The 72,089-nt window shown below is 37.2% G+C and overlaps 1 protein-coding gene across 5 annotated transcripts; it reads right to left on the reverse strand.

Moving 5' to 3' along the window:
- Positions 1-6,310: 6,310 nt before the first annotated feature.
- LOC111025100 (uncharacterized) lies at positions 6,311-32,021 on the reverse strand. Of its 5 annotated transcripts, none has more exons than XM_088125029.1 (7): positions 31,709-32,021; positions 30,725-30,768; positions 17,371-21,488; positions 10,083-10,216; positions 8,175-9,690; positions 7,279-8,093; positions 6,311-7,196 (listed from the first exon to the last, which is right to left on the reverse strand). In XM_088125029.1, exons 5-7 carry the CDS (start codon positions 8,905-8,907, stop codon positions 6,426-6,428), a joined length of 2,319 nt encoding a protein of 772 aa, XP_087981155.1. In that variant the 5' UTR covers positions 8,908-9,690; positions 10,083-10,216; positions 17,371-21,488; positions 30,725-30,768; positions 31,709-32,021; the 3' UTR covers positions 6,311-6,425. The 5 variants fall into 5 exon arrangements, 4 of the variants coding, with proteins under 4 accessions (XP_087981155.1, XP_087981154.1, XP_087981157.1 ...); XM_088125028.1 differs by having other exon boundaries at positions 10,083-16,073; XM_088125031.1 differs by having other exon boundaries at positions 7,279-7,826; positions 7,905-8,093; positions 10,083-21,488.
- Positions 32,022-72,089: the final 40,068 nt, after the last annotated feature.

A 72,089-nucleotide genomic window follows, 5' to 3' on the forward strand; every position in this document is an offset into this window, starting at 1 on the left:
TAAGTCATCCCGATCTAAAAAAAAATATACGCAAAGATGGTGCATCCAGCAAACTCTGCCAATACGACAGAACAGAGGGGTGTGAATGCTGATAACGGCCCTCAGCGAGACCTCAGTGCAAGAATAGTCGAGGACCAGGTCCGAGCAAGGCAAGAGGGAGATCTGCCGCACAGATCTGCCCGCCATGCAAACCAAGAGCTGTCACCTGCTCACCCGAAACCCTCAAAAGCCAACAGAGGCCGAGGAGGGACGTCGAGAAAGACCTCCCAAAGGGCCAACCAGGCAGCAGACCCTGAAGCTCTGTCCACTCTCCAGCGCGAGTTGGATGATATGCGCCATCGGTTGCGCACAATGGAAGAAATGTACGCCGAGGTAACGCGTGCTAACCGAACTGCATCTCCCTCTATAGCCCCGGGCGCACCCGGTGAAAAGGGAGCTCCATCTATCCAACCTGGCGATCGCGAGCCCATTCCTAACAATGAAGGGGTGGATTATAGCTTGCGAGACAACGATTTGAGAAAGCATCTCACTGAAAAGAAGAAGAGAGCATCTCGGGAGCCGGAAGACTCTCCTTCCTACTCCCGAGAATTCTCCAACTCGAACCTAAAGGCTCAATCAAAATACAAGCCCCTAGCACCAGAAGCTGTGATCACCAGGGAAGAATTCGACCTGATGAAACACAGGTTTGATGAGCAGGTCGAGGCACTCAAAGCCAGGTGCGAGAAGAAGGAGAGCCCGTTTGACGATGGCGACTTGGGAGAATCGCCATTCACCTCGGATATTATGGAAGCTCCAATCCTTCCGAAGTTCAAAACTCCCACCATGAAGCCCTATGATGGGTCTAAGGACCCCAAAGACTATGTTGAGGTCTTTGAAGGCCTCATGGACTTTCAAGCGGCGACAGACGCAATCAAATGCCGCGCCTTCCAGATCGCGCTCACCGGCAGCGCGTGCCTGTGGTACCGAAGACTGTCGGCCAGGTCGATCTCAACCTACTCCCAGCTAAGGAAGGAGTTCATCAGTCAGTTCTCCTCTCGGCACTATGACAGAAAGACAGCGACTCACCTTGCCACCATCAGGCAGAAGGAAGGAGAGACGCTGAGAGGATATGTCACAAGGTTTCAGGAGGAGCAGCTGAAGGTCGTGCACTGCTCCGACGATTCGGCCATGTGCTACTTCCTCACTGGCCTGGCCGATGAGACCTTAACCATAAAACTTGGAGAGGAGGCTCCAGCCACCTTCGCCGAAGTATTGCAAAAAGCGAAGAAAGTCATTGATGGGCAGGAGCTCCTCTGAACCAAGACTGGTCGACCTGAAAAGCAGATCGATCAGAAAAAACTCAGCCAGGAGAAGAGGAGAACTGATGTCAGGTCCAAAGCTAAGGGACCATCCTCCTCCAGTAGCAGAACAGAGTACCGTAGGTCGGAGAGCGGCCTTACCCGGAGCCGACCTTATGAACGGTACACCCCAACCACCATCCCCATCTCCGATATACTCACGAACATCGAGGAAAGCGGGATGGAAAAGCTCCTCAAGCGACCTGAGAAGCTCCGAGGAGACCCAGAAAAGCGCAACAAAGATAAGTACTGCTGTTTTCATCGCGATCACGACCACAATACGTCAAATTGCTGGGAGTTAAAATGCCAGATTGAAGACCTAATTCAAGATGGCTACTTCAAAAAATTCGTGAGTAAACCGAGGTCTAACTCGGTCGAAAAGAAAGAAGAGAGGAAGCATTCAAGAACGCCGCCTAGACGAGAGGACCGACCTGCGGTCATCAATACTATTTTAGGAGGTCCGAGCGGGGGCCAGTCTGGAAACAAGAGGAAGGAGCTAGCTCGCGAGGCCAGACGCGAGGTATGCATCATTAGGGAGCAGAAGCCTACTTGCTCCATCACTTTCGGCGATGCCGACCTAGAAGGGGTCCACTTGCCTCACAATGACGCGCTCGTGATCGCCCCTCTCATTGATCACGTCCTGGTCCGAAGAGTTTTGGTTGATGGAGGCGCATCTGCCAACATCTTGTCCTTCCCAACATATCTAGCATTGGGATGGACCAGGTCACAATTGAAGAAAAGTCCAACACCCTTGGTTGGACTCTCTGGAGAATCGGTCTCCCCAGAAGGGTGCATCGACTTGCTGGTAACTATCGGGCAAGATGCTACACAAGTAACGCAGATGGCCGAGTTCGTAGTGATCGACGGTAGATCGGCCTATAACGCCATTTTCGGGAGATCCATCATCCACTCGTTTCGGGCCGCCCCCTCTACACTGCATCAAGTCTTGAAGTACTCAACCCCGAATGGGGTGGGCACGGTCCGAGGTGAGCAAAAAACCTCATGGGAATGTTATGCATCCATGCTTAAAGGGTCGGCGGTGTGCACCCTGGAAGAGCAAACCAGTCGCGGCAAGCTGCAGGAGTCAGAGGCTGACCTGCAAAAGGAAGGCAAAAAACAGTTCTCCCCGCCAACAGAAGAGCTCGAGCTTGTTCCTTTACTTAGCCCCGAAAAACAAGTAAGTATAGGAACCAAGCTGGGGGCCACTGACAGGGAAGAACTGATCAACTTCCTCAGGTCTAACTCAGACGTCTTCGCATGGTCTCACGAGGACATGCCTAGCATCGACCCGAAGATCATGGTGCATCGCCTCAACATAAACCCATCATTCCGACCTGTAAAGCAAAAAAGAAGACCTGTAAATAAAGAGAGGAGTGATGTAATTGTTGAGGAAGTAAACAAACTCTTAAAAGCTGAATATATACGAGAAATTCTGTATTCTGAGTGGCTCTCTAACGTTGTATTAGTTAAAAAATCCAACGGGAAGTGGAGGATGTGCCTGGACTTTACAAATTTAAATAAGGCATGCCCAAAAGATTGATTCCCCCTTCCAAGGATCGATCAGCTCGTGGACGCAACAGCCGGGCACGAGCTACTCACCTTCATGGATGCCTACTCCAGATACAACCAAATTAAAATGCATTTGCCAGACCAAGATCATACCGCGTTCATAACAGACCAAGGTCTGTACTGCTACAAGGTGATGCCTTTTGGCCTAAAGAATGCAGGTGCGACCTACCAAAGGATGGTGAACAAAATGTTCGCCAAGCAGATCGGTCGGAATATGGAAGTGTATGTGGACGACATGCTTGTCAAGAGCAAGCAGTCAAAGTCGCATCTTTCCGATCTGACCGAAGCCTTTGGAGTGCTACGCAAGTACCAAATGAAGCTCAATCCGACCAAATGCGCCTTCGGAGTCTCCTCGGAAAAATTCCTTGGTTTTATGGTAAATAACCGTAGGATTGATGCTAACCCAGAGAAGATAAAGGCCGTGCTCGAGATGGAGGCACCCAATACTCTAAAGCAGCTTCAGTGCCTTAATGGCAGGATTGCAGCCTTGAATAGGTTCGTGTCAAGATCAACGGACAAGTGTCTTCCGTTCTTCAAAGTTCTTAGGAAGAAGGGACCGTTCGAATGGACGGAAGAGTGTGAGCAAGCGCTGGGACAGTTAAAAGACTATCTCTGCTCGGCACCTCTACTCGCGAAGCCATTACCAGGGGAAAAACTCCATTTGTACCTGGCGGTATCTGCTAGCGCCGTCAGCTCGGCACTGATCAAGCAGGAGGGTGCGAGCCAGAGCCCCGTTTATTACACCAGTAAGGCCATGACCGAGGCCGAGACCAGATATCCCCAAATGGAGAAGCTGGCCCTCGCTTTAGTCACCTCGACCCGAAGACTTAGGCCGTACTTCCAAGCGCACACGGTCGTAGTACTTACAAACTTGCCCCTGACGAATATCTTCCTTAAGCCTGAAACATCAGGGCGTCTGATGAAGTGGGCATTGGAATTGAGCGAGTACGACATCCAGTTCGAGCCCAGAACTACGATGAAAGGACAAGCAGTGGCCGATTTTATCGCAGAGCTCACTCCACCACCTCAGTTGGTCAAATCCGACCTCCCGTGGACGATCTTCGTTGATGGATCTTCTAACGAGAGGGGGTGCGAGGCAGGAATCCTCTTGCTCGCACCAGGAGGTGAGCGATTCGAATATACTCTGCGGTTCAACTTTCAAACGTCAAATAATGAGGCCGAGTACGAAGCACTCCTAGCAGGCCTGCGCGTTGCCAAAGGACTGGGGGCCAGTCACATAAAGGTCTTTAGTGACTCCCAGCTAATTGTAAATCAGATCAAGGAGGAGTACCAAGCGAAGAACCCCCGGATGGAAAAATATCTGAGCAAGGTCAGATCGCACCTCGCCCAGTTCGGGACTTATGAGGTGAGTCAAGTTCCAAGATCTGAGAACTCTAATGCAGATGCCTTAGCTAAATTGGCATCAGCATACGAGACCGACCTGACTAGATCGGTCCCGGTCGAAATCTTGGACACTCCTTCAATCTTGGAGCCAGATGTAATGGAGGTTGATACTCCATCACTCACTTGGATGGACCCAATCGTGGAGTTCATCAAAGGAAACCCACCGCAAGATTCGAAGGAGCAAAAGAAGATGGCGTGAAGAGCAGCTCGGTTCACACTCCGAGAAGGAATGTTGTATCGGCGTGGCTTCTCCCTGCCTCTCCTCAAGTGTGTGACTCCCAAAGAAGGCCTTTACATTCTTAGGGAAGTTCATGAAGGGGTGTGTGGAAACCACTCTGGCGCGAGGTCGTTGTCGGCCAAGGTGGTTCGACAAGGGTACTATTGGCCCAGTATCGAGCAGGATGCAAAGCAGTTTGTGAGAGCTTGTGACAACTGCCAGCGTTTCGCAAACATTATCCATCAACCTCCCGAACTGCTCACCCCCATCTCGGCCCCATGACCATTTGCGCAATGGGGGGTGGACATCATAGGACCTTTTCCTCTGGGCAAAGGACAAACAAAGTTCGCCGTTGTCGCTGTGGATTACTTCACTAAGTGGGCCGAAGCCGAGGCACTATCCCACATCACAGAGTCCAGGGTCACGTCGTTCATATGGACAAACATTGTGTGCCGCTTTGGCATACCAAATGCTATTGTGACAGACAACGGAAAACAATTTGACAATGCAAAGTTCAAGGACTTTTGCAGAAAACTTGGTATAAGCCACCTCAGTTCGTCCCCTGCGCATCCAAAAGCGAATGGACAAGTTGAAGTAGTAAACAAGATCATAAAGCGAGGACTCAAGCTAAGGTTGGACTCCAGAAAGGGAAGATGGGCCGAGGAGCTACCTGAGGTTCTGTGGTCATATCGAACCACCCCACGGGAGTCAACTGGCGAAACTCCGTTCTCGCTAGCCTTTGGTTCCGAAGCTGTTGTACCAGTCGAGATCGACATACCAACAGACAGGGTAGAACAGTACGAGCCAACAAAGAACGAAAAAGAGCTACTCCTTAACCTGGACTTATTGGAAAGGAAAAGGGAAATGGCTCAGCTGCGTTTAGCAGAGTATCAGAACAGAATGGCCAGACATTACAATGTCCGAGTTCGAGCTCGAAGCTTCCAAGTTGGACATTTGGTCTTGAGAAAAATTCAGAGTCATGTTGGCACCCTTGACCCAAGTTGGGAGGGACCATTCGAAGTCAAAGGCATAGTCCGACCTGGAACTTATATGCTGGCTGACTTGGAGGGAAGAGTGCTTGCGCATCCATGGAACGCGGAGCACTTGAAGCGCTATTACCCCTGAAATGTCAAAATAGTCCCAAAATGGGCTTGTAAAAATTTTCAAGGGGCGGAACTTTCAATAAATGGGGTTATTTAATTTCATAACTCCGAGTTCGATTAGAAATTAAATGGGGGCCACAGACTCCCACAAGACTTAAAATCGGCAAAGTAAGGGCAAAAATCGATCAAATTCGATCCTCAAAACCCACGGGTTTGAGGTACGATGTCAAAGTCAATTACGAACCAAAATAATTCAATCCTTTGAACGCTTAAGTTAAAGATGCGATGTTGAAGGTTCAAGAAATTCAATCCTCTAAACCTACGGGTTCGAGGTGCGATGTGAATATTAACTATGGACACAAAATTCAACCCTTTGAACGAACAAGTTAAAGGTGCGATGTAGAAAGTTCCAATTGCCTAGGGTTCTTTCGGACTTCCGAGTTTGAGGAGAATTATTAAAGATTAACAAAAGAAACTCTCAAATTCAAACCTTAGGTAAGAGGTATGATGTGAAAAGAGGTGAGATCCTCTGACATCGCACCTCAAACTTGCAAAATTAAGTTAAGTTAGAGGTGCGATCCTTTAAGTTAGAGGTGCGAGATGAATTTATTCATTTGTAAGTTCCAACTTGCAAAAGCAAGATTAAAAGCCTAAAAGAAGAAGTAGCAGAAGAGCGAATGGAAATGGAGAATTGGAAATTTCATTAATCAAAAGGGGAGAGCTAAGGCTTATATACCTTGTAGCCCAGCCCAAAGGTTTACAAAAAAAAAAAAAAAAAAAAAAAACTAATGAGACTCAGCCGCTCCCGAGGTGAGAAGATAGCTCGCCTTGAGAACCTAGAAGGTTGACCTCCTGAGATTTGTTCTGCTGGGAAGGGACTCCTTCTTGGGTGGTGCCGACCTCAGTAGCTTCCTGACTTGGGACCTCGTCTTCCTCCAAGTCGGAGTAGTCAGAGTCCAGATCTCTGACGTATTTGTCCACCAGGGATGCAGGACCTCGGGTGCCATTAGGCCCAGAAGCCCATTTCTCAGCGTACTTCTTCTTCAGATCGCCGAGGTCGACCTGGAGGTGAGGCATGTCAGCAGCAATCCCCTTCATCAGGAATTTGAAGCCTGCGTAGCTGAAGTTCTTGACAAACCTGTCAAAATCTGGGTGTTGCCTGAAGGCTGCTTCAAGAAGAGCTCCATTAGAAAGGCGTTCCTTCTCCGCCTTCAACTCGGCAGTAAGACACCCAATTGCAGCGTCTTTCCCTTCGAAGGCCTGGAGCAGGTCGTCCTTCTCTTTAAGGAGTTGGAACTTCTCCTTCTCCAGCCCCTTAGTGATAGCGTGGGCAGCTCGGAAGTGGGCCTTGTGCCTTTCATCTTCCCTCTTCAGCAGCTCGGCTTTGGCTTCAACCTCAGCCCTCAGTATGTCCACCTCGCTCCGAGCCTTCAGCAGCTCCCCCTTCAGCGTAGTGGTAGCCTCCAAGGCAGCAGATGAATTCTCCCTCTCCTTCGCTGCCAAGGCCTCCCTTCCATCCAACTCGGCCTTGATCATGACTGCTGAATGGATGGAGGCAGTGAACACCTGTAAGACATAGAAGGCGAGCACATGTTAGACCAAATCAAGTTATGAGACGATAAAATAAGTGCTAAAGAGTATGTCTTACCTCGACGACGTGGTCGATAGTCCGCTGCAGCACGGACCCTGGGTCGCTCACAAACTTGGAGGCTCTCCTAAGACAGCGATCCAAGCAGGCAGCCGAGATGCGTGACACCTGGTCTTTCACCCCGGAGCTCGACGGTTCCATTCTGAACTGCATCTTCACGTCGGATGTGCCCCCCATCCGAGCTTCAAGGTCGTCTACGAGGTCGGCGTGGCTTGAAGGTAGGGGGCCGCGAGGTCCAACCTCCGAGGAGGAGGTGGTCTTCTTCTTCTTCTTCCTCCTCTTCAGAGGAGAGCCCTCTCTCACCTCACGAAGAGGTGACACGTCCAAGGCCTCGGACTCGCTCCTCGAGCGCTTCTCCCTGGAGCGCTCCCCAGTAGAATCCAACTCAATCACCAGAGTTGGAACTGCAGAAGATGGACCAGCCTGGTCCTGAGCTGCATTCTGATCCACGGCAGGTGTAGATGGTTTAGAGCTCTGAATTGTCTTAAGGGCGTGAGCACGACCCTTAGACTTGCGTTTCATGCTGCGTGTGAATCCACACACCATAGCTGCAGTACGAATAAGAAGAAATGTTAGAAGTAAAAAACTTGAAGCTAAAATCGAGATTGAGATCGAACACGACTTACCGAGCTCGGAGTTTGGCCTCGAAGCTTCAATTGGACGAACTAAAGGATTGTAGTCCAATAGCCCTGATTCTAGCAGCAGCTTGTCGGTGACCAAGGTCCCGATCTTCCGGCCCTTTGGGAAGTTGTCCTTGTAGAATTTGAGGGTGTCAAATGTGGCTTGATCGAGCTCGGGAATCGGCTTGATTGATACTGCACAAAATAAACAAAAGTTCGAGTTAGATGTGAATACCAAGAAATGAAAAGAAAAAGAAAATAAGAAAAACTTCATACCTAGGTTCCCAAACCTAGCAGGCACGTCAAAGAAGGGATGACCTGATTCGTCCTTTGCCAACCACTCTCCAGAGGCAAAGAACCACTTGCCTACCCATCCCTTGATGGAGGTCGGCCCCTTGACTATACCACCCGCGCCCTTCCTTGCGCACATATAGTACCGACCAGGTTTTTTGGCTATCCTCTTGGCCTCAAAACATCCAAGGAGCTGATCAACACTTAGCAGCTCGGCCTCGTCCTCATCCCGAGCTCGCAACCAAAAAAGAATGGCTAATGCAAAAATGACACCCCACCCATTGGGGGCCACTTGAGCAAGAGCCAGTCCAGTTCGGTTTAAGAACTCTTGGGCGAAAAGATGAAGGGGAAGCCTGAGGCCGTACTCAAACATCTTGAGATAAAGAGTGACCCATCCCTCTGGGGGATTGTCAGCTCTTTCCCCTTCCTCTGGAATCCTAAGGAGGATGTCATTCGGAATGTTAAACCCCTTACGAAGGGGTCCAAGATAATGCTCGGGCATCCTAGAAGGGTACTCCAGACCCTGGCCCGAGGTGGAGGTATCACTATCCTCTCCGTCATCTGAGAACCTAAAGTTCTCTATTTCTTCAAGCTCAGATTCTAACCTACGAGCTAAGACCTCCCCAGAGTCACTTGGTTTGGGGGGCGAACTACTTATCGTCCGACCTAAACTACCCAAGCTATCGCTACTGGAGGGGGAAGACAAGAAAACTACCATGTTTGAAAGAAGAGTAAGAGCAAGAAGAAAGGACTAACCTAGAGAAAGGATTCGAGCTGGTTTCAGATCGAACTCCAGAAATTCAGGAAACGTAAGGTTTGACCTGAAGTTTCGGGACTATTTATAGCTGATCGGAAAAACCTCCGCACCATACACGTGTAACCAACGAGCGGCTGGGATCTTCTCGGGATACGCAACGGCGAAATGCTTGAGTGCTCCGACAACCTGGCAGGTCGAAACGTATTCCGCAACGGTCATATTACCTCTACAAATAGAAAGTCGCCACGTGTCCAAAATAGATTAGAATGAACTTCTCTGTCAGGTCGAGATCGAACCTAACAAAGAGGGGGCCAATGTTTGGGAGTAAACGTACCCGGGACACGTGGAGGACCCTTATTCGTGTCTGAAAAAATTAGATAAAAAAGGATTGCTTAGGTCCACCTCGGCCCCGCCGAGGTGACCGGGTTTGCCCCTTAAAAGATGAAGTATGGGCACCAAAGTTCGACCTGACTGGGGTCCGACCTGCTCGGAACCCGACAGGTCCGATATGAGAAAAGACATGTAACCGCCGGTCGTGTGTGTTGTCGGATCCGTCACCTATAAATGGAGGGCTTCATTTCACGCTCAGGTATCGAATCTCACCTCGAACTAAATAAGGAGTCTGATCTATACTGACTTGAGCGTCGGAGTGCTTACCCCTCTTGTGCCAGTCCACTCTAGTATTCAGGTGGGAACCGGAGACCGGATTCGAGCTCGATTCGTGAAGAATCGTTGTGCAAATTCCTGCATAAACAGGTTACATTGCATCGGAAAAATGCACATAATTCTATCTTTTATATTTTGTTATATTATTTTATTTTTTTGTAATACCTAAAGTTCAATGTATTGTAACCTAAATATTATCAATAGTCAACACAGATATTCATTAAACTACAAATACTCTTCTACAAAAGAAATTTCTAGTATGTATTTGTTGAAGTCTACCAAGAATCAAAATACATGTAAAACAAAATAATTAATGTAAAAGCCTTCAATCTTCTTCTAAGTTGGTATTTATGCAAAACGAGCCTCCAAAATTACACCAGTACAAAAATGACAATCAAGTGTTTAGCGTAATTTGAGCCACCAAAATTACACCACCACAAAAAATTACATTCAAAGTACCAAGTCTTTACCTCCGAGATGGCCTCCAAACTTTTCTTCAACTGTCATAACGTTATCATGATGAGGAGCGACCGACGACATCCCCTGAAGGGTCTCTTTCGAGATAAGGGTTTGGAGTCGCCACCAATCATGTGTGATTAGTCACCTAAAAATAAAGACAAAGTTTGCAAAAATATATTGTTGGTTCGGGAGTCGACTGAGCGTAGAGATGATGTTAGCACTCTACGACACCCGTTCGAAAACGGTACCACATTTTGTCAAATATTATCCTATTATTTTATTTGGTAAAAAAAAAGAAATATTTTTATTTTATTTTAAATGTCTCATATTATATTAATTCACATTTTGTAATAAGATATGAATTAATACGTATGAGTGGCACGAAAGTCATTAGAAAAAATTTTGACACCTCGAGAATACTGGAAGGTTCCAATTCCCACCATTGGAGTTTTTGAAATAATTATTTAGCAAAGAAATAATAAATAAAAAAATAATTTTAATTTTAGGGAACATTGAGACTTGAACTTGCAACATAAGTGTTAACACTAAACATCTCACTAATGTGGCACCACTTTGGGATATAAGTTATGTTCGAGACATGCAAAGACTCTAACTTGAGTCATGTACATTAAAACCAAACATCTTACCACTATGCCAACATCCTAAGATGTAAACAATGTATTCTTTTACAAAAACAAAATTTTTAATTTACTTTTTTAAACTAAAAAAAACCTACGAATTTTGTTAAATTAAAACAAAAAATAAATAACTTTTTTATTTATTTAGAAATTAACGAGATTATTTAAAAGAAAAAAACTTTTATTTAAAATTAAAGTCAAATTTACTTTAAACAAAATTTATTTGCTAAAAAAAACTAATATTTTGTTAAGATTCTTTTCCAAACCATAATCGTGTAAAAGAAATTAAAAAAATATTCTAAAACAATTTTCCAAAATGTTTTCTTTAAATACTCTTTTTTTTTAAAATTAGTTTTCAAAAAACCTGCAAATCTTACAAAAGAAAAAAAAACAAATCTTCCATATAGAAAAACTAAAAAAAAAAACAAAGAAAACTCACTAAAAAAACAAAATTTAAAGAAAGACTCTTTAAAAAACAAAATTTCAAAGAAAAAAGCAAAATAAAAAAAAAACGGTCGGAGAAGATTCTTTTATCTTTTAAAATAAATAAATAAATAAAACAAAGCTACACAATAAACCTTGTTAAAAAGTTTTCCTTTTAAACAAAAACTAACTTTTAAATCTCTTATTTAAACAAAATTAGAAAAAAAATCTTTTTATTTTTAAAATATCAAAATCTTTATTTCCTTTTCAAAACTTATTTAAAATTTCTTTTATCTTAAAAAAAAATTGGTTTCTTATTAAAAAAAAAATTCTTTTCAACGTATTTACTCACTTAAAGCGTATTACAGGAAGGGAGGTCACCGGAATGCGTGCGTCGTCGGAGGTCGTTGGAATTCGTGGTTAGAGGTCCTGCCATTCGCTTGTATCGTCGGAGGTCGTGTGTATGAAGGAGAAAAAGTGGTGGTGATGGGATAAGAAAGGAGAAGAGATGAAGTGGTGGTTATGGAGGAAAAAGACAATTTTATAGAAAAGGTGAGGGTGTGAATTTCTAACTCTATGCATTGTCTTCTACTACAATTTCCCTCCCTCTTAAATAAGAAAAAGTTGTAAAGGTAACATTGAGAGGGTAAAAGAGAGTTGAAGAAAAAAAAGGGAGAGTTAGAGAAAAATAAGGGAAGGAAAATCAGATGAGACCACGTACCTGAACCTTTGACGAGGGAAAAGAGGAAACAAAATCAGTATGTTTATTTAAAAACAAATCAAATTTTATTTATCCGTTTTTTTATTTTAATAATAAAACAAAATCTATTAAAACAAAATCTAAACAAATTATTTTTATTTTCTTATTAATAGAATCAAAACATTTAAATAGTTCTAACCTTTTTAATTAATTAATTTAAACTTTATATTAAAATTAATAATAAAGTAAAGCGATGATATTTTAAACCAAAATAATTAAAATCAAACTTAATTAAATAATAATAATTACAAAAATAAAATAAAAATAAAAAATAAAATAAGCCGGACTAAATGCGGTGCCTACAGCTTACCCCCTTTTGTGTATCATTGTAGAACTAAAAGAGTAGACAAAGGCAAAAGGCAAAGTATTTGAGAGGCAGAAATTTTATTAAAACAAGGCAAGATAAAAATGGACCCAACTGGACACTAGGTGGGATCTTGACATGAAGGACGTGTACTTGACACAAGCTTTGACCTCAATCTTGGATCGAATTTGATTTAACCGAAGATAAGATGTAACAGACCTGGCTATAACACAGGCATCGACTTCGACTTGGATTGGGTTCGATTTAACCGATGATAATGCAATGGACCTGGCTATAACACAGGCTTCGACCTCGACTTGGATCGGGTTCGATTTAAGCGAATGATAATGTAATGGACCTGGCTATAATGCAGGCTTCGACCTTGACTTGGATCAGGTTCGATTTAATCGAAGATAATGCAATGGACCTGGCTATAACACAGGCTTCGACCTCGACTTGGATCGGGTTCGATTTAACCGAATAATAAAATGCAACGGACCTGACTTTAACAACAGACTTCGACCTCGATTTGGATCGGGTTCGATTTAACCGAAGATAAACGCAACGGACCTGACTTTAACAACAGGCTTCGACCTCGACTTGGATCGGGTTCGATTTAACCAAATGATAAAATGCAACGGACCAGACTTGAACAACAGGCTTCGACCTCGACTTGGATCGGGTTCGATTTAACCGAAGATAAATGCAACGGACCTAGCTTTAACAACAGGCTTCGGCCTCAACTTGAATCAGGTTCGATTTAACCGAAGATAAATGCAACAGACCTGGCTTTAACAACAGACTTCGACCTCGACTTGGATCGGGTTCGATTTAACCGAATGATAAAATGCAACGGACCTGGCTTTAACAACAGGCTTCGACCTCGACTTGGATCAGGTTCGATTTAACCGAAGATAAATGCAACCGACCTGGCTTTAACAACAGACTTCGACCTCGACTTGGATCAGGTTCGATTTAACCGAATGATAAAATTCAACGGACTTGACTTTAACAACAGGCTTCGACCTCGGCTTGGATCAGGTTCGATTTAACTGAAGATAAATGCAACGGACCTGGTTTTAACAACAAGCTTCGACCTCGACTTAGATCGGGTTCAATTTAACAGAATGATAAAATGCAACGGACCTGACTTTAACAACAGGCTTCGACCTCGACTTGGATCGGGTTCGATTTAACCGAATGATAAAATGCAACGGACCTGCCTTTAACAACAGGCTTCGACCTCGACTTGGATCGGGTTTGATTTAACCGAATGATAAAATGCAACGGACCTGTCTTTAACAATAGGCTTCGACCTTGACTTGGATTGGGTTCGGTTTAACCGAATGATAAAATGCAACAGACTTGACTTTAACAACAGGCTTCGACCTCGACTTTGATCAGGTTCGATTTAATCGAAGACAAATGTTTGATCACAAAAATGACAAAGCTTGCGAGCTCGGCTCGGACGAAAGGATGACGTTGAGGATGAGCTAAAACGTGTTGAGCAGGAGACCTGCAAAAGAAAATACTTAGATGCTCAAATAAAAAAGAATCTGAGCTGTATTTGAGAGAAAATACAATGTTTGCGTACTTGGGATAGAGGCAAATAGTTTCTATATATCGACAAGGTCTCCGACATGATTCCCGACAAGGCCTCAACAGCTCATTAAGGTAAGCGTGAATCACGGTGCGTTGCCATGAAGTTTGTCGGAATACCAGGCTGAGCAAGACACATCTAGGCCGGTTGAAACAAAGAATGGGAACGAGACCAAAGGAGATCTTGGTCGGCTCGGCCATAATGGACGTCGGTTCGATAGACAGTCGAAATATCGAGGTGATAAAACTTGGTTCACAGACTTAAAGACATATATGTTTTTCTCTTCCAATAAGGATGTGCCACCTAATTGTAGGGTTTAGAGATTCTTTTAAACTTGCTAAGTGCATGAGATATGCACTTGACGCATGACGATAAGACTAACAAAAACCACGTGTTCATGTTAATGCGAACTTCCAATAGCAGTATGCAGTACTTATCGTAGCAAGAGTCTGACATCCAAGCGAGAGGTCAGACCAATTCAATTCATCCTGGCAACCGACATTACACTACGTAGGTACCTGTGTAGGTTAGGTGTTGGTCGGTCTTAGAAACGGCTGCAGCGGCATGAGGAGTTAACGACTGGAATGCCCAGGGATCATAAAGGATGAGATAGGAATGGAGGCAGTGGAAAGCTGTACTCATATTAAATTGCGTCCCCTTGTAAATGAAAAAACTCCTACCATAAATAGCTAATGAACATCGAGTACCCTGTCGCTAACAATTGAGTGTGGCCTATCAACTACCTCTAACTCTGAAGGTCGAGGAAAAGCTAAAGAGATCCACAGGAGGCTCCATAGGAAGCTGTTGCGCGACCTCTGGCACAACTATCTTATGAAAGATTGGTGCATCTACAAATGTGCACTGCCCCAATGTCATGAATGACAAATGATGCTCCATTTTATTTTCCATTTATTTTTATCACTTGACAATGTGTGATAGTATATGATATGGTTTTTATTTAGCTTAACTAATTAATTTGACCCTCAATACATGATGCAATAATGTAATGCATTCTAAAAGCTAAATGGTTGCAACATGTATGCATGATACTCATTTTTATTTTTGATCAAACACTAGATTGTGACTATGAATCTCAATGCATGATATTTGAATTTTCGTAATTTACCCATGATATAAAAACGATCCTTTTTCAAAGGACATTGATACAAATGATATCAATGCATCATTTGTGAAAATATGATTGAGAGAAGAAATTTTTTTTTCATATTTTGCAAAGATATTATGTGTTGTCTACTCTCATCCATCTTATTAGCAATTATTTAGCAAAAAAAAAAATGTCGACATTGGAGGAAACATGTCAACTCTTTTTCTTTTTCCTTTTCTTTTGATTTTGATTTTTTTTTTAAATGAATGTCTTCACTTGATAAGAGATATATACATTAAGGTAATTTCTCAACCATGTTAGGTCTGGTGGGGAGTTTTTTTAGATGTATCTCATGTGCTAGTTTAGAATACTATCAAAGGTAATTCATAGCATTATACATCTTGCTTGATTAAACTGCTTCATAAACTCAGCCTTGCAACTGACAAGAAGGTCGGATACAAGAACATGAATTTGATATTAGGAACAAGTGAGAATGGAAATCATGAAGCTTAATGATAAATAAAAGTCAGTGGACTTCTTTTTTAAAGAAAAAGAAACCAAGAGTTCAGAGATATTTTGTCAAATCTCTTCAATAACAAGAGATTGGATTTTTTTTTTTAAGCTTTGGTGAGAGATTATAATCAAATGAATACAAGAGTAGAAAAATGATCCAATTTCTTTGGATAAGCAACCTTGAGAATTGGTTGCGTAACTCCCTAAGAGTTCATGTCGTCTATCTCGCCTCTTTTTTTTTCTTTTTGCGTTTAGCTCAAGATCTTTGATAAAAATCTTCTTTCTCGCCTTTAGCTTCACTTTATGGCCACGTTGCTGCAACTTACTTTTTGAATATAAGGCTCCCTTTTAATCTTGGTTTCCAATTGTAGTTCTTCATGGGAAGTTCAATTTTTGAATGTAAATGACCTCTTTTTCCATCCTTCAACTTTAAAGTCTAGTTTTCTGTGGAAATGTTGTCTGACAGCCCACTTTGTGAAGTGAAGGATCAAAAGATTTCCCGTGAGAGAAATGAGACCTTCTCAATTTGAAGACGATATTTGTTTCGAAGTTTTGAAAAATGCAATTACAACTTTGCTCCAATGTAGCATTGCTTGATTTTGCCCCAATTTGAAGATTTGTAAAGAAGACCTTGAAGCCTTTGAAACTGATGTCGTGATCTATATTGATTGCCCCAGTCGTTGAATTAAAGAATTGTCATGGTCTTAAACATTTCATTTATTTTTCTTTTTATTTTTTATTTTTTGCTTTTTTGCTTTTTTATTTATTTTTAGGTCAGAAATAATCTTTTTTACAAACAAAATATGGTGCAATCACATATAAAATATTGATCATGTGTAAGTCGCCTTTTGCCACCTTGACCGTTGTTTCAAATTATTTCTTTGCCAATGCTGGTTCAATATCATGATGAAACTTATCCCAAGCAAAACTCATCAAAGGAGACTAATATATTTAGATTATTTGTCAGGTCGCTAACTTCTCAAATCTCAAAATCATTATCCTCGGTCTTGGAATCACTTTTTTACTCAAAAGAAGAAAGTAGACGAAGGATTAAGCTTGAAGAACAAAAATGAGATAGATTTTGGAAGATATGAATAAAATAAGTCAAAATAGGGAAATACTTGTGCAATAAAAAAGTACTGATTCATGAAGCAACAAATCATATGAGTACAATGTTATTTCGTTACCTTCAAAGTTCTCAGAGTAACACTAGGTGGATAATTTTGGATGTTTACCACACAATTAGATGTGGCTGGCTTAGCAAAAAGCTTTTATGGTAAGTAGACAAATATGGATATTCATCACAAAAATTGTGTGATGGACTGAGCAAATGATTTTTTGTAGTAAATAGTCAACTCTCAATGTTGACCATATTTACCATATATTGGTAGGCTAGGCTCGAGGTATATTATGCTTAAAGCAGGCTAGGCTCAGCGTTTCATAGGGAGTGAATAATTTTGGACTCTCACCTCAAAAATGCATTCTTACCCCAGCATGGAAATTTATTGGTTTACTAGTTCACACATGAAAAGAAGTAGGAAGGCCAACATAAAACTGCTTTGAGTTAGGGTTTAGCTTGAGAATAAAGCTTAGTAAAATGGTTGAAAAAGATTGTATCTCGACCTTGAAGACATTCACAATTTTTATTTTTTCATTTTTCATTTCTTTCTTCACAACTTTTTTTTTCTTTTTTCGTTTCCTCTAAGTGACTTACAATAATTGTTTTATGACTCTTGCTAAAGTATAACTAACAAGAATGATAAAAAATCTCAAAACGTGTAATTTCGATTTTGTCAACAGGATTTTTAAAGATTTTTTTGATGGATAATATACATACATGCGCAACGGAAGTGAGCAAGAATCGAAATAACAATCTAGATGCATAATACAACCTAGGATTAAACATGCATGATCATACATTATGATGCTTAGAGATAAGTAGAGAAAAATACAAACCTTTGTAGCTTTTCAAAAATCTTCAAATAGCTCCAATGAAGGACCACCAAGAGATCTTCCTAGCTATTCTCGAGGCTTGGAATAGAGTGGTTGGACTCTTTTTAGAGAAGGAAAAAATTAGAGAAAAGTGGAGCTAAAAGGAGTTATGTAAGCTTTTTGAAAACACATCAAATGGCCAAAGGTTCCAAGAGATTTTGATGTTTGAACAAAAGCCTTCTTAAATAGGCAAATTACATGCAACTCTTGCATGTCAAAGTTCACCAAAAGCTTACAACACATATTCCACTCATGCATGGCATGACTAAGTGTCAAAATGCATGTCTAAGTTCACCAAAAGCTTACAACACACATTTCACTCATGCATGGCATGGCTAAGTGTCAAAATGCATGTTTAAGTTCACAAAAAACTTACAACACACATTCCACTTATGCATGCATGGCTAAGTGTCAAAAAGTGGATTTTTGAGATTATTTAAATTTTCATCCAACTTGGTTAAAAACATTATTTTAATCTACTTTAGTCAACCTTTGACTTTCTCTGGTCAAAGTCAACTATTTGACTTTTTCCAAAATCCGATGTTTGATGAAATCCATGCCTCCGATTATGAATCCGCATTCATAATTTTAATATTTAAATCCTATTTAAATATTTTGTCCAAATTTCTCAAATTGATATCATATATCAATTACTTAATCATATCTCATATGATTAACCTAATTCTTACGATTTGAATTATTCCTTCAAATTATTCCAAGTTTATTCCTATATGAGCTAGTCAGGGGACCTTATGGACCTACAGATCATGAGCTCCAACGATCCGAGATTAACCGGTTAAACTCTTTAACCTAGTTAACCAACCATCGTTAACTACGCGGTCACTCCACTAAAGCCCGTAGCTGCACTCTCCTCACTGTAGATATATTATGTCCATTTGATATAACCATGATCGGTAAGTCGACCCTTCACAGGTTGTTCGTAATTACAGCTGGGTCAAAATACCGCTTTACCCCTGTAATTACCTCTTGTTTCTTAAGTCCCACTAATCTTCTGATGAACAATGATTTGTAGTCCAACTATCAAATCAAAAAATCCTCTCAAACCTTTTGATGAGGGTGGCGCCAATTGTTCAAGACCTGGATTCAGCCCTTAAGAGAACAACCTCTCTACTATCCCAAAATTGGGTTGAAGTGAATTTCTTCTTGCACCCTATGTCCCTAGCTATCTACCGGGTCTTACCCTTGAAATGGGAGGCTTATTGAGCCAGCGCTGTTGAGTTGCTCTCACCCATGCAGATCTAAGGATAATCCCGAGTAAACAGAAGTTCATAGTTAGCTCAGGATTAAGATCGAGTTACCTAGGCCATCAAAGTTGAGATAGTCAGTTTTAAACAGTAAACGGTGTTATAAAGTAAAAGTGACTATCTCATGGTCCGGTCTTATGCAAACTCTTTGCACGGGACACCCCCACTCGCATGTCTTCACATGAACGAATTAGGATCACATCGTTTGTACTAGCTACAAAGTGGGCCGCATCCATAGTGTCCCCAGAATAAGGCGCCCAACCTTATTCCTATACTATAGACCATTTAGACTGTTAACTCAAACTTGATCCATATTTATGTCTCTTACATAGAGTTTGAGTCTCAGGTAACAGTCTAGGATCCTTTATTTTATTGGATTTAGATATAGTAAGAACATTTTATTGGATACTTATTGATTAAAACCTTCAATAACAACTTTATTGAATGATAAAAGTATATCTGTCATTTTCAAACTATGAGTTTTAGGACATAAAACCCAACATTTTTTTTGTTTTTTTAACAAATGATATGATACACAGTGATGTATGAATGAATGAACGTATGACTTTACTTTTTCTTTTAAGAAAAATAGCTCAATTTCCACATACTCGCATTCTTTTTGACAAGTACTTAGCAAAATCATGGGTGACTATAGCTTCATTGCCGTTTTAACATTAGCAAACTATGAGTTGTTTGCTATCTTTCAAACTTAGTAATCTCAAAGATGGCTTCAAAGAAGAAATAAATCTTGTACACTCGTGATTCTAGTGCTTCATGTGTGGACCATCTTCCTTTGAAACCTAAGCCATCCTGCCTTCATTAGAAGTTGCACTTTATGCTTCAGTGAAGTACAATTCTCAATTGAATGACCTACAGCTCCTGTATGGTAATCACAACAAACATGTAGGTCGTACCACTTTGGATAAGGTGGTTGTAATGACTTTACAGGTACGTGAGCTAATAGACTACCTTGAAATAATTGGGATAACAACTCAGTATAGGATATTGGGATCGGATGAAAGCTCTCTCGCTTTAGTTGTCTCTGACTACTATGATTGTCTAGTAATGTTGGCGATCTTAGTTGTGGGTCAAATTGTAGAGCCAATGAGTTTATAGGTACGGTAGAAGGATGGTATACCATAGATCCTTGTTGGTGCCTCCACTTGCACTTCGAGATTACTGCTTGCACTTTATTTTTCCTTTTAAAAAAGCTTCTATTCGTTTCAGGATGTGGCTCTTTATTAATTAAAGGCACTGGCAGTTGTTCAATTGCTTCTCCCCATCTTTTAGCATATTCTTTCCCTGCAGTTTCTTCAGCATTCCCATTGGTAAGATTTTATTTTTCTTTATCTGAGTAATTGGCCTTTGATGTTTGTCCATCTTGGAATGTGAGTTCAACCTGACAGATTGTACGAGTTTGTTGGCCTTTCTTGGAAAGCTGAGCTTCATGCAACGAATTATGCTGGGGGAAGCCCTCTGTTGATTGACAAAGAGGTGGGCCCACCCTAGGTGATGAATTATTATGAGGTTCGACTAAATTGTTAGGTTGAGAAATGTGCTCAGCTGTAACAATATTCTTTTTTGACATTTAAAATTTTCGTGACTTGCCCTTGAATCTTATCGATGTCATCTTCTTTAGCTCTACATTATGCACCTTCATGACCTATTCTTGAGTCTCGTCTCTTATTTTCTTTAGCTCAACATTCAATTCTTCCATGACCCGTTCGTAGATTTCGTCTCTAATATGCTTTAGCTCAGCATTAAATTCTTCCATGTTATGTTGCTTTATGTGGTTCTTGAGCTATTTTTTCTAAGAGTTCGTGTTAATTATGATGTAGTGGAGAATGCACAAATTTTAATTTTTTTTAAATAGAAATTGATATGCATGAGACGATGCGATGCAAATGTTGGATCACAAATTAGGGGGAACTTTAAATGATTATGTGAAACAATGCCTGTGAAAATATTGCTTCTATATATATATAGAACGAAAGATGTTCTTTTTATTTAATTTATGCCATGGAGATGTGGAATGATGCATGCATAAGGTGATATTTTTTAATTTATGATATGGACATGCAGAATGGGAAGGATAAATTAATTTATGCCTGGACATGCAGACGACATGCAAGATATATTCTTTTAGTTTATGACAGTTTTTTATTTTAATTTTCCTTACGAGAAGAAAACAAAAACTTATTTAAATATGCTACAAAGTGCCCTAATGACATGATACATATTTCACGCAATTATTTTTTTTGAAATAGTATTTCATGCAATTATTAGTTCATGAATGCAATGCTAAACTCTAACCCACCCTAAGAGAGAGACATGTATATGCATGACATTTAATTCTAGGGTTAAGGTTTAACTCCTAAGTTTTGGATCGAGAAATTTGAAAGTGTTTGGTGGGCCTACATAAGGACGTTTAAAATCCCTTTGAAAGACAACACTTCTAAATTCATTTAGAAGTAGGCTAAATATGTGACTAAAAAAAAGTAAAATAAATGTGATGTAGATGCATATTGATAACAAATAAATAATGAACAAATGAGAGTAAATAAAAGGTAAATGATTTTTTTATTTTTCCTTATTTATTTTTTAAAAGTGGTTAATTTTAAAACCTTATGATTAAAGCTCCAAATCAACCCTAATTTTTTTATTTAAAAAAATGTCATGAACAACATAACAACCCACATAAAATGCAATATGAATATGGTGTGAAGTTATGTACTAATGCATCCTAGAGGATATTGGCCCCCAAATCTTCTATATGCTTTCGCAGTATGATCGACTTGAGTGGAGAATTTCATATGCCTGCAACGAGAACCAAAATTCCATGAAGGTCACACTACCCAGTCTCCGATCTAATCCTAAAAGGTAAAGCCCGGGTAAGAGGCTTGTGAATGTGTGTGAGATGCATGATGATGCAAAATAAAACCATAATACAATTAAATGGAAAAAAAACAAACAACAAAATGAATCCAAAACATATTACAAAAGGATAATAAATGACAAAATAAATAGCATGACTCTCTTAATGTCCTTAGTGGAGTCGCCAAGTTGTTGCAACGTCATCGCGACGCGGAACGGCTGACGTCATCCCTTGAAGGGTCTCTTTTGAGATAAGGGTTTGGAGTCGCCACCAATCATCTACGAGGTGTGATTGGTCACCTAAAAATAAAGACAAGGCATGCGAAAACATATTGTAGGTTCGAGAGTCGACTGAGCGTAAGAAAGGTGTTAGCACCCTACGACATCCAATCGAAAATGGTACCACATTTTGTAAATAATTGTCCTATTATTTTATTTGGTCAAAAAAAAATATTCTTATTTTATTTTAAATGTCTCATATTATATTCATTCACATTTTGTAATAAAATATGAATTAATAGGTATGACTGGTACGAAAACCATTAGAAAAAATTTTGACACCTCAAGAATACTGGAAGGTTCCAATTCCTGTCATTGGAGTTTTTGAAATAATTATTTAGCAAAAAATAATAAATAAAAAAACTAATTTTAATTTTAAGGAACTTTGAGACTTAAACTTGCAATATAAGCGTCGACACTCAAACATCTCACCAATGTGCCACCACTTTGGATATAAGTTATGTTCCTTTTTAAAATACAAATTTTGTATTTTTGAATTTTGTTTTAAAAAAAACTCTAAACGATAATTATTTAGTCAAAACAATGATAAAATGAGGCATGCAAAAACTCGAACTTGGGTCATGTACATTAAAACTAAACATCTTACCACTATGCCAACATCCTAAGATATAAACATTGTATTCTTTTACAAAAACAAAAGTTTTAATTTATTTTTTTAAACTAAAAAAAGAACCAACGAATTTTGTTAAATTAAAACAAAAAAAAACATTTTTATTTATTTTGAAATTAACAAGATTATTTAAAAGAAAAAAACTTTTATTTAAAAATACAAATTTACTTTAAACAAAATTTATTTGCTAAAAAAAATTGATTTTTTGTTAAGATTCTTTTCCAAACCATAACCGTTTAAAAGAAATTAAAAAAATATTCTAAAATAATTTTCCAAAAGATTTTCTTTAAATACTCTTTTTTAAAAAAATCAGTTCACAAAAAACTTGCAGATCTGACAAAAAAAAAACAAAACAAAACTCACTTAAAAAAACAAAATTTAAAAGAAAAAAACAAAATAAAAAAAACTGCAAGAGAATACCCTTTTATCTTTTAAAATAAATAAATAAATAAAACAAATCTGACAAAAAAAAAAGAGACTAAACCTTGTTAAAAAGTTTTCCTTTAAAAAAAAACTAACTTTTAAATCTCTTATTTAAACAAAATTAGAAAAAATAAACCTTTTTATTTTTAAAATATCAAAATCTTTATTTCCTTTTCAAAACTTATTTAAAATATCTTTTATCTTAAAAAAATTGGTTTCTTATTAAAAAAATATTATTTCCAACGTATTTACTCACTTAAAGCATATTACAGGGAGGGAGGTCACCAGAGTGCGTGCATCGCCAGAGGTCGTTGGAATTCATGGTTGGAGGTCCTACCATTCGCTTGTGTTGTCAGAGGTCGTGGGTGTGAAGGAGAAAAGGTGGTGGTGATGGGATAATAAAGGAGAAGAGATTGAGTGGTGGTTATGGAGGAAAAAGACAGTTTTATAGAGGGGGAGAAGAAGAAAAGGTTTGGGTGTGAATTTCTAACTCTTTACACTGTATGTCTTCTACTGCAACTTCCCTCCCTCTTAAATAAGAAAAAGTTGTAACGGTAACATGGAGAGGGTAAACGAGAATTAGAGAAAAAGAAAGGTGAGTTAGAGAAAAAGAAGGAAAAGAAAAGGAGATGAGACCACGTACTTGAACCTTTGACGAGGGAAAAGAGGAAACAAAATTAGTATTTTAATTTAAAAACAAATCAAATTTTATTTATCCATTTTTTATTTTAATAATAAAGCAAAATCTAAACAAAAACTATTTTTATTTTCTTATTAATAAAATCAAATCATTTAAATAAATCTAACCTTTTTAATGAGTTAATTTAAACTTTATATTAAAATTAATAATAAAGTAAACCTACGATATTTTAAACCAAATAATTAAAATCAAACTTAATTAAATAATTATAATAGCAAAAATAAAATAAAAATAAAAAATAAAATAAATCGGACCAAATATGGTGTTTATAGTCAGTATTTCTGCAAAATAAAAAAATTACATTCAAGTTTTTATTACCCTCATGGAACCCAGAAAGTAGCAAAAAAAAAAGGGTCTAAACAGCAACTAATTGAACTAAGGGTCTAAACAGCAACTAATTGAACTATGGAGACCAAACTGAAATTGAACATGCCTTGAGGTGAGCCTAATGCACTTAAACCATCCCTTGAAGGGATGTAAGTGTCTTAAAAGCTCCAAGTAGAAAGTAGCAAAACAAAGTGTCTAAACAGCAACTAAATCAACTATGGAGACCAAAATGAAATTGAACATTCTTGAGGCGAGCCTAATGCACTTAAGCCACCCCTTAAAGCTACGTAAGTGTCTTAAAAGCTTTTAGAAAGTAGAAAGTAGCAAAAAAAAAGTGTCTAAACAGTAACAAAGTGAACTATGGAGGCCAAACGAAAATTAAACATGCCTTAGGTGTTGAGATAATGAAGCCAAAACAGATTACTTGTGTCCTACGAGGAAAAGATTTTTACAAATTCCTACGATGAGTAGGATATTTCTTGTCTTATAAGAATTACAATATTGTAATTCTACAAGGATTAGGATAATTTGCTTCCTATAAATAAAGCTCTTTTGTTAAGGTTTTATTTATACAGAATCCAAATAGAAGAGACTTAAGTGATCATGGGCAGTGGTAAAAAGGAGTCTTTATCTCGTAGGTTTAGTAAGGATGTTCTTCAATTGTGTAATCCTAGGTAGCTATTGTTGGGGTACTTAGAAGCAAGATAGTTATTATGTAGTGATATCTTGAGTGAGATACCTCCATTGTAATATTCTCAACTATAGTAGAACTTGCTTTTTGCAAAAGATTAGACATAGTCCCAAGATTGGGGCAAACCAGTATAATCCCTGTAGTGTTAAGCTTTTTCAATCCCCATCTCTTATTCCTTTATTATTGTTACTTACTTATCCGCTTTTAGCTTGTGGAATGGGAAAATCATAATTCCTGTTTGAACAACTTACAGGAGGAATTTTTTCCATCAATTGGTATCAGAGCGATTCGTTTGGAAAGTCATGGGATTAGCAGAGAAGTTAGGTTTTGAAGGAATCATGAAGTTCAATGGAGCAAATTTCAGATATTGGAAGATGCAGATTAAACATTACTTTGACCTGCAAGAAGTTGAATAAAGTTTTAAAGGAACGACCATCAGGGATGAAAGACGAAGATTGCGTAGAGAAGAATGAACAGGCAGTTGCCATTATCAAATTGTGTTTGTCGATGAATGTGGCAACTCTCGTAGTAAAAGAAACAACGACAATAGATCTGATGAAGCACTGGAGAACAGGTACGAAAAACCCTCAGCTAATAATAAGGTATATCTCATAGGGAAATTTTTTAACATTCGCATGGAAGAGAGTACTTATGTCAATTCCCACATAAATGAGGTCATAAATTTAATCAATCAATTGACATTAGTTAAGACTACAAATGCTAGTGAAGTTTGATCTATCCATGGTTTGACTAGTTTTTATAGGAGGTTCATTGAAGATTTTAGTACAATTGCTGCACCACTTAATGAAATGGTAAAAAAGAATGTCGTTTCCAAATGGGGAGAATCTCAAGAAAATGCATTTGCTGCTTTAAAAGAAAAATTAAGTTATGCACCTTTGTTGTCTTTACCTAATTTTGAAAATACATTTGAAATTGAGTGTGATGCTAGTGGTATAGAAATTAGAGCAGTTTTAATGCAGGAACACAAGCGTATTATGTACTTTAGTGAGAAGTTGAATGAGGCTGCTTTAAACTATCCATCATATGATAAAGAGTTGTATGCTTTGGTAAGAGCATTACAAACTTGGTAACATTATCTATGGCCAAAGGAGTTTGTGATCCATACTGACCATGAAAGCTTGAAGTATCTTACGGGACAAGACAAGTTGAATCTACGTCATGCGAAGTGAGTTGAATTCAATGAATCCTTCCCATATGTTATAAGGTACAAAACTGGTCAGGAAAATATGGTCGCTGATGCATTGTCTAGAAGATAAGCTTGTTTACAACTTTATCTTCTAAATTGCTGGGTTTTGAGTTTTTTAAAGAAATGTACCAAAATGATGATGATTTTGGTGAAATATTTTCTCAATGTTTGAAAGGAATGGGAGTCAATCATTTCTATATCTTTGATGGTTTCTTGTTTCGGAAAGATAAGCTTTGCATTCCTAAGGGTTCTTATAGAGAATTGCTTGTTAAGGAAGCACCTACTAGGCATTTTGCTGAAAATAAGACTTATGTTTCACTTAAGGATAATTTTTACTGGCCGCCCATGCATCATGATGTTCCTAAAGTTTAGGGTACTTGCATTACATGCAGAGAAGCTAAATCAAAATCTAAACCACATGGATTGTACGCTCCGTTACCCGTTCCTAATACACCTTGGACTGACTTGTCTATGGATTATATTCTTGAGTTGCCTAGATCTAGGAGAGGACATGATAGCATCTTTGTGGTTGTTGATAGGTTTAGCAAAATGTCACATTTCATTGCTTATCATAAGATTGATGATGCTAAAAACATTGCTGATTTATTCTTTAAGGAAGTGGTAAGATTACATGGAATTCCTAGTTTCATTGTTAATGATAGAGATGTCAAGTTCTCAAGTCATTTTGGAAGGTTTTATGGGAAAAGTTGGGAACTAAATTGTTGTTTTCAACCCCCACAAACCGATGATCAAATAGAGGTTTTCAATAGGACATTAATCACTTTACTAAGGGCAATTCTTGATAAAAATCTTCAAATATAGGAAGAAATGTTGTCATTTGTTGAGTTTGCTTACAATAGGGCTGTCCACAACACACTAAAGTGTTCGCCTTTTGAGATTGTTTATGGTTTTAATCCTCTGACCCCTCTTTATTTATTGTCGTTGCCAACCACCAAATTTGTTTATCTTGATGCTAATTCAAAAGTTGAGTTTGTCAGGAAGCTTCATAAGGAGGTAGAAGAAAGAATTGAAAAGCATAATGAAATGCAAAAAGAATGAATCAGGGAAGGAAACATCTCATTTTAAAACCTGGAGATTTGGTTTGGATTCACTTCCGAAAGCAACATTGTCAAAACCAAAGAAAGTCGAAGTTACATCCAAGAGGAGCTGGGCCATTTCAAGTTTTAGAAAGGATCAATGACAATGCATACAAAATTGAAAATAAATTGATTTTCCTGGTAAGTATAATGTGTGTACTATATTTAATGTTGCTGATTTATCCCTTTTTTATGTGGGAGATTCATATTTGAGGATGAATCCTTTCGAAGAGGGGGAGAATGATACAGAATTAAGTAAACACGGAAGGCATGAGGAAAGTCTACAAGATGAGCAAGCTCAAATCAACACAAATGAAACTTATGCTCAAAGTCAATTGAGATCAATCCAAGTTCAACCCATGAGCCAATCATTATGCCATAAGATCCAACCACAAGAGTTAGAGCTAAAAGACTACAAGAAGGATTGAAAGGTCACTTCCAAGTTAAGGTGTTCAGACTTGGTGAAGAGTTGCATCCCTTAAAGCTTGGAAAGGCATCTTGTAATCCAAGAAACTTCATGAATCTAAAAATCCAGATTCATCCACATATTTAATGTATTATTTATTTTTCAAATCCATATATTTTCATTTAAAAGATGATGGTTGTATTTGGATTAGTTAGACACAGGGTTGTGTAGTTTCATTGTGTCTTTTCAATTACTTTAAATATGGATGTATATTTGCTTTCCAAACACAACATTTTGATGAATGAAAATTTCAGATTGAATTTAGTCTCTCTCAAGCTCTATGATTTCTTTGTATTCTTGTGTTAGAATGCATGTTTTAGAACTTTCAATCTAGTTTAATCGATTAGGTTGTGGAGACTTCGAAATCTTGAATATAGGATCAAGTTCTCCTTTATTCTTGATCATTGATCATCTTTCCAAGCACAAATATGTTTTAAGTACTTTCTAGCTATTGGAGCTATTCTTATTATTGTTATGAGGTCACCTTGAATAAGGGAATTCTCAAGCATAATTGAGGTAGATCCTTTATCAATTACTTTTAGTGACAAAGTGAATGCTATTTTGTTACTAATATCTTTACCTGGAAGTTGGGAAACAAAGAAGACAGCAGTGTCCAGTTCGTTAGGGGAAAAATCTTTAAAATTTTCAGAAATTAGTGATAGGGTAATTGCTGAAGAAATTCGTAGGAAGGAGATCAGAAAATAGTCTACTTCCAAACAAGACTCAACATTGACTGTTCAAGAAGGTTAAGAGAAGGTTGCGACTGAAGATTGGCAGCAAAAGTATAGCAAATGAAATCGAAAGAAAGAGGTCAAATGTTTTCACTAACACAAGAAAAGCCACATTAAGAAAGACTGTAGAATATTAAAAGAGGATCTGAAAAGATTTATGGTAGAGGCAAATGCAGTTGTGGATGATGCCCTCGTTTGTGTTGAAAGCAACATGAAAACAAGAAATCAGTCATCAGAGTGGGTAATAGACAACGAAACTTTAGTACACATATCTTCAAATAGGAGATCATTCACATCTTTCAGGAGAGGCAATCGCGGCCACGTGAGGATGAGGAATGGAAAGCTTTCCAGGACTAAGGGATTGGAAATATATGATTGAAGACCAATAGTGGGATTGAGTTATTACTGCCAGATGTCAAGTATGTACCAAGTATCAGAATGAGTCTTATCTCTATAGGTAAGTTGGACGATGATGGTTATCAGAGTGAGTTTGGTGAGAACCAGTAAAAGCTCACCAAACGATTCAACTTAGTGGCAGGTGGTCACAGAAGATCTATAATTTACACATTGAAATTGAATGTTGCCAGAGGATCATTGAGACAATGGATGCAAGATGCAGATGGTGTCCAAACAGGTAGAACTGAGCCAACAACAAAGACAACCAGAACAGATCAGGAAGATCTCTCATCAATTCAAAAACAACAATTAGGAAGTCAAAAAATAAAAACAGGTTCTTTAGGTTGTCAGGGATTATCCCCCATTGTCAGACGAATGGGTGAATTGATGAAGTCGCGTTAGCGAACAGTTGCATTAGAGAAGAAGAACCTAGTAGGTGTTGAGGTAAAGAGTGGAGTTTCAATTTTGGCAGCACGCTTGAATAGAGTTCTGAAGTCATCAGTTGGAAGTTATTTCTTCAAGAATCAATGTTTGAGAATGGAGAAGGAAGCTTTAGATATTGCCACTTAGTTTGAGTGAGAGCACGTGGCTGTCTTTTGCATTTGGGAGACAAGACCACGTAGATTGCCGACCTCAGGGTAAAGACAGATGGGAGCAATAATTTCTGATATTTTACAAGTTTTTAAACTTGCAAGAAAAGCCTTAAAGATTTTTCAGGAAGATCAAAAATTGTTGCAGAAGAAGCCTTGGAGTTTTCCAAGATTATCAGAGATTGTCGTTGCAATGGGAGCCAAAATCGATGTTTTGTCTCAAGTGGGAGATTGTTGAGATAATAGAGCCAAAACAGATTACTCATGTCCTACGAGGAAAAAAATTTTCAACACTACTACAAATTTCTACAAGGAGTAGGATATTTTTTGTCTTATAAGGATTAAAATATTATTATCCTATAAGGACTAGTATATTTGGCTTCCTATAAATGCAGTCGTTTTGTTAAGGTTTTATTTGTACAGAATCCAAATAAAAGAGATTTGAGTGGTTTTGGGTAGTGTCTGAAAAAGAGTCTTTATCCCTTGGGTTTAGTGAGGGTGTTTTTCAATTGTGTAATCCTAGGTAGCCATTGTTAGGATACTTAGAAGCAAGATAGTCATTGCATAGTGATATCTTAAGTGAGATCTCCATTTTAATACATTAACTATAGTAGAACCTGTGCTTTTTGCAAAAGATTGGATGTAGAACCAAGATTGGGGCGAACCAGTATAATCCATGCGAGCCTTTTCTATCTCTATCACTTATTCCTTTGTTATTATTACTTATATGATTTTAGCTTATGGAAAGAGAAAAACTATTTGAAGAACTTACAGGAGGATCGATTGATCTATATTTTTTTCCTATCATTATGCGTCTAATGCACATAAACCACCACTTGAAGCTACCTAAGTGTCTTAAAATCTCCTCGAAAGTAGAAAGTAATAAAAAAAAAAAAAGGTGGCTAAACAGCAACTAAGTGAACTATGGAGGCAAAATTGAAATTGAATGTGCCTTGAGGCAAGCCTAATGCACTTAAACCATCCCTCAAAGCTAAGAAATCTTCATTAGGTATGGTTATCCTAACAAAAGAGGAAGAAATCTTTCGTTAAATTTCCAACTAATTTTTGTACAACTTCTCCAGAATCCCCCATTAATCCAACTTTAGAGACAAACTATTCCTAACTAATATTGCAATTGCAGAGACAAACTATTCCCATCTAATAATTCAAGGTAAAAATTCTTCATCAATTTAACTTAAACAAGTCTCATTATACAGGTTTGGAATATTGGTTCCACACTTTATTAGTAGAGATTGCATATTATATATATATATATATATATAAAAGCTACAGTTACAGGATATGGGATGAAGTTAAAACCAAGTACTTAACTTAATTTCACTTGCTTAAATCGTACTCAGATATTTTTTAATTAGATATTAGAAATAATTACAAGATGAGAGAGATTCTCTACCTAAGCAAAGATCTTTGGTATTACTAAAAATAGAATATTGTGATAAAAAAAAACTACAGAGAAACAAATTTCTGTATCAAGTGCCAGAAAAAAAGTCTTTTCTTCTCATGACAAAAACAACTGAATGAGCCACAATAGGAAATAAGAATTCGATTGTATTAATTTATTTGTATAGGAAGAGCAAAACTAAGTCGTGTGTATAGGTAAGAGGCATTGATCTCACTTACTTTTGACATGCTATGGATTCACTTCCCACACCATCAAGTTTTACCTACATAATTTAAAGGACGATCTCATCAAAGCAAGATCTTATCATAACGAGGATGAGAAAGTAAGAACCAAGTATTCATTCCAACAAATTATTTTAACGACAATAATATATATGTCAGAATATGGAAGAGACAAAGCTAATAGTTTCAATCTCACTAGCAACCAAGTCCCAAAGCAGAAATCTTTGCTTCAAACAGAAAAGACCAAAAGAATATAATAACAACATATGCTAAAAAAAAAAAAAAAGAAAAAAGAGATGAACACTTTAGTATAATTGTTTGATTCCATTAGTCTAGGGCCAAAATCAACACATAATTCATTAAAAAAAAATATTTTAAATAGGCTTCCATATTAGGTTGAATCACATTTGAATCACTAAGAACTTTAGTCACATTGATGTTTATATAACATACTCTTGTTTTCATAGCTTATAATTCCATAAATTTACAATATTTGATTTGGTCCTATCACAATTGTCTTGGTTTTTTTTCTATGTGAATATATGTCATCATTACAAAGTTGAAAAAGAAAGATAGCCACGGCAGACACCGGCTTGTTCAATATAACCAAATCCCATAATCAATGGCCTTTAAATAATCAATCAAACTAGGATACTTCAAAGTTCATGGTAAAATTGAACTCATTTTTGTTCCATGAAATAGAGCTAGCCTGCCAACAAAAAATTATTCACATCAATAACAAAATTAAATAAGCAACGGTCTTCAAAAAAAGCGCTCGCGCCTCTATCTCAAAACCATTAAGCCCATCCAACAAAATTTTACATAGAGAGAATGAAAATATCATTATTGAATAGGGATGTAAAGGAAAAGCTTACTCTGCTAAACCGAGCCAACCCATAAAAAATCTAGGTAAATACGCCAAAGTCAGAAGAGAAATCAATAAAAGTAAAAGCTCGTTGGATTTTGGGTACATGAGCATACCTGTGTACCACGAAGGAGGAAGGGGAGAGGCGGCAGGCAAGCGACAACAGACGATTAACGAAGTTGGCTGGAGAAAAGGTCGGTGGCCAGCAAAGAAATATAGAGCAATAGAGGATTTGGGAAAAAAGGATTAGGGATTAGAGGCCAAAAAGTTGAGCGAGGGTGGGGGCGCTTCTGTGAACGATTTGGAAAAATAGGGATTTGGTTTTTTTAAGACATTCCCCGATGCTTTTCATAAGCGTCGGCATAACTTCATAAAAGCGTTGGGAAAAACTTTTCCCGACGCATGAAAATAACATCTCTATTTTACCGACTTTTCTCGACGCTATTCCATGTTTTTTCGACTCGTGACGTTTTAGAAAAAGTCTTGCTATAACTCTACAATGCTGACATTTTTTCATGCCTCGGGAAAAAATCCTTCGCCACAGATCATAATTCTTGTAGTGATAGTGTTCTTCGACAAATGAGAGGTGAGGATACTACTGGTAAACTTTAGAGTAAGTTGCAATCGACTTATCAAATACCATCAGTGTCAAATAAAATTTATCTTAAATCTAAGTTCTTTAGCAGTACGATGGAGTCGAATAAAAGCATGAAAGAAAATCTGGATGAATTTAACAAAATTATTTCAAAATTAGAAAATAGTAATGAGACATTTTCTAATAAAAATCAAGCTATTATTCTTTGCAATTCTTTGCCTGGTGCTTATAATGATGTCAAGTCTGCTATGAAATATGGAAAATATGATTTGATTGCTGCATTGTGATTAATGCTATTAAAATTAAAGAATTAGAATTAAAAGAAAGTAAAAGGGATGGAGAGTCATTATTTGTGAGAGGGAGGTCTAGGTCCAAATCAATGGGGTAAGAGTAAAAGGTGTTACCATTGTAATAAGAAGGGCCACATTAGGAGATTTTGTCTTGACCTTAAGAATAAACAAATGGATAAGAGAAAGAGTAGGCTAGCAGGGTCAATTTTAGTGAAGAGTTCGACCATGTCCTTGTGGTGAGTGCATCGAGTGAGGATGAAACTTCAATTTTAGATTCAGGTTGCTCTTTCCATATGAGACCCAATAGAGATTGGCTAGAGAATTTCCGAGAACGTTTTGTTGGGTGTGTTGCCATAAACTCGTAGTTTGTAATTATGTAAAAACAAATTTGTATTCAATAAAGTTGTGGTTTCATATTCAATAAATTTGTTGTTGAGTTTATAACATAGCATTGTCTAAATCCAATAAACTAAACATCCAAGGTTATTATCATGTAATCGAGACAGTATATATACTATGTATATATTTGATATACCCTCGATATACAAGTGAATAATGTCCCGAGATTAACCTAAAAGGTCTATAGTATATAGATAAGGCTGTGTATCTTATCCTGGCAATACTATGGATATGACCTGCTTTGTAAATGTTACAGACGACCTGATCCAGGTCGTTCGTGTGGAGACATGCGAGTGGGGGTATCTTATAAAATGAGTTTGTATAAGATCGGACCACGAAATAGCCAATCTTTAGATGTAACGTCATTGACTAATAGATTGTTATTTCATAGGATAACCAGACAACTCATTCTCAATCTTGAGTGAGTTATGGACTCCTGCTTATGAAGGCTCGTTCTTTGATCTTATGGGTGAGACTGGCCTGAGTCAGTGACATTCCTACCATTTTGGGGACGAGATCGAGTGGGGAGCTGGAAACATAACTTCACAAGATGAAATTCACTCCTCCCCGACTTTAGGGGAGTAGATGAGTGTTCTCTTAAATTCTGACTCCAAGACTTGGACAAGAGGCCCCACCCTCTAACTGGCCCGAGAGGGACTTCTGGTTATTGGTCGGACTATAACCAGGTTGTTCATGAGGATGTTCAAAAACGGGAAAATCGTGCAAATTTCATATATGTAAGATGCGGCAGGTATTTATTTCTTTATTTTTCTTTGTTAAAGACCTATCATTGAACTAACTGATATCTAATCTTAGAATCAGGGGATTCGTGAGTTTGGGTCTGTGTTCCGGCAGTGGTATTTAAGGAGTAAGGTGTAACTCAAGGGTAAAACGGTAATTTGACCCAGCTTGAGTTACAAGCACTCCTGAAGAATTGACTTGCCATTAATGGTCGTATATTCGTGGACACGAAAACATTCTACAGTGAGAAGAGTGCAGCTGCGGGTCTTGAATGGAGTGACCCGTAGTCCACGAATGTTGATTACTCGGTTAATGAGTTTGATCGATTAATCTCGTATTGTTGGAACTTCTGATCCGTAGGTCCATTAGGTCCCCTTGCTAGCTCACAATGGGTAAAACGAGAATCAAGTTTCTTTGGAAGAATTTGAAATGTTCAAATTACTCCAGGGATTATGTGTGTTGATAAATTATCATATATAGTTTATTAAAACAATATATTATGAGAGAAATTATTTGAATGAGATTCAAATAAAAATTAATATGAATATGATTTATATTAAAACTATAGGTTAAAAATAATGTGCATAAGATGTACATTACACCTATAAGTTAGGAGAGAAATGCTTTAGAATATGATTTTATTTTGGTAATAAACAATTAAATGTTAATTATTTATTTGATTAATATATATATATATAATTAATTTTTAATTAGATTAAAAATTAATTAATTAATATGATTAATTGTATATATATATATATTAATTATTATTATTATTATTATTATTATTATTAATTTGATTAATATTAATTTAATTAAATAAATTAAAAAAAGGGAAAACTCCTCTGCAAAATTGCAGGGGAGTGGGAAGTTTTTTTGACGTGGAGTAACCTACACATCATGGTTGGTTTTGCAGAACAGTTTTGCAATTTTAACAATCCAGTTCTTCCCCTACATTGGCTCTCTCCTAAAAAAATTCCCTTGGCTTCCAAGTTCGTTGCTTCCACAAGCACATTCTCGTACCTAGAGAATAGCCAGGAAATCGGTGGTAGTGAACAGATTGATTAAGGGAGAATCTTGAAGAAAGGTCTTCAAATGTAAGTTCATTTCTTCCCATTTTTTCCTTTAGAAGTGTGGTTTTTGTTGCTAAATATTAAAGAACACGTTCGTCGTTTTCATTGCAGGATTAACGTCCTATCATGTTTTGGAGGTAAAGTCATGTTAGAAAATCGCTAGTTTTGTAATGTAGAAGGTCAAGCTACAATTAGGCTCAAACTTCATGATGGGAAGGTTAGGTTGTTAACTGAAGTTAGATACATACCCGAAGTGAAGAGAAACCTAATCTCCCTTAACTGAAGTTAGGTACGTACCCGAACTTAGAAAATGGTGTATCAAAGGTCATGAAGGGTATTATGGTAACACTAAAGGGGCACCTTAAAGAGACACTTTATTCCTTAGATGGTTATAGAGTTGTAGGGTCAAGTTGCATAGCTAAAGAGTGTGATAACATCCAAATTTCCTTTTGGCATAGTCGTATAGGTCACATGAGTGAACAAGGACTAAGCGAGTTAGTTAAACAAAAACTTATCCATCATATGAAAGATGTAGACCTAGATATGTGTGAACATTGCATATATGGTAAATCTAAAAGGGGTTAAATTTGGTAAGGGTGTGTACACCACAGAAAGAAAGCTAGAGTATGTTCATGCCGATTTATGGGGGCCATCTAGTGTGGATACTAATGGGGGTTAAGTATTTCTTATCCATCATAAATGATTGTACTATAAAGGTTTGGGTTTATATCCTTAAAAATAGTTATGATACCTTTAATAAGTTTGTTAAATGAGTAAACCTTAGTTGAAAACCTAACTAGCCTTAGAGTCAAAAGACTAAGAATCGATAATGACCTAGAGTTTTATAATCATGAGTTCAGTAAGTTTTGTAAGCATGAGTCAAAAGACCTAGAACCGATAACCACAGTCGTAGGATCCCCCCCCCCCACCCACAACAAATGTGGTAGTTGAGAGGATGAATAGAACCCTAATAAATAAAGTGAGGTGTATGTTATCCAATTTACAACTTTATTAGATTTTTTGGGGAAGCTGTTGTGACAACATGCTGCATTGTGAATAAGAGCCCAGCCACTGCCATAAATCTTAAAACATCACAAGAACTTTGGCAAGACACTCCCCCGGATTTGTCACACATGACAGTCTTTGGATGTTTAGCTTATGCTCATTCAAAAGAGGAAAAACTAGATCCAAGGGCTAAGAAATTTGCCTTTTTGGACTATCCCGAGGGTGTTAAAGGATACAAAGTATGGTTCTTAGAACCCAATAGCACTAAGACCCTAGAAAGTAGAGATGTAGTCTTTGACGAAGGAAAAATGGGATATATAGAGGATAAAACTAAGTCTAACCCTAGTGATACACCTACAACCACTAAAACTGTTTTAGTTCCAACTCAACCTACTTCCCAAACTAATCACATAGATCAGCCTCCTATAGAACGTGATACTACACCACCTATTATAGAATAGATATCTACACAGGAAGTAGAGGTTAAGGAGGAGGTAGATGATAACCAAGTATTGGCTAATTACCAACTAACTAGGGATAGGGTAAGAATAACATCTAGAGTACCCACTAGATCATATGGGTTTGCCGACCTTATATCTTATGCCCTATTAGTTGCCAATTACTTTGTGAATCAAGAACCACAAATTTTCATAGAAGCCACAAATGATAAGAACGAAGAGAAATGGTAGGCTACTATGAAGGAAGAGTATAATTCCTTGATAAAGAATAAAACTTGGATTCATGTAGACAAACCATTAAAAGCTAAGACAATAAGTTGTAACTGGATCTATAAGGTTAAAAAGAATCTGTAACGCCCAAGGATTTTCAACGTCTCAAACGGGAACCGTTACCAAAACTACCTAAGAATTCCACTTAAACAAGAGACATGACCACAACAACCAAGCCTAAGCAAGAAATCCACCCCGCTTTTGCTACACTACTTTGATCCCAACACTCACGAAAAGTTGAACAAAGCAAACCAACCAACACTAAAGGTTTAACCAAAACATCACTCACGAGAACAAAACAACTTTTTACCCTACAGCTTCACCAAAAACTTTATTAACTTTAAAATACTCAATCCCACATATCGACAATTAAACAAAGCTTAAACCCTTAAGAGAAAAGAGTATCCAACACCTAGAACATATTTCAGTTAGAACAAGGTAACTCTCGTAAGGAACAAAAACTCAATAAAGTCTTGCTATTATGTAAAAACCACAACCTTAAGCGGAAACTATACAAATCCCACCTACTAACAAAATAACTACATAAACTAGAAAAATTAACAACTTCAACTATTCTATCGAAAATGAAAATTTACAACGCAACGCTAAATAGTCTCCCTAGCCAAGTCTCCTCCTCGCCATCACCATTCCAAAGTGTTATCTCGTTACCTGCAAAATCTGGAGGGGGAAAAAGAGGAATGAGTATAACCATGGTACCCAGTAAGCAGTTCATACCTGAAGAGTCACGCAAAATCATCATGCTTCACAAAAAGTTCAAACGACATGCTTAACAAATCATCATGCTTTACATAACAAGAATACAAACATATCTAAATATGCAACCTACATGTCAATCCAATCATCACACCTCAACTCACTAGTTATCTTTCCTGTTCTTCCAAGTTTTACTCATTTGAGTCGTACCGACCCCTGACAACGCATAGCCAAGGCCTCGACACTTGTCTAAACTCACTAGTTCTTTTCCCTTTAACTCCAAGACTTACTCCTTCAAGTCGTACCAACCCCTGAACACGCATAGCCAAGGCATCGACACTTCTCTGCGACGCTTGGCGTTCGACCATTGATCATGCATATCCAAGGCTCTAACTGTTGCACCGACCCCTAACAATGCATAGCTAAGGCATCAATTACTTAGCAACATATTAGCCCTTGTCCTTTCCTCTCAAGGCCCCAATACTTGCCTTCCTCTAAGACTCACCATGTCGAACCCTAACCACGCATAGCTAAGGCATCGACACTCATCTTTGTCCAATGTTGGCGTATCGACCCTCGACCATTTACCCGAAGCATCGATACCCAACTAGTGATGTATCAGCCCCCTGACCTTATTACTCACCCATTCACTTCATAACAAAACCTTAACTCTCACCAAGGTCCTGCATGCTTCTAAGTCATGACCCATGTATCAATCATCTCATAACAGTCCAGTATGCATTATACACAAAACATACGAATATACCAATCAACTCAAAATAGCCTAGCATCATCCACAACTACAACGTATATAATTCAAAATAGAGGGCACAACCAGCAACATGATCGATATATAATCAACAAATACCTAGCATGCTTCAACACAATAGGCTTCTCACAAATATTCAGTATGCTTTACAAATACAACCAAGTCAGCGATAACATAACTGTTAATCTTTAAGAATCACAATCAACTAAAATACATAAACAATCATAATTTCCATAAACTCCTTTAGTCATAACACATCATCAACCTCCAGATAACCACAAGATTTAATCCAACATGTTTAAACTCGTCATCAATATATCAAGAGCAACATCAATAAAGTAATATATATAAACCACGAACAATCATGCAACCAACACTCATAAGCACACAAGCACACAAAAAATTTATACATCAAAGAACACACATCCCCACAAGTAAGAACTACTTACAAACAAAGTCCTAGTGCGCTACTAAACTCGCCAAAGGGTTCCTAAATCCAAAAGCAACAAAACTGAGGTTAGAGTTCATTTTAGAAACACTCAATTTTCATCGAAACTAAGTTTGGGTGATTCATTACCTATAAACCCATGCCGAATCACTTAGGTTATAGTTAGGTCACTTTCAAAAAGGTTCGAGCTTCTAAAATTAAGTTTGAAAGGCTTTGGGCTTGCTGATCTGATGCCGAAAAGTAATGGGTAACGATGAATGGATGCCGAAGGGAGTGGGTAACTCAAAACCAACTTCGAACAAGGATGGATCAACACCGTGTGTCGCCGGAATGAAGAAAACGCGGCAGATCTGGGCTCGGGATCACCAGAACTAAGCAGAACACGTGTTGGTCACGAGTTGGTTCATAAATCATCGGAGAACAAATCGCTGCTGAGGTTTACGTCGGGGATGAAGGATGCTGCCAGAGCTATGAGTCGTCACCAACCGAAAGAACGCACGCTACTGATAGGAGGCTCGCCGGAACTGCAGAATCCAATCACAGGTTTGGCCGAAAAATACCCCAAATACTCAGGTGCGTTGTTGGCATCACATCGCTGAAGGAGGAAGAAGAAGAAATTCAGAAGAAGTTCCAAATTCTTGGAATAAGATTCAATATTTGAAAACATAATTTATCTTAATCCAACCAAATTAAATTTAAATTCTAATTTACCCAAAATTAGAACTCTGAATTTAGAAAATCCAAGAATTAATTATCATCTTAGGGAAAAAAATCCAAAGGCACAAGTTAAATCTTAAAATAAACTAGCCAAACAACGCAGGGCGTTACAGACTACCCACCTTAAAAAAAAAACTTTCGTCCTCGAAAGTTGACTTGTCAAGTGATTTTTGGTGTTTGACATTGATCTTCTTTTCTCTTTTTAGTTGCTTCCTTACCAAATCTTTACTAAGGAAATTTCCTTGACTCGTTAAGGCTTTAGTTTCTCTAACCAAGATTTTATCAGGTCATTCTCTACGCAAAAGAGTTTTCACCTTTCTAAGCTAACTCGCTGTCTTTCTCTTATTTTGCCTTTAGAGGAGTTGCTTACCCTTGATAAACTTCATCTAAAGAGTTTTCCCCATTTTCACTATTTAACTAACATTGAGCCTGACAATTCGAGGACCTACAACGAACAACCCAATGGTTCCAACTTAAACTCGCTTTCGAGACACAAGCGGGGGAAACAAGGAATAACCCAACATCCAAATCCTTTGGTGGGTCATCAAATCTCCCTTAGACCTTAGGCAAAAACCTAACCCATGTTGGGTTCGATTAATAACAGAGAACGTTTCCACTCCTACTGCTTAATTAACGAACACCGAATAATCCAGCAATCCAAACTCAAGGCTCACTCGCCAACAAACAACAAGAAAAGGGGAAAGACCCACCTTAAGTCACAAAATACACAAGCAAAAATATTGCGAACTAGAATACTTCCTATAACGACAAATCCAATGAATAGAGTATAGTCCCGTCAATCACTTAAAAAGGAACTAAACTTAGTGTAAGAGTACCTGTTGCAACAACATCTACAAGAAGCATACACGACTATGATTCATTAATTTAGAATCTTTGGATTGTTGCTCATTCATCTTTCTAACATGCAATAATGGTACCTAGTCGTATCGACTAGGTATGAGGCGTAAGACTCATTTTAAATGAAAAGAAGAAAAGAAAAACAATATATTTTGTATTCCTAATATTATGATGTTCCTATAAAATCATAAAACACACATAATAATGACACAAAAAAAAAATCTTGATAGTCTATCGATGTAAATTAATACATCCAACTTTCATGAGATAAAAATCTAAAGTTCATCCACAACATCATTATCACTATCACTAATAAGATTTTCCATAGAGTCATCGTCATATCTAATTGCTCCATCCTCATTTTCATTGTCACTTTCAATATCCACTCATTCCTCTTCATCCAATGTCATCGACATCATCCCTTTATCTATTTACGAAGTAAATTTTGTAAATTTAAAAGTTAGAACCTAAGTTAATATATGTAACATATAAGATAACATTAAAATTTAAAATTAAAATAATCTCTCATAAGTCACATACCTTTATTTCTAGATTTTGGTTGTTTCGTCTTATCACTAACATCTCTTTATTGAGTACTAATCCCCTCTCCAAGCTAAAAAATATTGATGTTAGGATCATTATCATGCTCAATAAAGGCATCAACTCCAGATTCACTATCCCTAGTGTTCTCAATAATCCACTCATCATCAGACGCCAAATCATCTAGTATCAATGCATCTTCTTCTTCTTTGAGAGCTTTTCGCTTCAAGTGCTTATCCTTTAATCTTTTATTGTACATGATATAAACTAAGTTATTTAACTTAGTTGTACTTAAATGATTCCTTCTCTTTGTATGCACCTATCAATATGAGACATAATTTATCACTAAATTTAGTGCCAATGTCTGAAACAATTGATTGCAAGTTAAAAATGAAAAATTTCTATAAACCTGATTAAATGTACTCTAATTACGCTCGCAACCGGATGCTGAACAAGTAAGACTCAAAACTCTGATGGCAAATTTAGCTAGTTCTGGTGTGCCATCATCAAATTGAGTCCATCAATCAACTACATTGTTAAATATCATTTCAAGTTAGGAAACCAAAACTAAAAGAATAATAGGTGGGCTTGGAGGTTTGTTTTTCCTATTCTTATTCCTCAGTTTAAGCTAGCGATGGGACCGAGCCTAATTCTAATTGTTTTGTTCTAAAGCAAACCATAGGGAATCTTCACAATGCTTACATGAAGATTGCTTTTTGCAAGATGCTATTACCTGTTCGAAGCCAAAAAATCCTTCCCTCCTTCGAAATGAATCAATATGAACAACTTTTTTACTCTTTCATCTTCATCAACTATCATTTTGTCCATACATGTATATAAACCCAACTTGATCTCTGGATGAGTGGAAAAATTATCATCATATTGGAGATGTGGGTTCAAGAAATATGCTGCGGCATGTAAATGTCGGTGAAGTTGAAATTCCTACTTTTCATCAATAATGTTCCATATATCTTTCTAGCTTGCTTCCTCCCCTCCAAGATTTTTGCAATTTCCTCATTTGCTGAATCCATAGCACCATATATAAATCTCATTGCAGGCACCTTTTCAAAATCAACCATTCTCAAAACCCCCACTAAAGGTTTAGTTGTCTTAATTGCATATACCATAGTCGGCCAAAAATGTTTGTCATTTAAAATTATTCTCTTGACTTCCTTCCTTTCAGGCTTTCCTGCCCAAACACTATTCTGCCATTGCTTAGAAGTAGACAATGCTTGTAATGGTTGTTTAGATTGGCAAATGCTTTGCAATGTCAAATTAGCAGTAGCAACTCTAGTGGTGGCTAGACGAACAAGCTCTCTCTTCGAAAAAGACCTCTACTAACACCCGTCCATGATTATAGATAAAGTTTCTTACTTTTTTTGCTTTTATCAAGGCAGTTCACCAAGCTTCTCAAGCATCAATTCGAGACAATGGGCAGCACATGGAGTCCAATACAAATGCTTTCATTTTTCCAGCCAACTTGTAGTTTGATGCATTGTCTGTCACAACTTGAACTACAAGATTCTTTCCAATTTCATCTACTAAATCATCCAAAAGCTGAAATAACATACTTGCATCCTTTACAGCATCTGAAGCGTCAATAGATTTCACAAATACTGTTCCACTTGGTGAGTTTACAAGAAAGTTAATCAAAATTCTTCCTCTCATATTCTTCCAACCATCAGGTAAGATCGACACTCCAGTGTTTACTCATGTCTTGCGTATGTCATTCACAATACTACGTGTAAGTTTTCATCTCCTCTTTCAAAATCCATGAACTCAATTCATGCATACTTCCTGGTTTCAAACCTCAACCAAAAAAACCAATGGATCGACACATATTTACAAAAGAAGGACTTCTAGCCACGTTAAATGAAATACCATTAAAAAACCTTCCAATATCCATACAAACAGAATTGCGAGCCTCCTTCGCATTTGTAGGAGTAACTTGATTTTGAACCTTATTTCCACTATCGGCATCAACATCACCAACATCAGTCACCATGAATTGATCCACTAATCCTTGAATTCCTCTCGAAGAAATATCACAACTACTTGAAGTTGCATCATGATAATATGCATCCCCTTCAACCATTTCTTCAAATTCCTTCTGACTAGTCATCTTGGTCATTCCTCATTTCTTGAGATAATATTGAATCTCTTGTTTAACATGGTCGAAAACTTTATTACATGATGCAACATTTTTATATGTTCCTCCAAGGTGAACTTTCATTCTTTGAACACCTTGTTTAATAACTTTCTTACAAAAATTGCGTTTTAGATAAACATAACATTTTCCTATTGCACCTTCTTGCATCTCAATACCATACTTCCATGCTAGATCTTTTCTAGCCCCTCTACTTGTTTTTTTTTAACATTTCCAACAATCTCTATAGAAATAACAAGAATTAGGAAAATAGAAAAGGAAAAAAAATAGAATAAAAAAATAAAACCGAAAAGGAAAAGAAATCAACAAAAGAAAAAAATTGAAAAAGAATTCAAAATGGCAATAAGTAACAAATAAACAAAAGAAAAAATTTGAAAAAGAATTAAAACGACAGTAAGTAACAAATAAACAAAAGAAAATAAACGAAAGTGAATACATAGATAAACAAGAGAAAAAGAAACAGAATTGAAATAAACAAAGTTAAAATAGCAATAAAATAGGATTGATAAATCAAAGATAAACTTAAAAAGTAAAAATAAAAAGGATAGATAAAGGAAAGAAAAAAACGAAGAAAAAAACAAATTTAAAAGTTGAAATTTGAATTTTGGAAGTTTAAGCTGGCAACGAAGTAAAGTTCTAAAACATTAAAAAGAAAAAAAAAAACAGAAAGGTGAACAGAGAGAGAAAAAAAGAAAAATAATGAAGAAAAAGTCTTACCTTTCTGCTACAGCCTACACTACCACCGCTTGAAAGTGATAGCACACTTTGAGAGCTACATTTCATGAAATTTATATTAAAATTATTTGTTAGTTTTCGTTTCTTCATGACAAATTTAAACACATAAGATATATTTTGCAGGAATAAAGTATCGGGAGGAAACGAGACATATTTGGATCAAAATGAGAGAAAATTATAATCAAAGTGACCAAGATTTGAAGCCAAAAACATGAGGAGATAACGCCACGACGCTGGCCTAGAGCGTCGCAGCGCTCTAAAGTCAAAGTTTCGCATTTTTTGAATATTGTAGCGCTATGACGCTGCCGTGACAACTTTTTATAAAAATAAGGTTGTGCAGCAGTCGAGATGAAGGAATTTTGGAGAGGTTTTTTTGGTAGTTTAGCTTTTTGGCCAATTTGGAGGACAATGAGACCATTGGAGAGCTTAGAAAATAGATTGTCAAGGCTCGGTATCGTGGAGGTCACTTCGGGGACGGACGATTGACACGCCGAATTTAATCTCTTCTCCTTTTCCTTGATTATTTTAGTTTTGTTATGAACTTCTCATTGTGATTTTATTGTTTTCCATTGAATATTAGTAACTAAACCTCTTATCTTAGGGATTGATGTAGTCATTGATCTTTTTATGGATTGATTGTTTAATTATCTTGATTGAATGTTTATGAATGTTCTACTTATGGTTGCTTTATGCTTAATGCCTTTAATCTAATGGCTATAGATTGATTGATTTTAAACTTGAAATCGTACGCTCGGGAGAGGTGGTTGAGAGTTAGAACTAGGATGCATAACTAAAAGGGTTTTAAGATCGGGAGATTTAGAAGTCCTTTAAAGGTCATTAAAAGATTTATTCAATAAAGCCTTTACTTGTTATAGAAACTAGATATGGATATTGGTTTCTTAATTAGTAAGGAGAATTAGTTTGCGCTCAGGAGAGGCAGTTGAGATTTGAGAGTTCTTGGCCTATAGAATTAATAGTCATTCATTCTTGAAAAATTAATTAATTTGTTCATAAATTCAATAGGTGAAATCAATTCCCTAGGACCTTTCCTCCCATTATTTCTCTTTTCTATTGCATGTTTATTTGCTTTGATTATATTCTCTCATTGGATTCTCTAACTAAAATTGTGCAATTGTATCTGTGCTACTTGAGTGAGTTAGAGACGCAATCCAGAGGACGATATCGGTATTCACTTACCATCTATATTAAAATTGACCCGTACACTTGCGGTAAGTGATTTCTACTACATAAAGTTGAATATTCTTGGATTGGATAACCCTTCTGCTGTCTTTTAGTGCTTCTTTGGTTGGGTTTTATTTGTTTTTTTTTCCAACTCCTATCCAAATCTTCCACAATTTTTCATCTTCCAAATGGTAATAATAATATTATATTAAAATCTTCCTAGATCTTTGAGATTCAAGGCAAATAATTAGTTGCATTTTTAGTTTTTAGTCTTTTACAGTGATCAAGGATACTATTAAAAGCACATCACCACAAAGCCCAGTCAAAATAGAAAGTCATCCAATCAAAATAAAAGGCTTATGCCTGTCAAGCCTTTTGAGGCGTACGCATAGCCTAACAAATCGCCGTTGTGGTTTGCGTCGGGGATGAACGATGCCGCCGGAGCTATGAGTCGCCACCAACCAAGAGAATGCCCGCTACTGATAGGAGGCTCGCTGAAACTGCCAAACCCAGTCGCAGGTTTGGCAGGAAAATACCCCAAATACTCAGGTGGGCTGCTGCCATCATGTCTCCGGAGGAAGACACCACAATTTGCTATGAGGAACGCTGAAATCTGCAGATCAGTTGGTTGTGCCGCTGCGGGATGCGAGATTGTGATGCCATTGTTGTTCGCCGCTGAGGATCTACTCGAGTTCTGATGGAGCGCCGTCGGACTGCTATGCCATCATCTGAGTGAGCGTCGCCGAGAGCTGTCGTCGATGAGGTGGCTGAAAAATGAAGGAGGTGTGGGGCAACTACAAGGGTAGGGAGAAAGAATAAGAAGAATAAGATGGAGGCTAGGGTTTTGGGTTAGTTTTTGTTTTCCTCCTTTTTCCCATTTTCTTTTCTTCTATTTTCTTTATTTTACCAAAATGTAATGGGCCCAATTAAACCAAAATAATAAGAGTTAATGTCTTGGAATGGCTGTTTTAGAAATTTATTTTCACAAATGTCTAAAGTTTTCCAATGTTAGACATTTCTACCTGTAGAATTTTTTATAATACCAATTTTACCCTTATTTATTGCATTTTCATTTATTATAGTTATTTTTTTAAAAAATCTAAAAGATTTAAATCCCTAAATTGGAATCATATTCGTTTAATTATTATGGACCCCATATAATTTTTCAACACAAATCCCTTGATTCACTCCTTCAAAAGATTTATTCCCATGATTTACCAATATTATCAATTACAAAAATATCCCAATTCGTCTCTCTCCTTATGTAATTTCCCACTAGTTGTCGGAAGCCACCGCTAAACTTTTTGAGTATATATAAGAGTTCTCACAACTACTTAAACATTATAAAATATATCCGACTAAACTTTTTGAGTTATAAAATATATCCGGATATAATCTAAATCCCATATAAACTTGGATATCTTACAATTATCTTCAAATTACTTACAACTATCTCCTTTAGTTAATACTCTAATACAACTAGTTAATACTTACAACTAAATGATTCTAACTAGTTCTATATTTTATTCAGTATACCAAACTCGACTCAGTATAAGGAATCAAACTCACTATAAGATATATCCCCATAAATACAATTGTTCACACCTAAATTTTGTGCCACTGAAATCATAACAGTACAAAAACAACCATTGAAGATATATATGAACTAGGGCGAGTGGTGCAACAGAAACAGATGCGGACAACGGAATGAAATTTTAGGCATTTTCCCTTTCAAACAGCCAATGCATTCCCTAGTTGTAGGAGTAGAACCAGCAACAATAGAATGACGAGTTAAAAGTTTATGTAAAACAACAGGAGAAGGGTGACCAAGTCTAAAATGCCAAATATCAAAAGATTCTTTAGGAGCAGAAATATTAGCAGTAGTAGCAAAAGATGCAGATGTGGCAACAGAATTAAGAGAAATATTCTGAACTTCAGAAATGATCTCAGTAGCAAAAATATTCTCATCAATAGAAAATTGTCCAATATTTTTAGCATCAGAAATGTTCCCAACAGCAAAAATATTTGCATCATCAGTACATATGAAAGCAGACATTGGCATGCTAGATTTATTTAAAATACCAAAATTATTTGTCATAACACTTGAACCATTTGCAGAAGCTTGAACGGGGTAAAAGCCATCTTTACTCTTACCTTTGTATAAAACCCGACCTATTGCCTTGTCCTGAACCAGAAACCAATCAGCATCGAAAATAAACACACATTTGTTGTCAAGGCAACATTGGTATACATACAAGAGATTGGTTGAACGATCAGGAATACATAGAATATTGGATAGATTGAAAACACCATTAGTTGTTGGGAGTATACCAAAACCAGCTTAAGTGATAGGCAATCCCTGACCAATGGCAACAGCAACGACCTCCTCCCCATTATAATTGTTAGTTAGGTTGAGATGAGTAACATGGGACTTACAACCATTATCAACTATCCAAAATGAAGAAGCACCCGAGGCAGTATTGGAGACGGCGGCCATTGCCGCAAGCTGAGAGGGAGGATGATGTCCTTGAAGAGCGTAATTCATTCGGTTGTAACAATCAAGAGCATTATGCCCAGGTTTGTTACGTATCTGGCAAATAATTCGACCACTGAGGGAAGAATGAGATGATAAATTTGAAGTATGAAAAGAATTAAGTGTACCATGACCTTGTGAGAGTGGAGATGTGGAATTACCACGACCTTGTGCAAAATAATTTGAGCTATATCCACTTCCTCTCCTGCCACGAGGAGAATAATTTTTGCCGTGACCACGAAACTTTGATTTGAGCCTCCTCTATTAGACGATGCTACCATCGCTGTTGGATTGATAGAGAAGTTGTAGTTTTGTTGTTAAGAAACCCTTGAGAGTTGGATCTAAGAACCTTGTTAACGAACAAGACCCATAGAACATAATCCCAAAAACCCCGAAACCGATTAAGGAATCAACCCAAGGAAAGTAAAAACCGAATTACCTTGATGATCAAATATCTCAAGGCAAGAAAACTCGCTCCTTGTTTGAGATCTGAATCACTCCACAAGCAAGATAGATCAAGTCTCACTTGAATGATCCTAAACATGCAAGCTATCACTAGATTGCAAAATATATTAGCTCTTGGCTAAAAGAAAGGCTCAAAGGCTCATTTCATTACATCTTCAAATCTATATTCTCTCCTTTCAAAGCTGACATACATGGCTATATATAGCCTTCAAAGTAATCCTTAAAAGTAACATATGGGCATGTGAAGGGTTGGAACACTTAACTCCATCAATGCCATAAACAACCATTAACTAAATGTAACCTAAAAAGTAAATGGAAAGTCTTAAAACTTAAAATACTTAAAAATACACCATAAATCCGAAAATAAATATTAAATCAGCAAACCAAGAGTTTTGTAACCCTAAAGGATTAAATGAAGCCTCATTTAATGTAGCATGAACTTTAGATCCATAATTGATGCTTTTGTCTTGAATGAAGCTTGAGTTGACTTGTATTTGATTTGAATATGTTAGAGATTCATATCATTTGTGCTGATGTTCAATGAATTTAGCTTCAGACTTTAAAAGAGCAAAAGTTCTTCTAAACTAAGAGATTCACGATGAGTTCGTATTGAAGTTCTGAAGGAGTTAAATTCTGAAGGTAGGCCGCTCAATGTGTACAAAAGAATATCTTCTTCATCTGAACAGAAACTGTGGCTAATTTATCGACTAATTCTTTGATACGCAAGAGATCGTCCTCAATTGATTCACTGGAGCTTTTGGAGATACTATGAAGTGCAGATTTAAGTTCGTGCACATGTGAACGGGAAAGAGAGGAAAACCTTTTCTCCAAAGTTTTGCCAGACTTCTCTCAAAGTTTTGCAACCAACGACAACGCAACCTTGGAGAGTGTGGCATTGATCAATGTAATTAGAGCATTGTCTTGAGCAATCCACTTGGTAGATTCAGGATTTACGTCCGAAACAGTGCTAGTGGTGGAGGAACTCTCTTTTTCTGTGGGCAGAAATTTATTTGGACATGAAATTGTACCATCAATAAGTCCAAATAAAGGATGAGCTCGTAGGATCGATTCAACTTGAAATCGCCAAAACAAGTAATGAGTGGAGTCCAATCTGACAGGCACTAAGTTACATATGTTTGATAGAAAAAAAATTGGAGAAGTGAGTTGTTGATTTTCAATGGCAGAAGCACTATTTGATATATTTGAGAGGGAAGCCATATATCGTGTGGAAAATATATCTTCACTGATTTCTCAAGTATGATTTACAACAATATTTATACAATTACTTAGGGATAACAACAGCAACAAACGACTCCAACAAATTGACTAATATAAGTAAAGTAAATATATTTGTAACTAAATGAAATATATTTAAACGTACAACTGCAGATCTCTTAATACCCCGCCCCTCTTTTTGCTGGTATGATTTAATTTCTTATTTCTCATTTTCTACACATCCTCACATTGTGCAGTATTCATGGCAACCTCCCCTTGTTCCTCCTATAACCTTGACCATATCTACTGATTTTATTTGAATTTTAATCTATTTAAATATAGAAAGTGGTTGGACTTACGTATATATACTCCTCATATTTGATTTTAAATGACAAATTCATGTGGTCGATTCTACGTCTATTATTTATTTTTAAATTCCCCCTAAATTACAGGAAGGCAAAAAACGAGCATTTAAACTTTTTCTTGTTCCCTTTCCATTGTTCAAATTCCCAAAATCAAAACAAAAAGAGTACTGGACTTAAAATGGACTACTGGTCAATGTTGACGATGGCGGATCGAGGCACGAAGTCACACCAGATCTGGGCGGCAGGCGGACCTCTGGATCTGGTCAGCCAGTGACAGTAGACGGCAGATATGGGTGACTGGCGATAGTAGATCTGGGCGGCGGTGGAACTCATGGTTGTGGTGGAACTCGTTCAGGGTTGACGGTGGAGGTGTGGCTGGTGTAAGACGGGAGTGAAGGGATATGAATCCCGGAGCGGAAGCGGATCGTTTTTCGTGATATTTGGGAAAAACAAAATCTAAGGGTTGAGATGAAAATATAGGGGAAAACCATACCTTTGAAGAACTTTTCTTCAACGAATTCCCCTCGAACACCACCACCAAGTCTTCCTCACTATCCTCTTGGGTCTCAAGACCGTGCTTGTGGGAGCACCTCGTTTGGAATGAGAGGGAGTGTTGAGAGAGAGCTTGAGAGAGATTGACAGTTCAACTATCTTTTGTTATGTTCTTCTGTATTTTGCAAACCTGCAAAAAGAAGAACACCAAAAGCAGTAACGCGGGGAGTTACCCCACGTCACTTAACTGCTCACTCCCCTGCAATTTTGTAGGGGAGTTAATTATTAATATATATTAATATTATTAATTATTAATAATAATTAATATATATATATATAATTTATTAATTAATCATATTAATTAATAAATATAATTAATTATTAATCCAATTAATAATTAATTAATTAATATATATATAAATCAAATAAATAATTAACACTTAATTATTTATTATAAAATTAGAATCATATTCTCAAACATTTCTCTCGCATAACCTATAGTTGTAATGTATATCTTATGCACATTATTTTTAACCTATAGTTTTAATATGAATCATATTCATATTAATTTTATTTGAATCTCATTCAAGTAATTTCTCTCATAATATATAGTTTTAATTTAGAATTAACTATATATTATAACGTATAAATATACATATAATCCCTTAAGAATTTTGAACAGTTCAAATTCTTCCAAAAACTTGATCCTCGTTTTACCCGTTATGAGCTAGCAAGGGGACCTAATGGACTTACAGATCCGAAGCTCCAACGATACGAGATTAATCGGTCAAACTCATTGACCGAGTTAATCAACATTCGTTAACTACGGGTCATCCAATAAAGACCAGCAGTTGCACTCTTCTCACTGCAGAATGTTTTCGTGTCCATGGATATACGACCATTAATGACGAGTCAATCCTTCACGAGTGCTTGTAACTCAAGTTGGGTCAAATTACCGTTTTACCCCTACGTTACATCTTACCCCTTAAATACCACTGCTCCTCTAATGAACAACCTGGTTATGGTCCGACCAATAATCGGAAGTCTCTCTCGGGCCAATGAGAGGGTGGAGCCCCTTGTTCAAGTCCCGGAGTCAGCATTTAAGGGAACACTCATCTACTCCCCTAAAGTCGGAGAGGGGTGAATTCTATCTTGTGAAGTTATGTTCCCAGCTCTGCACTCGGTCTCGTCCCCAAAATGGTAGGAATATTGAGTCGGCAACTCGGGCTACTCTCACCCATACAGATCAAAGGACGAACCCTCACAGGCAGGAGTCCATAACTCACTCAGGATTGAGAATGAGTTGTCTGGTCATCCTAAGAAACAGCAATCTATTAGTTAACGGTGTTACATCAAAAGATTAGCTATTTCGTGGTCCGGTCTTATACAAACTCGTTCTATAGGATACCCCCACTCGCATGTCTCCACACGAACGACCTGGATCGAGTCGTCTGTAACCTTTACAAAGTGGGCCGTATCCATAGTGTTGCAAGGATAAGGTACCCAGCCTTATCCATATACTATAGACCCTTTACGTTATTTACGGGACATTATCCATTTGTATATCAGGGTATATCAAACATATACCTCGTATATCAGGGGTATATCAATTATATACCCAGTATATTAAATATATACCCAGTACATATACTGTCCCGGTCACACTAAAATAACCTCGGATGTTTAGTTTATTAGATTTTGGACAATGCAATGCTATGAATTCAACAACAAATTTATTGAATAAAACTTTATTGAATGTACATTTGTTTTTACACAACATACAAACTACGAGTTTAGGGCAACACACCCAACAAACTCCCACTTGAACTAAACTTGAGTGGGATGTACATTATCATAAAGCAAAGGGAAAAACAATAAACTAGGGCATACACTATACCCATTACATTTCTCCCACTTGCCCTAGACTAACTGTACAATGCTCGTAGACCTAGACTTTCTAGATGGCCCTCAAACACTTTAGCCGTGAGTGCCTTCGTAAAAGGATCAGCAATGTTATGCTCCGAACCTATCTTTGTGACGATCACATCTCCTCGTTGCACTATCTCTCGTATAAGGTGGTACTTCATTTCAATGTGTTTGCCTCTCTTGTGGCTTCGAGGTTCTTTAGAATTTGCCACAGCACCACTGTTATCACAATAAAGTGTGATGGGCAAGTTCATGTTTGGAACGACTTCCAAATCTGTCAAGAACTTTCTAAGCCAAACCACCTCTTTTGCTGCTTCACAAGCTGCAACATACTCAGCCTCCATGGTGGAGTCAGCGATGCATCCTTGTTTGATGCTTCGCCAAACTACCGCTCCTCCGTTAAGAGTGAATACTGACCCCGACGTGGATTTCCTTGAATCCTTGTCTGTTTGGAAGTCAAAGTCAATGTATCCTGTAAGGATCAAATCCTTAGCGCCATACACGAGCTTGTAGTCCTTCGTTCTCCTAAGATACTTAAGGATTCCCTTAACAGCAGTCGAGTGATCATATCCTGGGTTGGATTGGTACCTGCTGACTATCCCTACCGCATAGCAAATGTCAGGCCTCGTGCACAGCATAACGTACATCAGGCTGCCCACTGCTGAAGCATAGGGTATACGTCTCATATCCTCAACTTCTTGAGGTGTCTTAGGACATTGTTCCTTAGACAGATGAATTCCATGCCTGAAGGGTAATAAACCTTTCTTGGAATTCTGCATCGAATATCGAACAATCATCTTGTCGATATAAGTTGCTTGAGACAAGGCTAACGTTCTATTCTTACGATCTCTTAGAATTTGGATGCCAAGAACATACTGAGCTTCTCCCAAATCCTTCATTTGGAACTCAATCGCTAGCCATTTCTTTATGTCAGTGAGGTATTCTACATCATTCCGAATGAGTATGATATCATCCACGTACAACACTAAGAAGGCTACCGTGTTGTTGACGACCTTCTTGTATACACAAGGCTCATCAACGTTTTGGTCAAAACCATAAGATTTGATCGCAGTATCGAACCTTATGTTCCAAGATCGAGATGCTTGTTTCAGTCTATATATGGACCGTTTAAGCTTGCAAACCTTTTGCTCTTGATCTTGTGTTATGAACCCTTTAGGTTGAGACATATAAATACTTTCTTCCAGATTGCCATTCAGAAAAGCAATCTTGACGTCCATTTGCCATATCTAATAGTCATAATATATGGCAATGGACAAAAGTATTCTAATGGACTTAAGCATAGCTACAGGCGAGAAGGTTTCTTCATAGTCCACCCCTTCCCTTTGTGTGTAGCCTTTTGCCACAAGTCTCGCCTTATAGGTCTATACCTTTCCTTCGACGTCTCGTTTTCATTTATAGATCCATTTGCATCCTATGGGTTTTACCCCATCAGGTTGATCTACAAGTTCCCAAACGGAATTGAAGTACATCGACTCCATTTCCAGGTCCATTGCTTTGACCCATTTGTCCTTGTCAGTATCTTCCATTGCCTTTTTGTAGGTCAATGGATCCTCGACGCCGTCATCAGGTATGACAACTTGGGTTTCAGTTAAACCCACATAGCGATCAGGTTGTCACACAATCCTCCCACTACGTCGAGGCACCCTCAACACTTGAGGTGGATGTGACTGACGTGATGTACTGGCTTCATCAACAACTCTTGTTGTAGTGCCAGCTTGATCAACAACTCTTGTTGACGTGTTTGTAGCCTCTTCAGAAATCTCGTTAATCACACCTTACTTCATGGTTTATGATCTCGAACGTGGTCTTCTTCCAAAAAAGTAGCATTTGTCGATACAAACACTCTGTTTTCATGAGGATCGAAGAATAGACCACCTCTCGTCTCTTTAGGGTAGCCTACAAATATGTATACTTTTGAACGAGGTTCCAGTTTCTTTGGGTTAGTCATGAGCACGTGTGCCGGGCATCCCCAAATGCGGAAGTGACGTAAACTAGCTTTACGACCCTTCCATAGTTCAAAGGGTGTTTCAGAAACACTTTTTGATGGAACTACGTTCAAAATATAAACCGCAATCTCCACTGCATAACCCCAAAACGAGTTAGGCAACTGAGCATAGCTCATCATTGATCGAACCATGTCCAACAGGGTTCTGTTTCTCTTTTCTGATACACCGTTTTGTTGCGGTGTATCAGTGCCTGAGAGTTGGGACGTGATTCCATGTTTTATCATATAGTCCTGGAATCTCAAGTCCATATACTCTCCACCCCGATCTGATCGAAGTGTTTTAATGGTTTTACCTAATTGATTTTCAACTTCAATCTTGTACTCCTTGAACTTTTCAAAGGCTTCAGACTTATGTTACATTAGGTATAAATAACCATACCTTGAATAATCATCTATAAAAGAGATGAAGTATTCATACCCTCCTCGAGCTTTAACATTCATCGGACCACAAAGGTCTGAATGTATAAGTTCTAAGGGCTCTCTGGCTCGATAACCTTTTCCAGTAAAAGGTCTTTTAGTCATCTTGCCTTCAAAACAAGACTCACATGGTGGTAAAAATCGTCTTCAAACTCACTTAGAATGCCATTCTTAACCAACCTCCCAATCCTATTGAGATTAATGTGACCTAATCATAAGTGCCAAAGATAGGTATTTTCTTTTTGAGAAACTTTTTGCCTTTTATTTTGAGTTGTAGCATTTTTAAACAACTCGGTATTTAAAACTGCTTTAGTTATGGTTCGTCTTAGCACATACAAGTTGTTTTCAAGCAAAGCAGAACAAATATTAATACCATTTCTCGAAATGAACGCTTCATTCAATTGAAATGAAATGAAATACATATGTTCTAACAAACAAGAATCTGAAATTAAGTTCCTTTTAATTTTAGGAACCACGTACACATTATCTAATAATATATACATATTCTTGTTTGTAAACAACTTGAGCTCCCCTACCGCCACATCTGAGATGACCTCTCCCGTTCCGACCTTGAGAGTCATCTCTCCGGCGTCAAGTTGCCTCCAGGAACTAATTCCCTGAAATGAAGAACAAACGTGATTAGTGGCTCCTGAATCCAGTATCCAGGCAGAATCATCGTTATCTACTAAACATGTTTCCAAACAAGTAAATCATATTTAACTTCGTTGGCTTTCTTCTTTTTGGCCCAGTACTTTGGGCAGTTGTGCTTCCAATGCCCGTCCATATTGCAATGGAAACACTTTCCTTTCTCTGCAACCTTGGCCTTGCCTTTCTTGGCAGCGGCAGCAGCGGAGTCAGGTTTAGACCCCTTACTAGCAACCTTCTTCTTAAAAGTCTTACTTCCAGAAGAAGAGAGCGGAGACTTGGTTCCAGAGGACGAACCTCGATTGAACCTTTTTGAGGTGGCAACATTTGCCTCCCCTTCATGTCCCTTACTCTTCATAAGAGACTGGTAGGTCTGCAGCTCGTATTCATAACCGCATTACTGCGGAATGGAAGGAAACTCTTCGGAAGAGATTCCAGAATGAAGCTGACCTGACTTTGCTCGTCTATGACAGCCTCGTTCGACTCAGCCACGTTGAAGTGGACCATCAGGTTGAGAACGTGTTCTCGCACTGAGGCACCCTCCTTCATGCGAGAGTTGTAAACGAACTTAAGGGCTTCATGTCGAGCCTTTGAAGACGGTTGTCCAAACATGCTTTGCAGCGAGTCCATGATCTCCTTAGCGGTGACCGTGTCCTCGTGCTTCTTGGCAAGCACATCAGATATACTCGCCAAGATGTAGACCTTGGCCTTGTCATTGGCCTTGATCCACCTGTCATAGGCGTTGCGCACTGCCACAATGGCGTTAGGCGTAGGAGCTTGAGGACAATCCTCTTGCAAGACGAACCTAAGATCATCTATCACGAAAAATAGTGTTTAGATTCGATTTCCATTGTTTGTAATTCTCGCCGTTAAGTTTTTGAGCGGCTAGGAGTGCAATAATGGAAGTAGACATGCTGAAAGTAAAAACAAACCTATATTAGTTTCATGCATTAGCCTTTAAACCCAATCATATTTTAGCAAAAGTAATTAAGCACCCTAACAAAATTGTTTTGCAACGACGCTTCAGTGATTTAGAGCAAGAGCTACCGTAGGGCAGACATGTACTCCTTCACTGAATTGAGACGTTCTTAACTAAATTTTACACCAGAATAACTCTTATTCCTATAAATTTTAGTCGTCGTTTATTTGGTCAGGAAATTGCTAACTAACTTAACAACTCCCCGTAAGTGTGACCTGTCATTTTCGGACCTCAGAGATCCACCCCAATAATCCCACCGTAGGGAAGGAAAATATTGGAGCAAAACCCAAGAGACCCTTATTCATTTCTAGAGTTTGCCTTGGTTTTGATTCCATACAATGAACCCTCCATAGGGATGGTCGCTCCAGGACGACACGCAGGTCATGTATGAAACCTCACGGTGCAAACCAATGGTGGAGACCGCAGGATGTGTTGTCACACGTCCTTCTCCCACTTACTATGAATACTATCTCCATTCACCTCGATATTGAACCGTGCAAACACCTTCCGTAGGGAGGCCGTGCCCAGGGCGACATGAGGCCGAGCATGGAACTCACAGTGTGAATATAAAAGAGAACGTGAGAAAGAGAGCAAAGTATGTTATATATACTTTGTATATCAAATATATACGCAGTATATTACATATTCTCTTTTGCTCCCATTTAGTATTCTAAGACTAGGGTATATTACTTAGATAAATTCCGGCTAAATGAAATTAAATAAGTGAATTTTTAGTCGGCCCAATATAACTCTTATATTGGTAGTTGTACAATAATGTTTTAGTTCATTAAACACTTTAATAAACCAACGACATTATTACATGTATATAAAATATTGACTAATTCAACCCCCAGGTCGGTTCCCAGGTAGAGGTGTTCCCTTACGGTCAGCTTAAATACCTCAACCTAGACAGAACTTTCCTTAGACAGGGTTCCCTTATAGGCAATATTTTATATTTAGTCTTTTATCATTTCATATTAAACTTAGTTCAAATAAAATAAAAGACTATTGCCTAATCATATTAGAAGATATAATCTAAGGTCTAATTAATTTTAAACCCCTTTAAAATTAATTAACTTAGACCCTATGTTTGTATGCAATTATTTATTATGGATTTTAATTTCTTTCTACCACATTTTATAACTCTTATAAAATTTAAGAAATTAAAACTATAATCATGCATTGTAAGCATACATTAATATAACAATTATATTAACCAAAGTAATGTCATGCTCAATGCAACTTTATTTTCATCTAATTAATACAACACTTATATTAATTATGAAAATAAAACATGCATTCATACATTATAACATTTATAACTATATGATGCATGACCATACATACATACTATATATCAAAACATACATATTATGCATGTAACCTATGGTGGGATTTTAAAACTATATGGCATACAATATGTAATATGTTTTTAATTAAAATATACATTCATAATGCATAAGATAATTAAATAGCAAAGTTGGAACGGTTTTTGGCACCCTAAGAAAGTAAAATAATACAAAAATAAGAAAACGACTGCAACCGCCCTCAAACCGTGAACCGGAGCCACGAAAATGAGCCAAAAAACACCCGGGACAGCGCCTCGGCGCCTAAGGACAGTGCCACAGCGATGTGTGCTGTCCCCGCAGCGCCATGGGCTGCTGCATAGCGTCACGGCGCTATCTGCGCAGTCTGCTTCGTCTTCTTCACTGTTTTCTGCAATTTTTCGCCAAATCCGACGTCACGAACAACTTTCGAGCGACCCGAACTTACAGACTCAATATAGAAACAATATGCCCAAAACACCGGGCCCTTACATGATCAAATCAATAAGGAAAACTCTATCTAAATGCCAAAAATCGGAAATTTTCCAACCCACAAACCGATATTTTGAAAAAATGAAAACACCCACCAAAAACACCGATTTTGCTCCCAAAAAATCAGAACGACAACCTGGCTCTGATACCAATTGAAGGGATGTGAATCCCGGAGCGGAAGCGGACCATTGTTCGTGATATTTGGGAAAAACAAAATCTAAGGGTTGAGATGAAAATACAGGGGAAAACCATACCTTTGAAGAACTTTTCTTCAACGAATTCCCCTCGAACACCACCATCGAGTCTTCCTTGCTATCCTATTGGGTCTCGAAACCGTGCTTGTAGGAGTACCTCGTTTGGAATGAGAGGGAGTGTTGAGAGAGAGCTTGAGAGAGATTGGCAGTTCAACTATCTTTTGTTCTGTTCTTCTGTATTTTGCAGAACTGCAAAAAGAAGAACACCAAAAGCAGTGACGTGGGGAGTTACCCCACGTCACTTAACTGCTCACTCCCTGCAATTTTGCAGGGGAGTTAATTATTAATATATCTATTAATATTATTAATTAATAATAATAATAATTATATATATAATAATTATTATATATATATATAATTTTTTTGATTAATCATATTAATTAATAAATATAATTAATTATTAATCCAATTAATAATTAATAAATAAATAAATATATAAATCAAATAAATAATTAATACTTAATTATTTATTATAAAATTAGAATCATATTCTAAAACATTTCTCTCGCATAACCTATAGTTGTAATGTACATCTTATGCACATTATTTTTAACCTATAGTTTTAATATGAATCATATTCATATTAATTTTATTTGAATCTCATTCAAATAATTTCTCTCATGATATATAGTTTTAATTTAGAATTAACTATATATTATAACGTATCAATATACATATAATCCCTTAAGAAATTTGAACAGTTCAAATTCTTCCAAAAACTTGATCCTCGTTTTACCCGTTATGAGCTAGCAAGGGGACCTACAGATCCGAAGCTCCAACGATACGAGATTAATTGGTCAAACTCATTGACCGAGTTAATCAACATTCCTTAACTACAGGTCATTCCACTAAAGACCCGCAGTTGCACTCTTCTCACTGCAGAATGTTTTCGTGTCCATGGATATACGACCATTAATGACGAGTCAATCCTTCACGAGTGTTTGTAACTCAAGTTGGGTCAAATTACCGTTTTACCCCTGAGTTACATCTTACTCCTTAAATATCACTGCTCATCTAATGAACAACCGGGTTATGGTCCGACCAATAATCGGAAGTCTCTCTCGGGCCAATGAGAGGGTGGGGCCCCTTGTTCATGTCCCGGAGTCAGCATTTAAGGGAACACTCATCTACTCCCCTAAAGTCGGAAAGGAGTGAATTCCATCTTGTGAAGTTATGTTCCTAGCTCCCTACTCGGTCTCGTCCCCAAAATTGTAGGAATATTGAGTCGGCAACTCAGGCTACTCTCACCCATATAGATCAAAGGACGAGCCCTCACGAGCAGGAGTCCATAACTCACTCAGGATTGAGAATGAGTTGCCTGGTCATCCTAAAAAACAACAATCTATTAGTTAACGGTGTTACATCTAAAGATTGTCAGGATAAGATACCTAGCCTTATCCATATACTATAGACCCTTTAGGTTATTTACGGGACATTATCCACTTGTATATCAGGGTATATCAAACATATACCTCGTATATCAGGGGTATATCAATTATATACCTAATATATCAAATATATACCCAGTATATATACTGTCCCGGTCACACTAAAATAACCTCGGATGTTAGTTTATTGGATTTTGGACAATGCAATGCTATGAATTCAACAACAAATTTACTAAATAAAACTTTATTGAATATACATTTGTTTTTACACAACATACAAACTACGAGTTTTGGGCAACACACCCAACAAGGAGAAGCCGACGATGTAAGATAGAATAAGCCGACGCCGAACGTGGGGCACGCGAACGGTAGATGGAGGAGTTCCGACGGCCTGAGTGCTAAACGTCAGAGGAGTTATTGGAGGACTTATCGACAGCCACGATGAGGGGTTGTAAAGGATTGTAGGTGGAGATGTGGGGCAAAAAGGAGGGGTTGCTACAATAAGGACAAATCCTATATTTCTCTTCTTCAAAACACAAGGTTAGGATGCTAGATTTTCTTAAATTTTCATAGAAATATTCATATTTATCCTTTCTTATTTAGGAATTTTAGATTTTAAATTTATAAATTTCAAAATCTACCTTTACAAATTTTTAGTAATTCTAAAATCTATTTTCAAAATCTTCTTTCACAACACAGAGTACCAATTTTAAATTAGATCTAGGTTGTTTAAATTGATTGTTGATTATTTGATTGTTTTATTAGATATAGTTGATTTCTTATAAGATTCGATGTTTTTGCTATTCGTTCTATCAAATAAATCCCTAAAATTAAGCATATATCATACTTTGTTATAGGGGTATATTGATCTAAAATATTTATTCAGGATAAAAAAACCACTTATGCAATATTTGATATGTTTGACCATTTTTTAAAACGCATTATTTAGTTTGGTCATTCCTGTAGTTGCCCCTAAATTCAATCCAAATGGCCCAATGAAAGACACTTGGCTTTATTTGGAATTGTCATTTTTTGTCTTTAATTTAAATTAGAGATAATTTATAATTGTCCCGAAATAAAATATAGTTTTGTCAATAAAGACATGATCATTTATGATTGGCCAAATTTGTATGGTTCTACACATATTTTTGTAATATGATTTTATACAATAATAGAAAAATTTTACTTGGGATCCAATAGAAAATTTCACAAATATGAGTACTAAAACAAATTGATAAATTAATAAATAACTTTTGGAAGTAATGAAATTGATGTTAAGCTACAACTTATGGACAATTAGCAAACATTGATCCTCTTCAATCGCCTAGTATGTACGTCGTTAGTATTTCCGTAAAAAAATTAGTGTTTATTAAAAGTACTCAATAAATAACCCTACTGACAGGGTTAAAGATGCAAACACACACATTGACATGGTTCATGATATCATAAAACATGTGGGACCTAAAACTCCTTTAAATATTCATAGCTTTGCTTTGGCTAAAATGGATAGTTAACCTATCCTAACCCTTATTTGCCAACTTCATTGAGATGCCTGATAGGTTTGATGCGTAATGCAAACTCGCAAAGTCGAGCCCCACCCAACAAAGTACCCATATTTTGATATGATGTACATAAAAATAGCTGCCAACTTCATTAGCACTTAGTGGGTATTTTGCAAGGCCATATCCCACAGATGATAGTTGTTACTCAGTTAGTGGTGCAAGGCCTCACCCATCGAGAATAATCATGATTTCATGTACATCAATATAATATGAAAAAGACGTTGGAGGTAGAATTACGTGGACACATTTACTCAGTTCGGGGTCACCAAAAGGAGAAAACGAAGCCAACTATTCATATCTGTTGGGTATGGAGTCAAACCAAGGAGAAAATCTTTTTCCTATAAGGAAAAGGTCCATTTAAAAATTTTCCTTGTCCTATTTAGTTTGAGCTTTTTTATTTTCTCATTCCCTTTTAGTTTTTGTGATACCATCTATTATAAATAAAGATAGATGAGCCATTTGATTGGTGTGCACAAATAGAGAGTCGTGAGAAATTCTCCAAGAAGAGAGAACTTGAGAGCTAAATACTTGTGTATCCGCTCGAGAGTTTGAAAGGCTTGTAAAGTGATTCGTGAGCATTTTCTATGTGAGGGAAAACTAAGAGAAATCATTGTAAGGGGCTTGTAAACTCTTGGGAGATTCTTCCTGACATTTTAGTAGAACCTGCAACGGTAGCGGAGAACTGGACGTACCCCACATTGGGTGAACCATTATAAATCCGGCGTTTAATTTTCTTCTCCCTAATCTATTTATCATTCTTGTTACTTAGAAGTTCTAGATTATTTTATCTAATCCTTTTAAGTGTAGGCTGCATTTTTTTCACAACAATTGGTATCAGAGCAAGGTTGAAGAACGATGACTAGAGAAGATAAATTGGTTATTTTTTATGGAACTGATTTTTCGTACTGGAAGGATCAGATAGTAGATTATCTACATTCCAAAGAATTGGAATTGCCATTAGAGAAGAAGCCGGATGACATGGAAGAAGCCAAATGGAAAAAGTTGGACAGGAAGGTGTTGGGTACGATTCGCCTAACATTAACAAAAAATGTGTAGAGCAGCGTAGCTAAGGAGACTACCACAATAGGGCTGATGAGTGCACTGTCCAACATATATGAGAAGCCCTCGGTAAATAATAAGGTGTATCTCGCAACTAAAATTTTTAATTTGAAGATGGATAAAGGTACATATGTGGCTGCCCATATAAATGAATTTGATATGTTGATTAACAAACTGGTTGCTGTGGATTTAACATTTACGGATGAATTAAATGCTATCTTGTTGTTGAGATCCTTACCTAACAGTTGGGAGCCTATGAAGGCAACTATTTCAAATTCTTGTGGAAAAGAGAAATTGAAATTAGCATATGTCAGAGATACAGCTCTTGGAGAGGAGATTCGCAGAAAGAATTCTAGTATTGCGTCTACTTCTGGTACAACATTGAATGTGGATAAAGGAAGAAATAATAACAGAGACCACGGTAAAGAAACAACAGAAGCAAGTCTACAAACAGTAGACTAGAATGTTGGAATTGTGGTAAAATAGGACATCTGAGGAGGAACTGCAAAGCCCCAAAGAAAACTGAGGGGAAAGAAGCTGGTGCAAATGTTGTTGCTGAAGAAATACATGATGCTCTAGTTCTTGCAGTTGAGGGTGGTGGATTCAGGTGCGTCTTTTCACACTACAGGACAACGACATTCTTGAGAATTATGTTGCAGGAAATCATGGAAATGTGTATCTTGCTGATGGAGAGCCTTTGGACATCATTGGGATTGGTGACGTTAATTTAAAAATGGCGAACAGTTCAGTCTGGAAGATTCGCAAGGTACGTCACGTTCAGAATATGATGAAAAACCTGATTTCCGTGGGGCAGCTTGATAATGAAGGATGTGAAATATCCTTCGGTCAAGGAAACTAGAAAGTTACAAAAGGTTCGATGGTGATCGCTCGAGGAAGAAAGTTAGGAACTTTGTATGTCAATGACAACGACAAAGATATGATAGCTGTTGTAGATCATTCGAGTCAGACCCAATTATGGCATAGTAGGCTGGGACATATGAGTGAAAAAGGTATGAAAATTCTTCACTCTACAGGAAGCCAGAAGTACTTAAGGCAGTGGAACAAAAGTTATGCGAAGGATGCATATTTGGGAAACAGAGTCGTGTGAGTTTCTCAAAGACAGGTTCAACGCCAAAGTCTACAAAATTGGAGTTGGTTCACACCGATGTGTGGGGGCCTTCTGAACTTTCTTCCGTTGGAGGTTCCAGATACTATGTAACTTTCATAGACGATTCAAACAGAAAGGTATGGACTTATTTTATTAAACATAATTCTGATGTGTTTTCTGTTTTCAAAACATGGAAGGTTATGGTAGAGAATCAGACAGGCCTGAAAATCAAAAGCTTGAGGTCAGATAATGGTGGTGAGTATGTTAGTAGGGAATTCAAGAAATATTATGAAGATAGTGGAATTGTGATGGTAAAGACTCTTTCAGGAACACCACAGCAGAACGGTGTGGCAGAGAGAATGAACAAGACGCTGAATGAGCGTGCTAGGAGCATGAGAATACATGCAGAATTGCCTAAGATGTTTTGGGCAGAGGCAATCAATTGTACGACCTATCTGATCAATAGGAGCCCGACCACATCACTAGACTTCAAATTGCCTGAAGAAGTCTGGACTGGTAAATTAGTAAACCTTTCCCATCTAAAGGTTTTTGGCTGTGCATCTTACCTTCACATTGATGCTGCAAACATGAGTAAATTGGATGCCAAATCTTAAAAATGTTTCTTTATTGGGTATGGTGGAGCTGAGATAGGTTACAAATTTTGGGATGACCAAAACAAGAAGATTATCAGAAGCAAGAACGTGATCTTCAATGAGAAAGTCTTGTACAAAGACAAAAATAAAGTTGATTCAGGAAAGACAGAGTTAGGTAGAAGCACAGAGAATATTCAGTATATAAGTCCTTCTGAGGTTGACTAAAACAACAGAGATTGAAGATCATAATACAATTACTCTTGAAGAAACAGCTGTGGGATCTGATGAACAAGTTGAGGAATCTGATGCACCAGTTGTGGAAACTGATCAGGTTCAGAGAACACCACCACCAATAGTTAGAAGATCTAGCAGAACAATCAGACCACCACAGAGGTATTCCCCTACATTGAATTACATTTTACTGACTGACAGAGGTGAACCTGAATGTTATGAAGAGGCAGTTCAACTGGAAGACTTTATTAAGTGGGAGTTAGCCATGAAAGATGAAATGAATTCTCTAATGATCAATCAAACATGACAACTTGCTGAGTTACCAAGAGGTAAGAAAGCTTTGCAGAATAAATGGGTATATAGAATCAAACAGGAGCCCGACGGCAGTACAAAGCAAGGCTTGTAGTCAAAGGCTTTCAACAAAAGGAAGGTATTGACTTTAATGAGATTTTCTCTCCTGTAGTTAAACTAACTATTATTAGAACTGTTCTATCGATAGTGGCAGAAGAAGATTTGTTGATGGAACAAATGGATGTCAAAACAGCTTTTCTTCATGGTGATTTGGAGGAAGAAATTTACATGGTGCAGCCATTGGGATTTACAATACAGGGGCAAGAGAAAATGGTATGCAAACTTCAGAGAAGCTTGTATGGTCTCAAACAGGCTCCCAGACAATGGTATAAGAAGTTTGACAGTTTTATGTGTAGCAGTGGATTTCAGACGTGTCAGGCAGATCATTGCTGTTATATAAGAACTCATGGTAACTCATTCATCATTTTACTGCTATATGTTTATGACATGTTGATAGTAGGACCAAACAAAGAGGAAATTCTGAAGATAAAGGCTGAATTATCTAAAGAATTTGACATGAAAGATTTGGGAGCTGCCAAACAAATCCTAGGGATGAGGATAGAGAGAAAAAAAGGGTATTTTGACACTGTCACGGAAAGAGTATGTTAATAAAGTATTGAACAAGTTTAATATGGGAAATGCAAAACCTGTGAGTACTCCTTTAGCTAGTCATTTTAAATTATCTAAAGAGCACTTACCAACTACTGAGCAGGAAAGAGATCATATGGCTAGAGTGTCATATGCTTCAACTATAGGAAGCTTGATGTATGCCATGGTTTGTACAAGACCCGGTATTGCACATGTATTGGGAGTTGTCAGCAGGTATACGAGTAACCCAGGAAAGCAACATTGGGAAGCTGTGAAGTGGATATTCAGATACTTAAGGAAGACGATTGATTATGCTCTGCACTTTAAAATATCAGATTTCAAATTGTAGGGATATGTAGATACAAATATGGCAGGGGATACAAATGGCAGAAAGAGTACTACCGGGTATGTTTTTACGTTGGGTAATACTACAATTAGCTGGGTCTCCAAACTGCAGAAGATAGTAGCACTTTCTACTACAAAAGCTGAGTACGTTGCAGTTACTGAAGCAAGCAAAGAAATGATATGGCTTCAATCTTTCTTGGAAGAACTTGGCTTGAGATTGAGAAAAGGGACTTTGCATTCTGACAGTCAGAGCACTATTAATTTAGCAAAGAATCCAGTGTTTCATTCGAGAACGAAACACATACAAATAAGATACCATTTTATCAGATCAGCTTTGGAAGATGGAATGTTGTTGCTTGAAAAGATTTCGATTTGTTAGAATCCAGCGGATATGTTTACCAAGGTCATTCCGGTTGATAAATTGAAGTTGTGTGCAACTTCAGTTGGACTTCTCCACGACTAGAGAGGAGTCGCTACAGGAGACATACTGCTTGCTTTGTCTCTAAGTGGGAGATTGTTGGGATTATGGAGCCAAACCAAGGAGAAAGTTTTTTTCCTATAAGGAAAATGTCCATTTAAATTTTTTCTTGTCCTATTTAGTTTGGGCTTTTTTATTTTCCCATTCCCTTTTAGTTTTTGTCATATCATCTATTATAAATAGCGATAGATGGGCCATTTGGTTGGTCTACACAAATAGAGAGTCGTGAGAAATTCTCCAAGAAGAGAGAATTTGAGAGCTAAATACCTGTGTATCCGTTCGAGAGTTTGAAAGGCTTGTAGAGTGATTCGTGAGCGTTTTCTGTGTGAGGGAAAACTAAGAGAAATCATTATAAGGGGCTTGTAAACTCTTGGGAGATTCTTCCTGACATTTTAGTAGAATCTACAACGATAGCAGAGAATTGGACGTAGCCCACATTGGGTGAACCAGTATAAATTCGGCGTTTAATTTTCTTCTCCCTAATATATTAATCGTTCTGGTTATTTAGAAGTTTTAGATTATTTTATCTAATCTTTTTAAGTGTAGGCTGCATTTTTTTCACAATAATATCGACCTGGCCAAACTACCAAGCTGAGTAAGGAGGTATTACTCCACCGATTTGAGGAATCCAACCTCAAGTCCGACAACCATAACAGTTGGTCAGAGCAGTTCCAATGGTTTTGCTCTCCCCCTCCCTCCCCAACCCCCCACCCCCGAGTGCTTATAAAAAAGGACACTCCACCTCATTTTCGGTATGTTATTATGCTCTGAGAACGACTTATTCAGCTCGTGCTCACTCTAACTTGGGCGTTGGAGTGTTTGTTCCAATTGCAGGTCCCACTTGCTTGAAGGTCACACCTTGATAGCTCGTCATGGTTAGCACATGACCTATCTATGGTGCTCGACTGAATCCAGCATCAACATAGAATAATTGACACCATCTTCATTCATATGATCATACATATGCTCGAGGTCCCATAAAATAAACATAGATTTTAAAATTGAATGTAACGTATTAAGAATGATACTTATATTAAAACATCTAACTTTAATAGTAAATCAAAAAAACTTCCTTTGATCAACTAAAATTAGAACTTCAGGACGAAACTATTATGAGAAAAGAAGTCGCAACTGGTGGCTCGGATGAAACTGTTATAGAAGAACTATAAAAAGATAGTGTACGTGATTGAAGATTTTTCAAGCCGGTTGTGATGTCATTTAATTAATTTAAGTGAAAGTAAATTAGAAGTGGGAGCATTGAAGAATATGCATGAGGTGTGTTTGCACAAGGATTAACTCAATTTGGCCATTCAATTTTGGAGTCAAAATTGGAATTTTAATTTTGACTTCATTTGAAAATCTCAATTTTAACTTTTCTTGAGTGGGGAGAAAAAGAGAGTTTTTTTTTTAATAAATAAAGCTTATCATTCTTTACTTTTTTAAAAAAAAAAAATCATAGATGCAAACTAATTACACTAGTACAAAATTTGTCTTCTCTGACAGTTATGAACAGTAAAAAAGTTTGGGGAAAAACTATCAAAAACTATGGAGGTGCATTTTTAGTGGGAAAAAACTCTACTTTCTAGATTTTTTGAAATTTTATTATAGTTAAAAACTGTCACGAAGATTGAATTTTTTAATTCAATAATTTTGAAAAATTGTCACGAAATGGTGGAGGTGCGATTTTGGTCGGAAAAAACGGAGATTTGTGAATTTTTTCAGGTTTTATGACATTTTATAACTGTAACGAAAAATTTTAAAAATTTTAGTATTCCGTGATAGTTAATTTGGCCATCTTCAAAATCTATGATATGAAAACAAAAAAGTCACAAATGGTTTGGGTGTTCTTTTTTTTTTGCACAAAAAAGAGGAGATTTAGGTATAACATTAATAGTAGAAACTTATGATTATTAGTTCCCACAAATAGCATACCAAGTAGTAGTTCTATTTCGCATTTTTCAACTTTGCACGTGATCCTATACAATCACATTGCAAATATTTTTTGGGTCATTTTTTGTTGGAAGAAAAAGGGAGATGCAATATCACATTTTTGGACTCTAAAATTAGTTGTAGAACTTCGAGGCAAAACAAAATTAGTTGTCATAAGATGAACATTTTCATTTGTATATTAAATGTGCTGTAAAAATTTGGGAATGTCGTAAAAATTCATTGGCGGAAAAACTTAAGCAGCCCAACACAAAACGTTAGGGTTGATTCGTTGGGTTGGGTTGGGTTGGAAAGTCAAGACCACTGATTCAATTTGATTTGTTCAGGTTATAACTCATTCAACTCAACCAGATCAGTTTTATTACATTACCCTTTTTTTTATAATTTTACTTAGGGCTTCTTTATCGCAGCCACCCACCTCACTTCCTGCACGCAATTTCATCTACTCCACTATAATGCCCTACGTTTTCAAGGTAGATTACTTCAGCTTTTAATTTACATAAATTCAAAATTTTCCCCGCTATGGTGAATTTGAATTTTAATTTCATATTTAGGAGATTTGAATTAAGTTATTTTGTTTTATTTTATTTTTATTTCTTTGTGTCAATTTAATTTATGTCTTTTGAAAAATAGATCTTTATTAACCTTTAAAATTTTAGAAATTTAATTTTTTTTTGGCACTCACAATATAGCAAAAAAAGTTTAAAAGAAAATAGAAGTTTAGCATATACTTTTTGTTTTTACAAATATAACAAAACATTTTCAAAAAAATCGAGGCCCAAGTGAGTAAATCTCAAATTCACCTTTAATTAGCTCAAAAACACATAGGCCCAATAGCCCACTCAACGGTGTTACATCTAATGATTATTATTTCGCAGTCCGATCTTATGCAAACTCACTACAGAAGATACTTTCACTCGCATGTCTCTACATGAACGAGTTGGATCAATTTGTTTGTATCAAATACAACGTGGGTCATACCCATAGTGTCACCAAGAGAAGGTACCCAACCTATATCCATATATTATAGACTCTTTAGGTTATTACTTGAACATGATCCTTTGTATGTCCACTACCTATTGTTCAAGCCTCATTAAATAACATAGGATGTTAGTTTATTGGATTTGGGTCAATGCAATGCTAAAATAAGCTTGAATAACAACTTTATTGAATAAATAAAATTGTTTAGGTTCACTATCCACGAGTTTAGGGAATAAAACCCAACAATACCATGCTTCTCTGTTCAAAAATTATAAATACAAATGTTGTTCCCAATGTTTATCCGATTATAATGCAAAGGCTAAGAGTCTTAGAATACAAGAACTAGTGCAACAAGTAGTCAAGTTAGGAGGCCACTTATCGCAGTATTTCACCACTCACTATTATACTCATTAGTGGTATATTTTAAAACTTCCCTCGAATATGGTTGCTAATATAATGTATATAAATTTAGCTAAGATCAAATATTAATGCATTGGGGAAAGTTGAAGACCTGAATGAAAAATTGGAGAAGAGAGAAGGGCTAACCCAATTGAAGAACGAAGGCATATATATTGATACAATGAGAGGAACAAACAAGACAACTATTGCAAAGAAGCCCCAAAAGATTATTATGAAACGTTGTTTGACCTTCTAAGTCAGACCCAAAAATAACTTATGCTTCTTACAAACTTAACAATGTATTAGCTCGTTTGACCTCATTTATGGATATTCGCTTTGAGATTTGGATTTTTATTTTTATTTTTTTATTTATGGAACTGAACAAACTACTACATTTGTGCTTTTTCTTGTTTCTTAATTGCTCATCTACAACTTTCTAAAAGAATTTGATTTTTTTTTGTTTACTTATGTTGTAGATGAGCAATTAAACTGAATTCATCTATTTTACTTCTCATTTTTATTTCCTATTTGTTGGGTTGTTAGAGTTTGATTTTTTCATGTACTACTTTTGTTGTAGATGATTTATTAAATGATAACAAATCAAAAAACAGGAATACAAAAAATAGGTGGGAGCATATATTTCTGAGTGGTTAGGTATATATACTGATGCAAATTTTAAACTAACTTATATTAGTTGGTGACAATGCCAAGATGGGTGTGGTAGTGAGCCATACTCACATTTCCATTTATATTTTTATTCCTATTTGTTGAACTATTAGTGTTCGATTTTGTTATTTTCTTTTAATGTAGATGATTTATTAAATGATAACAAACTAAACTATTAGGCATATATACCCATTAATATGAGATATATAAACTAAACTATATTATTTAATAGTGATAGTTGATAACTCTCCATAAGAGAGTGTTTTGTGACATAATTTGGTTAATAATGGCATGTAAATGTGAGGGTCCTTGTCAAATTAGTGAGAAATCAATAGAAATTAGCAAGCTTAAGTTCTAGGCTGTTATAATTCTCAATATCTATAATTTGATTGAAGTTGAGCTTAATTTCTATATATTTTGAACATGAATTGAAGAATTTGGGATCACTATGCTGGAGCCTAACTGAAAGAGTTGCAATGTTAGAGCCTGGTGTCTATTGGATGCTCCAGTATAAATGACTGTGCAGTAACTAATTTGCACCAGTTTTTACCGCATCCATCCAGCTTCCTGGTGCTGTCCTAATTTTAAGGACCCGATTTAAATATAAGAATAGTGTCCAGCCACAAAAGAGAGCCCCTTAACAGAAAATCAAGTTGGGCATCGAATTTGGAGAACATTCCTTGCCCATTTTTCGAGGAGGAGGAAGTTGGCTCGTCCTTCATCACTGAGCTAAGGCAGTTTCGATAAAAACTGAACAACAATTTATTGAACTCCCAGGTAGGTCCCCAGGTTGGGGTGTTCCCTCCCGGTCAACTTAAATACCTCATCATAGTCAGGACCTGCCCTAGACAGAGTTCACTTATGATCAATGTTTAGTCAATTATCCAAATATTTTTATAAAAAATTATTTGATATAACAGGTGGTGTTAGGGTTATTAATTTAATATCATGTTTAAATTTTCTTTTAAATAACAGAAAGCTCTTACCTCAAGAATTTGAGAAGTGATATAATCTCAACTCCGTCATTGAAATTTACATGACATCGTTTTAGAAAAATCTATTTAATATTATGAAAACTATGATGGTTTCAGTGCACCTACACGAGAGTCGAAACTCCACGAAAGCACATTAGTAAAAATTTTCGTGCACCTGCACGAGAGCCGAAACTTCACCAAAGTGCACTACTCAGTCATTAAAATACAATTATTGGTAAATAAAGTGATTTTATTTATTATATTATTTTGGAAAACAATATCTTGTGACCAATTTTTAAAATTCAATTGTAATTGAACTGTATCAAACATGTGTCGGTAGCCCTGTTGATCATGTTTTTGACCCATTTCCCATTATTATTTGCCAAAAAGGACTACATATTCTTAAAGTAGAACATACATAGATTATTTATGCATAAAAGTCAAACTATGGTACTTTAGGAAAAATATGAGATAAATGCGGTCAAAATTGGAAGAAAATAATAGAATTCTGTCTTTTGCAGAATTGCGCCTGGCGCATTTTTGGAGGGCAATTTGTCAAAACGCACGTTTTGATTAATGAAGGGCAAGGAGGACATTTCCCACATGTTCAAAACCGTGAGTCGAAGTCCAAGTGAGGTGGTTAGGTGAATCTCAACCTTTTTCCACCTAAAATGGAGGGGAGTTTCAACCAACCTATGGTGCTATAAAAGGAAGTCATTCGTCCCTCAGTAAATCATCCCTTCCAAGCTTCATTTCATCTTCTTTTAGATGCTCTCTAGTAGTAGAACACATTTTTAGGGTTTATATTCATGTTCTAGTTGTTCATTTCTTTGTTTTTCACGCTTTTACCTTTCGTATTGCCTTTAATTCAGTTTCTTACCTCCGTTCTTTGTTCATTCTGTTATTTTAAAGTTCTTTAGCAAGTTTCAACTCCCCTCACACTCGAGAGAGAAGAGGGTCAAGCTAGAACTCATTGTACGACTTATTTATTTATTTAAATTCAATGAAAAATACTTTCTTTATGTTTTCGTGCATTTACTTTCATTTAATCATGTTCTAAATTAGTTATCAACCTCCTTGTGGAATGCCTTAGTCAAATGATTTGATTTTCAACACGCTCGGGATTTTGGCCAGATTGCGCCTGACACTTTTTTGGGTTGATTTCTAAAAACTTCTCTTTACGTCTTTTTTCCATTTGGCTAGTGGGAACTTGATTTATACACCAAAGCTCAACCTTGGAAAATGTGTGTTAGGTAAAATAATAGGAAACCAATATGGGATGTGACTTAGGAATAAGCGCATAAAACATGGTCCTAGGCATAGGCCCTCTGACCCATAATGCAAATGAGTTGGTAGACATTCTCTAGGATTGTAATCACACATAGGAATATGATTGTAGGTTACCCTAGCCTCTACAGCAACCAAAAGCGATAGTGAAAGAGTAGAATTCAAATCCCAAGAAAAGTCAGGAATTGCGCCTGGTACATTTTCCCAACATAGTGTGTTTTCCATGTTTTGCATCAAAACTAAGGTAGGAGACAAGGAGGTTGAGTTTCATTAAATTGCTTGATAGTTGAAACCCCAAACAACAACATTTCACCATTATTTTATTCCTAAATTACAATTGCATATTTGAACCATTTCACTTAATTACTTGATTTTGAAAAGCAAGAAGTCCCTGAGGATTCGACCTTGGATTACTTCCGAGTATTACTTGTGACCGTGTGCGCTT

This window comes from Momordica charantia (genome assembly GCF_013281855.1).
Source record: "Momordica charantia cultivar OHB3-1 chromosome 6 unlocalized genomic scaffold, Mcharantia_2.0 BLBB01000006.1, whole genome shotgun sequence".
In the NCBI taxonomy this organism is placed as follows: domain Eukaryota; kingdom Viridiplantae; phylum Streptophyta; class Magnoliopsida; order Cucurbitales; family Cucurbitaceae; genus Momordica; species Momordica charantia.

What these genes read in the sequence shown, in the direction of transcription:
- LOC111025100 (XM_088125029.1), bottom strand. Translation starts at nt 8,907, where the DNA reads ATGGTAGTTTTCTTGTCTTCCCCCTCCAGTAGCGATAGCTTGGGTAGT. An exon ending in TGCTAGGTTTGGGAACCTAG is followed by an intron (nt 8,094 to 8,174) that starts GTATGAAGTTTT and finishes TATTTTGTGCAG; the next exon opens with TATCAATCAAGCCGATTCCC. An exon ending in CTATCGACCACGTCGTCGAG is followed by an intron (nt 7,197 to 7,278) that starts GTAAGACATACT and finishes TATGTCTTACAG; the next exon opens with GTGTTCACTGCCTCCATCCA.